This window comes from Carcharodon carcharias, chromosome 32, assembly GCF_017639515.1.
Source record: "Carcharodon carcharias isolate sCarCar2 chromosome 32, sCarCar2.pri, whole genome shotgun sequence".
Classification (NCBI taxonomy): domain Eukaryota; kingdom Metazoa; phylum Chordata; class Chondrichthyes; order Lamniformes; family Lamnidae; genus Carcharodon; species Carcharodon carcharias.
This window is the reverse complement of record NC_054498.1, coordinates 24,336,424-24,391,930: the sequence shown is the minus strand read 5'-3', so window position 1 is coordinate 24,391,930 and position 55,507 is coordinate 24,336,424. Positions and strand designations below refer to the sequence as shown.

Genomic DNA, 55,507 nt, shown 5'->3' with positions numbered 1-55,507 from the left:
CTTCTCCAGTTAAAAGCAAAATACTGCGGATGCTGGAAATCTGAAATAAAAACTGCCATAAATGCTGCTAGACCTGCTGAGTTTTCCCAGCATTTCCTGCTTTTATTTCCGGTCTCCAACATCCACAGTATTTGGCTTTTATTTTAGCTCAGGTCCTGTTTTGTTTCCTCATTTATTCTCTGACGGGAATGTGGGCGTCATTGGCAAGGCCAGCATTTGTTGCCCATCCCTATTGGCTTGCTTGGCAATTTAAGAGTCAGTCACATTGCTGTGGGTCAGGAGGCACATGTAGATAAGGATGGCAGATTTCAGCCGGTAGGGTTTTTTTAAATGACAAAAAATGAACCATTACTGAGACAGGCTTTCAATGCTAGATTTTGTTAATTGAATTTAAACTCCACAGCTGCCATGGTGAGATTTGAACCCATGTCCCCAGCACATACAACCTAAAATGACTAACCCATGATATTACCATTACACCACCATTGCCCTAAGCACAGGGAAAGAGAAACCTCCCTTCTCCCTTTTTACTTCACGTTTCTATTGTAATCCAGGACTCTTTCTCTAGGATCGAGAAGACTGAGGGGTGACCTAAGACAGATCTTTAAATTATGAAAGGATTTTCTCGGGCAGGCATGGAGGACATCTTCCCATTTCTGTGGGTAGGGAGAGACCAAAAATCGGGGTCATAAATATGGTTTTTGTGACAAATACATCCAATTGGGAATTCAGGAGAAACCTCTTTTCTCAGAGCGTCGTGAGAATGTGTTAATAGAAGGATATGCAGGTAGAGTTGATAAAGTACGGTGGGAGGAGGCTTGTGTGGGGCATAAACACTGGCAATGACCAGTGGAGCTAAACAGCCTGTTTCAGTGCTGCACAATTCCATTTAACTCTATGTTGCTGCTCTCACCCATTCCACACACATAACACACACTCACACAAACACACACCCACACAAACACACACACATACCCACACACACCCCCACACAAACACACACACACCCCACAGAAACACACAAACACCCACACAAAATACACACCCACACAAACACACCCCCCCAAACAAAGACACACACGCACATACCCACACAAAGACACACACACACACCCACACACACATACACAGCCCCACACAAACACACCCCCACACAAACACACATTCCCCACACAAAGACACACACACATACCCACACAGACACACACACCCACACATACACAGCCCCACACAAACACACACCCACACAAACACACGCCCCCCACATAAACACACACACAAATACGCCCCGCCCCACATAGACACAAACACACAGACACACACCACCCCACACAAACATGCCCCCACACAAACACACACAATCCCACACAAACACACACACACATCCTCAGACCTACACACACACACACATACACACACACTCCCTCACACACGCACATGTGTGCAGCCACAAATGCATGCACACACATACACACATGCACACATCCACATACACGCACATGTGTGCACACACATGCACCCGCCATCTTTGGCTGAGAGGGCAATCGGCTCTGAGGCCTTCCACAAGTGTTGTTCTACACTCCAACACTATGAGGTGTGTCAGTTGCTCGGGTAATTATCTTTTTGTTTATGTTGATTTGCAGCCTCTCCACCCAACCTTTGGCATTAAAATCCAGATCTGAAATTCTCCGTATTGGGAGGTGCAGATACAAATCCACCTCCAACCTTAAGGTGCCTTTATCCCCATCACAGGCTATATATTTAGACTAGGCAAAGACAGATTCTAGGGGAGTTGTATGGAAAGCAATGTTACATCCCAGGTTTGCTTCAACTTAAACAGATGTGGTGCAGTTAGTCCAAATTCAACAATAATACTATATGTGGATACAATCACCACAAGTAGCTCATATAATGGTACAAACTGGAATAGTTCCACTCTCATCTTTGAGTCAGATGGCCGTGGGTTCAAATCCCACACCAGGGTTTAACTACCTAATGCTTCAGTGCTGCACTGTCAGAGGTGGCTATCCCTCACATGAGATGTAAACTCAAGGCTTTGTTCACTACTTCAGGAGGACATGAAAAATCCCAGGACACTTCCTCAGAGCCAAGTGCAGAGGTATCCTGGCCAATATTTATTCCTCAAGCAGCATCAACAGTAACTGGGTGAATATCTCTTTTGCTGTTAGTGGGATTTTTAAAAGTTCATTTATGGGATGTGGGTGTCACTGGCTGGGCCATCATTTATTGCCCATGCCTAATTGCCCTCGAGAAGGTAGTGATGAGCTGCCTTCTTGAACTGCTGCAGTCCAGGTGGTGTAGGTACACCCACAGTGCAGTTAGGGAGGGACTTCCAGCATTTTGGCCCAGCGACAGTGTGCATGCTGTGTGCATGTTGGCAGCTGCGATTGCCTACAAAACAGCAGTGGCTGCACTCCAGGAGTTGTAATGTGCTTTGGGATGGCCTGAGGATATGAAAGGCACAATTATAAGGCAATAGTAAGGCAAGTCATTTCTTCTTAAGAATTGTTAAATGTGCAACTAGTACAATATATATAGTACAGTAAAACAAATACCAATACAACTAACAGGTAATGATATAAAAGAAACATATGACCCATTAAAAAAATGATGAAAATATATATAGATTGTATAATATTCTTTTAATTATCTGTCAAAATTAACCTGGTAATACTTAAATCAAAATCCTATATGAGATCCTACTTCACAAAAATCGATTCACTTTTCTGTCTGACGTGGTAAGTGTGATATAGCATTCTTCCAGATCCCACATAAAATCAATCAGCCATCAGCTCCAGCATCATGTGGCATCTTGAGACACCAATGGAAAAGAAACATTGGAATGACAAGGAAATAAAGGGAAAGAAATTCACTGCATTAAAGAAATAAACATCAAAAATTGATCTGTAAATTTAAAAGAGTAATTTCATGTCAGGGTATGAGGGTATGAGCTGCTATCTTGAGGTTAAAGGGATCTTTGATTGGATTACTCATTGTAAACCACAGGTATATATCTATTATTGTCTAGGTACAATTTCTTGTTAATTTACACTGGTATTGACCCAACTCATAGGAGCTACAGTTCTTTTCACTTCTTTTCTGTCAATTAGAGTCAATCTGAGGATATAACTTACATTAAAAAGTTTTTGTGGAGCAGAATATTTTTGTTCCTTTGAAATTATATTTTTAGTTAACATTTTTCGATGAAGACTGCTCAAACCTCACCTAGCTTTTACAGCTGTTTACCTCTTTAGCCTAGGCTTTGTAACCAGGTGTCTAAGACCACTTACAGGTGTGTAAAAAATTTTTTAATAAGTGTCAGTTGTGGTTCTGTCAGTAGCCTCCAAGTCAGAAGGCTCAAGACCCACTTCAGATAATTGGGATCAAAAATCTTGGTTGATGCTCCAGTTTGATGTGGAGTGCTGTGTTGCCAGACATGCTGCATTTTGGATGAAATATTATGCTGAGTTCCAATAAGATCCCATGGTTCTAGTTCAAAGAGCAGCAGAGTTCTCCCTGATGTCCTGGTTTACATTTAACCCTCACTCATTATCACTGAAACAGATTATCTGCTCATTATTACATTGCTTTCTTGTGGTAGCTTGCTCTGTACAAATTGGCTGCTACGTTTTCTACATTACAACTTTAAAAGTATTTAATTGGCTGTGAAGCATATTGAGAGACATCCTGAGGTGCTACATAAATGCAAATTATTACTGTACAGGTAGTTAATCTCCAAATGATCCAACAACTGATATCAATGCATAAAATAAGGTTTGATCCATGCTGCCCATATCCTAACTCGCACTAAGTCCCCTATACTCATTGACTCACTTTGGTTCCTGGTCTCACAATGCCTCAATTTAAAAATTCTCATCCTTATTTTTCAAATCTCTCTGTGGCCTCTCTCCTCCCTGTCTGTGTAATTCCCTCCAGTGCCACAGCCCTCTGAGATATTTGCACTCATAAATTCTGGCCTTTTGCATGTCCCTGATTTGAACTGCTCTATCATGTGAGTATGCATTCAGCTTCCTCTGTTCTAAACTGTGCAATTCCCTTCCTAAACCTCTCCAGCTCTCTCCCTAAGACACTCCTTAAACAATATCAAAAATAGCTGGAAAAACTCAGCAGGTCTGACAGCATCTGCGGAGAGGAACACAGTTAACATTTCGAGTCTGTATGACGCTTCATCAGAACTAAAGAAAAATAGAAATGAGGTGAAATATAAGCTGGTTGAGGGGGGTGGGACAGTTAGAGCTGGATAGAGGGCCAGTGATAGGTGGAGACAAAGAAGAGATTGCCAAAGATGTTATAGACAAAATGACAAAGGGGTGTTGACGGTGGTGATATTATCTAAGGTATGTGCTAATGGTGACGTTAAGAGTAGCAAGCAGGGCAAACAAGTGGCAGATGGCCCTAGTGCGGGTGGGGAGGGGGGAAGGGATCGAAATGGGCTAAAAGGTGAAGATAAAACGATAGATTTAAAAATAGGTGGGAAAAGAAAAATATATTTTAAAAATATAAATTATTGGAAAAAGAGGAATTGGAAAGGGGCTGCGGATGGAGGAGAGAGTTCATGATCTGAAGTTGTTGAACTCAATGTTAAGTCCAGAAGGCTGTAAAGTGCCTAGTCGGAAGATGAGGTGCTGTTCCTCCAGTTTGCGTTGAGCTTCACTGGAATAATGCAGCAGGCCAAGGACGGACATGTGGGCTTGAGAGCTCCTTAAAGCCTACCTCTTTGACCAAACTTTTGGTCACCTGTTGTAATATCTTCTTATGTGGCTTGATCTCAAATTTTGTCTGATAATCCTCCTGTGAAGCACCATATAAATGCAGCTGCTTTTTGTTGTTATGTAACAATGCAATTGGGGGAAATGATGGTGTGGTAGTAATATCACTGGACTTGTAATCCACAGGTCCAGCTAATGTTCTGAGAGCAGGGGTTCAAATCCCACCAAAGCAGCTGGTGGAATGTAAGGAATTCAATTAATAAAACCTATCTGGTTCACTAATGTCCTTTAGGGAAGGAAATCTACTGTTCTCAACCAACCTGACCTATGTGTGATTCCAGACCCACAGCCATGTGGTTGACTCTTAACTGCCCTCTGAAATGGCCTAGCAAGCCACTCAGTTCAAGGGCATCTAGGGATAGACAACAAATGCTGGCCTTGCCAGTGACACCCACATCCTGTGAAAGAATAAAAAACCTCTGAGTGAAGATTTTGACTGTACATTTTGTTCATTACCAGGACTAATTTATGCTACAGAACTTACCTACTGTCCTGCTCACCCTCATTTTTACTCATTTACCGCCCTGTCACTATGAGCCTTGTTTTTATTCCAATGCTTTTCGATTCTTCAGCTTCACCCAACACAAACTTCAACTGACCCAGTACTGAATTGTTGGCAAGTTGACTTTGCTTGATTCAGGCTTTGTCATGGAGAACGCTCCCCCACGATTTTGTTTAATTCAAAAAGGCACAATGCCTGGACATGCTCCTTTTGCCTGCAGAGGACAGGGCCCTGTGTGTGAATAGATGTAGCTTCTAGCAAGCATAAGTGAGCTTTATGTCCGGCCTGACTGATAATCTTAAATTGCTTGTTAGATAATTTTTTTTAAGCAACTTTAGGATTGTTCAGCAGGTGCTGTCCAATCGGAGAATCCCATCTAGCCTTAGACATTATGTTCTGAACTTTGGAAGCATGGGCTGGTTTAGTATGGTCAGTGCTCTGCCTATTGCCATCAGACAAACATATAAATGCACAAATTAGGAGCAGGGGGAGGCCGCAGCCCCCTTGAGCCTGTCCCGCCATTCATAGCTGATCTGATTGTAACCTCCACCCCACATTCCTGACTACCTCCCCGATCACCTTTCACCCCCTTGCTTATCAAACATCTCTCTACGAAGGGGGGCATGCTGCTTGATATGATCGGCCAGTCGTCGGGATGTGTGGCCTACATACCTTGGCAATGCCTCGACCAATCAGACACCCCATCAGCACCCTTTTCTCATGCGGTATAAATTCTTGCATCTGTCCTGTTGAGTGCAAGAGGAAAAGTTTCCACAGTGTGTGCCCCTTTTTTCAGCAATTTCTGTAAAGTTTAATAAGACAGAATATCCACTGAAATGGTGACTTGTCTTCTTTGCGCCGACGTTAAATGTCCCCAGTGACGTTGGCTCTTGGGTTGAGGGTGGCCGCATTTGGCCCACGTGACTCTCCGCACTTCCCCTTTAAAGAGCCGACTGGAAATGGGAAGCGGCTGCGGCGCCTTTAAGGAGTAGCCCCTGGCACGAGGCCCTGCAGTCCAGGCCCGATCCCGGAGTCCAGGCCCGATCCCGGATCCACGATGCCGCTGGTGATCCTGTGCGGGTTCCCCTGCAGCGGGAAGAGCCGCCGGGCGGCCGAGCTGAGCGAGTTTGTCCGGGAGAAGCTGCAGCGGAAAGTGGTGGCGGTGGGAGAGCGGAGTGTGGGGGCGGAGAGAAACTCGGTCTATTCCGGTGAGAGGGGGAGGGGGGGGGGTTTGATGGGTTTGAATTTGGGGGGGGTGGGGTTTTGTTGGGGTTGAGTTTGGGGGGGCGGGGTTTTGTTGGGGTTGAGTTTGGGGGGGCGGGGTTTTGTTGGGGTTGAGTTTGGGGGGGCGGGGTTTTGTTGGGGTTGAGTTTGGGGGGGCGGGGTTTTGTTGGGGTTGAGTTTGGGGGGGCGGGGTTTTGTTGGGGTTGAGTTTGGGGGGCGGGGTTTTGTTGGGGTTGAGTTTGGGGGGCGGGGTTTTGTTGGGGTTGAGTTTGGGGGGGCGGGGTTTTGTTGGGGTTGAGTTTGGGGGGGCGGGGTTTTGTTGGGGTTGAGTTTGGGGGGGCGGGGTTTTGTTGGGGTTGAGTTTGGGGGGGCGGGGTTTTGTTGGGGTTGAGTTTGGGGGGGCGGGGTTTTTTGGCAGGTTGGGGGGTGGTTTGGTGGGATGGGAGGGTTTTGGTGGGGGAAGGGGCTGAGGGGATTTGGCGAGTGGTTTTGAGCTGGGCGGGGTGGGTGGGAAGGTGCTGGGCAGGATGGGGTAAGGGGGGCTGCTGGGGAGGCTTTGCCGGGCAGGATGGTGGGATTTTGGCAGGATGGGGGTCTTGGTGGAGTTTGGCAGAGGTGGGTGGGGGGTTTTGGTGAGCAATTTTGGTGGGGTTAGGGGGTTTGGCGAGGTGATGCTGTGGTTATCTATTTACAGCAAATTCTCAGGCATTTTGAATGCTATCCTCCCCTCACCTTGTGCACTGTCAGTGTTCCCCTATGTTACAACAGTGACTACATTTCAACAAAGAGTTCGTTTAAATGCCCCAAGGCATTTCACAGGCGCATCATGAAAGGTCGGACATTTGGTGCATAAAAGACAGGCAAGTGATGATCAAAAGCTTGGTCAAAGAGACAGTTTTTTAGGATCATCTTAAATGGCGAGGGGGAATAAGTGAGAGAAGGTGGTTTAGGAAGGGAATTCCAAAGCATAGAGCCTGTATCTGAAGGCACAGTTGTTTCAGGGTGAGAAGACGCGGGGATGCTTCTGACACAATATAAAACTTAATCCTGTCTTTCAGCCTATTTCCTCTGCAGCAGTTTAAGGTATTCATGTTGCTTAATGAAAACACAGCAGTGTGGTGCTTTTAAAGATTTTTTTCCAAAAATACACCGTATAAAATTGGTTACATCACAGTTCAAATTTGATATTTTATAAAGTGCAGTACAGTTCAGGATCTTTCACAGGTTACAGTTACAAAATTCATTTCATGTCAAACATACTGAGGGGGAGGTGGTGGTGTAGTGGCATTGTCACTGGACTAGTAATCCAGAGACCCAGGGTAATGCTCTGGGGACACAGATTCGAATCCCACCACCATGGCAGATGGTGAAATCTGAATTCAGTGAAAAAAAAATCTGGAGTTAAAAGCCCAATGAAGACCATGAAACCATTGTCATTTTAAAAACCCATCTGGTTCACTGTGTTCTTTAGGGAAGAAAATCTGCTGTCCCTACCTGGCCTGGTCTACATGTGACTCCAGACCCACAGCAATGTCTGCGGTTGATTCTTAAAAAAACTGCTGGAGGGAAATTAGAGATGGGCAATAAATGCTGGCCTTGCCAGCAATGTCCATGTCCTGTCAATGAATAAATAAATATAAACAAATAGAATAATAAAAAAACTTGGTTTCCAAACCCTTGGTATTCTATGGTGGGCGTTAAACAGTGACCTTTCCCTATTGAACCTCTGCAGTGGCAGCTCTAACCTTTAGTTCATCTGTCAGCAAGTAGCCCTGGACCTTGGAATGTCGGTTGTCGACAGCTCTTTGCACTGGAGGACCAGCAGGTTTTGGGCAGACCAAAGAGTGTCTTTCACTGAATTGATGGTCCTCCAGCAGCAGTTGACGTTTATCTCCGTGCGTGACCATAGGACAGCCCCCTAGAGCACAGAGTTCTGCGTCACAGAGCTGCTCGGGATGTGCATCAACAAAGACCTTTCCAGACCTGCTTTACAAGGCACATTCCAGAAGGTGGAGCTGAGACTTTTAGGCGTGTGGGGAGAATCTGATGGAGAGTGCGCTTCTCACCACCACCCAAACTACATCTTGGTGCTTGTTTGAAAGTTTTGGCAATGAGGCGTTCTGCCAAATGACTTTGACAGTCTGCTCAGGGAACAACCTGACAGGACCTACCACCTTTTCCTGCAGGGCCTTGAGGACATTACATGCAGACCACTGCCTGATAGACTTGTGGTCAGAGGTGTTTTCAGCACAAACCTTTGGGTCATTTGGTGCTTTTTAAGATACAGATTTGCTAAGCTACCTAATCAAATAGATTTTGTGTGTGTTGATAGAAAGACTTAAATGTATGTAAAGCTTCTGACAGCCTCAACCTTTTACAGCCAATTAAGTACTTTTGAAGTGTAACCACTATTATTTAATGTAGAAAATACAGCAACCAATTTAGACACAACAAGATCCCACAAACAGAAAGTGATAACGACCAGGCATTCTGCTTTAGTGATGTTGGTTGAGGATAAATATTGGCCAGGACATCGGGGAAAATTTCCCTGCTCGTTCTTTTTTTTTTTCAAAATAGCATCATGAAACTCTTGTGCCCACCTGAGAGGACAGAGGAGACCTTGGTTCAGTAACTGATCCAAAAGGTGGAGCCTCTATGGAGTGCTAGCCAAGATCTTTTGTGAAAGAGTCTCTGGGATGGGACATTGAACCCACGACCTTTTGACTCAGGAGCTGAGAGGGCTGCCCTCTGAGCCACGATTGATACCGAAGGCAGCTTGGAGGGAAGTGTGTAGCAGAGATGACGATGCTGTCAGCCTTTGATTTATAGATTTGAACTTGATCACTAACCAGGCTGAAATGTGTGTGAAGTGAAAAGTTGCTGCTGGTTTGACGCTGGGGAGTTCAGAAGTTTGTTGGGGCTGCAGCTTTGACAACAATGCCTTGTAGCTTGAAATAAATATCTTTGAGAGAATGGTGTGCATTTAGAGTGAGGTGTGAGGTAATGAGAGACCTCGGATGGTTCATTCGGTTATCAGTTGAGCCCTTAGCAATATTTTCAGGGACAAAGGTTTCTATTTCCGTTGTATTCTTTAGATGAGGTTGATGGGTGATTTGCTCTCAGGTGCTGGTCTATGGTGGTCCTGAGCCAGGTTCGGGAGGAAACTCTTTTAAACTTTCCTCCCCCACCCCCAACGTCCGCCCACTAATGCAGGGCAGTAGAGGATTAAGACCAGGTAATCTGTTTTAGTTCATTGAGGATTAAATATTGGCCAGCACAACTGCTCTTCCTCAAGCTAATATCACAGAATCTTTTACATCCACTTGGTAGGACAGAAAGGACCTTGGTTCAACATCTCAGCTGAAAGATGGCACCACCGACTCCCTCAGTACTGTACTGGAGTGCCAGCCTGGATTTTATTTTCAAGTCTTTGGAGTGGGACTTGAACCCACCACTTTCTGCCTCAGGAAAGAGAGTTGACCACTGTGCTGTGGCTAATATACTCTTAACATTCAGCTCTAATGGTGGATCCAGATTGCAGCAGCTTTTGTTTGGTAGAGCCACTTGCCTTAGTCACTCACGGACTGCCTTCATTGCCTTTGTGATCTATTAGTCTGTTAGGGGGAGACAGTGGTAATATTGATCAACTAATAATCCAGAGCCCAGGCTAATGCTCGGTGGACATGAGTTCAAATTCCACCATTGCAGCTGCTGGAATTTAAATTCAATTAATAAAATCTGGAATCGAAAGCTAGTCTCAGTAATGATGACCATGAAACTACCATCGATTGTTATGTGAACCAGATGGGTTTTCAAATGCCCTCTGGATCAATCTGCTGTCCTTACCTGGACTGGCCTGCATGTGACTCCAGTCCCACAGCAAAGTGATTGAATGTTAACTGCCCTCTGAAATGGCCAAGCAAGCTACTCAATTCAAGGGATGGGCAACAAATGCTGGCCTTGCTGGCAAGGCCCACATCCCATGAAAGAATTTTTAAAAAGCCTTCATCCCCACCTTCCCAACTTTTGTGAGTTCTCTTTTTCGACCGGTAACTTGAGTACGATCCAAAACAGTTCAATGATAGGCTGTTGATTTAATTTTATTTTGTAAATAGTACTCAAGATTTTGTCTGACCAAAGTGCTGTATGCTTTGAGTATGACTTCTTCCATTTAACTGTAGTTTAAAACCCTTGGCTCAGTGAGTCGCACTCTGACCCAGAAGGTTGTGAGTTCAAGTCTTACTCCAGAGACTTGAGCACAGAATGTAAGCTGACTCAGATGAGACGTTAACTGGAGGCCCAATCTCCAACATTAAAGATCTCATGAGGTATTGTTCCTTGTTTCCTGGTCAATTCCTGGTAATTTGCTCAACCAACACAAAACATGATCTGGCCATTTGTTTATTGCTATATGTGGGAGCTTGCTTTGTCCAAATTGGCTGTTGTGACCTTAACTCCACTTTCCTGCCAATCTCCCATAACTGTTGACTCCCTTGTTAACCAAAAATCTGTCCAACTCAGCCTTGAAATAAATTCAATGATGCAGCCTCCACTGCTCTCTGGGCTAGAGAATTCCAAAAGGTCACGACCCTTCGAGAGAAGAAATTCTTCCTCATCTCTGCCTTAAATGGGTGACTCCTTATTTTGAAACTGTGCTCTAGATTCCCCCACAAGGGAAAAATACCTCTCAGCCTCAACCCTATCAAGCCCTCTCAGAATCTTATTTTTCAATAAGATCACCTCTCATTCTTCTAAACTCCAATGAGTATAGGCCCAAACTGCTCAACAGTTCCTCATAAGACAACCCCTTCATTCCAGGAATCAGCGTAGCGAACTTCTCTGAACTGCTTCCAGTATAACTATGTCCCTTCTTAAGTAAGGTGACCATAAGTGCACACAGTACTGTTGTGGTCTCACCAATACCCTGTGCTACTTCAACCACCTTGAAGCTATTTTACCACCATGCCTGTGGTACTTGCATCACAACTTTTTTTTCTCCCTATGTGCAATCTAATTGAGTAATGCCTGAATTTGATCAGCTTGCAATTGGTTCCTAAATCCCAAGTCATTAGTATAACTCAAAAATAGCTCCCTGAGCCACCCTATTTGCTACTTTCCCCAATTAAATGCAACCCCCTTAACGGATACCTACAATTTCACAGCCTTTAGCCAATCTCTTATCCATTGACATATTTGATACGGGATTCCATTATTAATTTGGTCCAGATGAATCCCTGGTCGGCATTTTAGCATGATATACAGGATCACTAACTCTGCTCTGGCCTGTGCCCTTTTACAAATGTGGATGGCACAGCATATTTATGCTACAGCTTGGTAGGCAGTGAGGGTGAGTCTTGTTTCATTGAGTTTGGAGTTACCAAATATACCGGCACCTACGCTGCTGTACTGAGGGTGTTTGGAGAAGGTGATGAAAGGAAAAAGTACTTTTTTTCACACCAGTTTTCTTTAAAGGACTTCAATTTATTTTACTTAATGAATATTGATTATACTGATTTAGCACTCTGTCCAATGGGCCCAATTTTAATGTATCCCGACAGTCAGGAAACTCTCAGGATTGGGGTGCAATATTGGTTTTACTCCCTGCCTTATTTTTACTCGCCCTTGAAATCAATGAGTAATATTAGGGTGGGTGTAAAAATCCACCTTCTGCCTGATCCAGTGGGTTTCCCACCTGGGGCGGTTAACATTGCCCCTGCTGACTGTTTGCTGAATGTTCGTGCGCGGCCCACTCCAGTAACTCCTCCAATCATGCAACATTTGACAAGCTGCCACAGCTCTTAAACAAAAATATTCAGCAGCACTGAGGGAGAAGAATTATGTAGGTAAATAAAATTATAACCAGCTTTAATGGTCACCTTCCCCTGTGGTCTTGCACTGTGGGAAATGAGACCAAATGCAGTCTTCACAGTAAGTGGGGCTAAGGGATGGAGTATAATTGGATCAGGGCCTACGTGGTATAGTTCTGTACCGTCCATTTGCTGCTGCTGCTTGTAGCTACTTCTACCGGCAGATTTACTGTCATGGTGTGCCACACTCATCTGTCTAATGCCATCCTCACACTCCCCAGTAGCTGGTCTGCAATTGCTCTGAGAAGTCTGTTGTCCACCTCACCTCGGCCCACCCCTCTTTCTGCTGCCCTCCTCTTTGCTCTCCAGAAGAGACCTCTGTAGCTTTACAGCTCTGATCAAATAGCTGAAATTCTGACATTTTCTTTTTTGGATGCCACTTTGCAGAGATCTTTTTGTTCTTGCATTTTCAAGCCTCTTCACTAGTCTGATGGTCTGCATATGGACTTTTAAGCAAATGTCTTAGCATCCACATTTCAAAAGCCTCTATTTTCTTCTACAGGCTTTTACTTATTGTCCAGGATTCTGAGGCACACAGGAAGGTAGATGGAATGTAGCGTCTTAAGAGTTTCTTCCTTGTTACAAGCTTGAGTTTCCTTGTTGCTAACATATGAAGGGTTTTATGAATAAAGGTATAGAATAAAAGACTTAAGATATGGCTTTCTATCAATTTCTCCAAGGCAATTGTTAGGCCACAGATTGACAGTTGTATGCAGTTTTTGACCATTACAATACAGAAAGAAAATGAAGAGCCATACGCACTCAAAACATTAACCCTGTTTCTCTCTCCACAGATGCTGCCAGATCTGCTGAGTTTTCCCAGCACTTTCTGTTTTTATTTTATATTAGAGTGAACAATGTACTGGGTGATGCTACTGTTGATAAATTAGTTATGAGGAGAGGTGTGAGGTACTGAGATTATTTTCACTGGAGTAAACAGGACATACAATAGGTGCTTTTCAAATTCTGAAGGGCTTCGTGAACTGGGAAAGACAATTTCTGCTAGTTTGAGAGTCCATATACTCTTTTATTTTTCACCTGAGAATTAAAAGTATTTTTTATAGATAATTTGAGTTTTCATCCATTTTTCATCCGACGCCATATTCTTTTGCACTGCTTATGGGCAGGTCAAAACAGTCTTCAATGCTGCTGTATCCTGAATATTACAAAGTGCATGAGTGCCTTATTACCACTATAGACATGTGAGACATTATAGAGTGAGAATAAGGTCTCAAGTGGCTTGGTTTTCTTACTAACCCACAAATGGTGTGTAATCATGTGGATTCATAGGAGGTGACACCAGATACCCAGGAGGACTTGGCCACTGAACCAGCTCTTGGGGAAATAGTGTCAATGCAACATCCCAAAGAGGTGCCAAAAGCATGGTTATCGACCTTTTACTTTGGTATAAAGGATATTTAAATTAATAAGTTGGAGAGAATTTTAACAGACGCTGTCAAAAGTTAAGAATGTAACAATGACAAGATTGCTCATCCAAGTCCCATTTCAGGATCCAGTGGCTCTTTTCCTGGTGCCAACACTTATCATGTTGGTTTTCTTATCTGTGGTTCTTTTCCATGGTTCTCGGTTTTGTACATAATAAGGCACTGGATGGCAGGGGAGGGGGGAATAAAATAGTTTTGCTTAATGGTCTTTTTTGTCTCTACTCTAAAGCTTTTTGTGTATCTCTTGAAAGAGCATAATTTGACTTGACTTAGCACTTGTCTGGAATTTAAATAGAAAGGAGTGTGACTAAACATCATAAATTTATTGATCACTTTTTGTATTCTAGATTCCCGGAAAGAGAAAGAACTGCGAGGAACACTGAAAGCTGAAGTAGAAAGGTACTGCGCTTAGTACATGACTGCAGCTTGTTTCTGTTTCTTTGCTGCTGGGGTACAGATATGGTATAATCTTAAGATAGTTGCTTTTTTTAAAAAAAAACATCTTAAGCCAACTTGTGCTTTAAAACTTTTGCTATTGGTATTTTGCCTGGCAGCTGCATCCCTTGGTTGCACTGCAGTGAAAACCAAGCAATATCTATGCCAGGATGTGAATTCTTTGCCATTTCTCCATGTGCCAGTATTATACAGCCCATGCATGTATCTCCTGCCATATATCTGCTTTCTATATTTATCTGCTTTCTATATTTATCTTTATCTGCTCTTTCCTTCCTTGTATTACCTCTGCAGAGATCCGTGCATCTCATCACTTGTATTCTTCACGCAGGGTGCAAAAATTTGACAATTGTTTTTAAAATGTTTTCTCAAAGAATTATCTAAAACTTCAGAATATTGTGAATTATGGCTCGAATGGGCCAGTAACACATCGATAATGCCCCGACCCACCTGTAACCACTACGGTAAACAGTCACTGCACCAGTCAAAATCGATAATTCATGTTCACCCAAAAACCATAGGACAAGTGGAAGAGCCAATTTTTCAACAGAGTAAAAACTTCTGCAATTCAGAACATCAGTTTTTAATTTGTGTTTATGGGATGTGGGCATCCCACCCCTAATTACCCTTGATTTTGGCTTGCTAGGCCATTACAAAGGGCAGTTAAGAGTTGTCAATATTGCTGCGGGCCTCTAGTCACATGTAGGTCAGATTAGGTAAGGATGGCAGATTCAAAGCAAAAGCAGAAATACCTGGAAAAACTCAGCAGGTCTGGCAGCATCGGCGGAGAAGAGCAAAGTTGACGTTTCGAGTCCTCATGACCCTTCAACAGAACTAAGTAGAAATAGGAAAGGGGTGAAATATAAGCTGGTTTGGGGGGGGGTGTTGTTGGGACAAGCAAGCAGTGTTAGGAGGAGATAACCAAAAAATATTACAGACAAAAGAGCAAAGAGGTGTTGAAGGTGGTGATATTATTTAAAAGAATGTGCTAATTAAGAATGGAGAGCAGGACAAGCAAGGTAGCTCTAGTGGGGGTGGGGGTGAAATAAACCATGGGTGGAATACATTTAAAAATAATGGAAATAGGTGGGAAAAGAAAAATCTAAAAAAATTATTGGAAAAAACAAAAGGGTGGGGGAAGAAACGGAAAGGGGGTGGGGATGGAGGAGGGAGTTCAAGATCTAAAGTTGTTGAACTCAATATTCAGTCCGGAAGGCTGTAAAGTGCCTAGTCGGAAGATGAGGTGCTGTTCCTCCAGTTTGCGTTGAGCTTCACTGGAACAATGCAGCAAGCCAAGGACAGACATGTGGGCAAGAGAGCAGGGTGGAGTGTTAAAATGGCAAGCGACATTCATGTCATTTAGATCTTGAACTCCCTCCTCCATCCCCACCCCCTTTCCGTTTCTTCCCCCTCCCTTTTATTTTTTCCAATAATTTATATAGATTTTTCTTTTCCCACCTATTTCCATTATTTTTAAATGTATTCCACCCATGGTTTATTTCACCCCACCCCGACTAGAGCTACCTTGCTTGTCCTGCTCTCCACTCTTAATTAGCACATTCTTTTAGATAATATCACCACCTTCAACACCTCCTTTGTTCTTTTGTCTGTGACATCTTTTGGTTAGCTCCTCCTATCACTGCTTGCTTGTCCCAACAACCCCCACCCCCACTTCTTCAACAACCCCCCCCCCCCCCCCCCGCCCCCGCCAAAACCAGCTTATATTTCACCCCTTTCCTATTTCTGCTTAGTTCTGTTGAAGGGTCATGAGGACTCGAAACGTCAACTTTGCTCTTCGCCGATGCTGCCAGACCTGCTGAGTTTTTCCAGGTATTTCTGTTTTTGTTTTGGATTTCCAGCATCCACAGTTTTTTGTTTTTATATAAGGATGGCAGATTTCCTTCCCTAAAGGACATTAGTGAACCAGGTGGGTTCTTATGGTGATCAACAACAGTGTCGTGGCCACTATAACTGAGACTAGCTTTAATTCCAGATTTGATTAATTGTGGTGGGATTTGAACCCATGTCCCCAGAGCATTGATCTGGGCCTCTGGATTACTAGTCCAGTGACATTACCACTAAACTACTATTCATCAGAGGGAGTCTCTTTTACTCAAGGCAGTGCCACATTACTCATTTAAGATTATTGTCACTAATTTACAAAGCATATTGCTCCTATTCCAGTCTCCACTATTATGCCTAGCGTAGTACACAATATTGTTCTTTTGCTCTTCTGTGTAGTCAATAATGGAGCTTATGTAAGGAGGGAAGGAAATTTTTAAGATAAACTAAGGTGATATTTTTACTTAACTTCCTTTCTCTCTTCTCCATTCCTGGTTTGTCCTTCCTCAACATAATGGGTTTCCATGCCTCTAGCATTGCATTTATAGATCCATCCACAAGCAAATTTGCAAGAAGATCTGGGAGATGTGCTACAGTTAGTGCCTCCTAATGACAGCGCAGCTAAGGTCACTCGACCTGCTCTACTCCAGCCAAAAATAAATGAATTAGTGATTGTTTTTCTTCCACCTCTGTTTGAATCAGTTTCAAAACAGACTGCAAGAACAAAGATGTAATCTAATGCACCTCCCAGGTTTAGTGTTTGATTGTAGTGTTTGAAATCCATCATTCCCTTAAAAGGTTAAATGATTCTTTTTGGTGATTGATTCAGTCTGACTAATGGAGACAAACTTCTCACCGGTTGTACTCAGAACTGACTCCTTTAACAACCCAAGAACATTACTTCTGTCTGTGTCTGATGGCAATATTCAATCATTTGCCATCAACATGCATTTAAATGGAGAATTTTTTTTGTCACGTACTGTCGAGCTCAATGCCGTGTGTTAGAGACAATTCTATAAGCCTTGGAGAGCTTGGCTTTTTGTGGTTGAATGGGCAATGTTGCTCTTAGGGCAACTTGCGTTTGTAACCTAAGAGCTTGCTTTTGACGAGCAAGATCAATACCTCATTATTGCTTGAACCAAAAAAAATGATTGTCAGCGGTGAAATGGGATGAGTATTAATTGGAATTGGGTTTGCATTGCTTCCCCAGCCTGCTGCCTTACCGGTTCCAGCTCTGTGTAAACACTTAGCAGGAGTAGACATGTTTCCCCTGGGCCCCAGCAAAGCATAAAAAGAGAGGGCCAAAATACTATTTGTGAACAGTTCAGAAGAGGCCATTCTCACACCATGACTCTGCATGGTGCACATACCTTAAGTGGGGAGAAAATAACTTGAGCACATCTGGGTGGAGATGGAAGGGGAGAAAAGGAGTTTGAGCGAATTTATTTTATGCATGGTTTTTAGGTTGGTACTGTTTTATATGGAATTCAAAATAATGAGCCAATGAACGTCTTAAACAATATGGTGTATGTTCATATCATCTTTCTTCTCCAGGAAAATCAATAAGGAAGATGTAGTAATTATGGATTCTCTCAATTACATCAAAGGTATGACTGTATTAATTTATTAATCTGATTCTTTGGTATTCTGATGTGTTCCTTTTTAAAAAAATTTCTGAACAATGGTGTGTGGAATGGGTCATTGGTGTGGAGTGCTACAATAATCTCTCCCATCTGCCATGAACCCTGCTCCCCATCCCAGGAGAGAATGGAAGGTAAAGCCGAGATTGTTGAGAGAAGGGGGAAATAATGGGGACATTTACCATCAAACAGCAGATAACTTGGACGGGGGGTGCAGGGGCTTGAATAGGATCCTCAATGACTACCTGCATGTATTAGTGGCAGCAAGATACTTGACTGAAAGCACTTCAGGGTTATTTTAATGATATATTGTGTTATAAACAGTGAGAATGTGTGTTTCTGTGTGTGTGTGTCTGTAATATGTTCCCTAAACTTGTCTGTGGACTTGAGCCATTTTATTTAAAAGTACGAAAGCGAAACATTTCCTGTTGTTATTTCTAACATTGGGGAGATGGCAGGGAGTTTCCAATCTACAGTAACACCATTAACTCTCAAATTAACCTGAGGGTGTGTTTAGATTTTAATTGACCTTCAGAACGTATCTGGAAAAACTCAGCAGGTCTGACAACATCTGCTCTCTGCATCTGTTCTGATGAAGAGTCAGTCGGACTCGAAACTTTAACTGTATTCCTCTCCGCAGATGCTGTCAGATCTGCTGAGTTTTTCCAGGTATTTTTATTTTTGTTTTGGATTTCCAGCATCCGCAGTTTTTTGCTTTGACCTTCAGAATGTGCCTGTTTACAGTAATTAGTTTTTGTGGTGATAAAGAGGCAGATTCAGTTGTAATGTGCTCACTCCTGAGTTCGAAGATTTTGAGTTCAAGTCCACTCCAGAAACCAGAGCACAAAATCAAGGCTGATATCGCAGTACTGAGGAAGTGCTGCCCTGTTGGAGGCACATCTTTTGGATGAACACACGAACATACAAATTAGGAGCAGGAGTAGGCCACTCGAGCCTGCTCTGCTGTTCAATAAGATCATGGCTGATCTGATTGTAACCTCAACTCTACATTCCTGTCTAACCCCGATAACCTTTCACCCCCTTGTTAATCAAATATCTGTTTACTTCTGTCTTACAAATATTCAAAGATTCTGTTTCCACCATCTTTTGAGGAACAGAGTTCAAAGGATTCAAGACCCTCTGAGGGGGAAAACAATTTCTCCTCATCTCTGTCTTAAATGGGCGACTCCTTATTTTCAGACAGTGACCCCTAGTTCTAGATTCTCCCACAAGAAGAAACATCCTCTCCACATCCACCCTGTCAAGACCCCTCAGGATCTTGTATGTTTCAATCAAGTTGCCTCTTACTCTTCTAAACTCCAGTGGATACAAGCCTAACCCGTCCAGCCTTTCCTCTTAAGACAACCCTCCCATTCCAGGTATTAAGTCTAGTAAACCCTCTCTGAAATGCTTCCAATGCAGTTATGTCCTTCCTTAAATAAGATGTCAAAATGTCTTCTTAGGCGGATGTAACGTATCCACATCAATATTCGAAGAAGAGCAGGGGGCACAGCAAGGTTCCGCAAACAGCATTGTAACATTGACTAGATAATCTGCTTTAGTAGTTGGCTGGGATGTTGAGAGGAACTCACTTGCTCGTCTTTCAAAATGTCATAGCTCTAAATATATAAACTAAACTTTAAGGAAAGGGAAGTCTGCAGAGTGGAATACTACTTTATTGATAGTTTCTATCTATTTTATACTGAAGAATAGTTACCCTGCAAAAATCCTGATGAAGCATCGATTTACTGACCTAAGTGAAATATCGGTTCTTGGGGATGATGTACTGATGTGGCTTTATTTTGACTGTTTTTGGGCCCTGATTATCTTTGACACAAGTGTAAGCCTCCCACCCCTATAGAGTCTCCCAATCCAGCTACTAAAATCCTCCCAAGTTTCTGATGGTCTCATACGGATTTACGTAGGACCTTCTCCATGTAGGGACAGTTGTCACCACAGTGAAAATAGGTGAAAGTAGACGAATCCCAGGCTTGATGACCACCTCCCCCTCCCTTGCCAGTCTTGAATAGGTTTAATGTAACAGGGTTAAAAGAGGAACATGCGATTTTCCTGCACACAGAACTGGTACACTCCCTGCGCATTATTCCAGCTAGGTCCGCCTTATAGGGTTATTTGGAGCTCAGTGTGGGGAAGTATCTCTCCATGTCAACAAATATCTGTAGGAGCACATAGGGAGCCTGGGGCACTTTTTTAAAATCCACTCTCCTCCCACTCTTACCCACAACAGTGCCTTGAGTTGAAGATAAAATTCACTTCTTGAATTCAGCTGATTTTTGTTGAACCTACACGTAGTTTATAGGATTATCGCTTCATTTGGTTTGTCAGACTGGAGAAATTTATTAGCCAGCATACTTCTGTTTTGTTTCTGTAATTGTGTATAGACTTTCAAAAATCCATTGTAAAAACTATGGCGTGGAGGTAGTTAGTGTAAAGTGGTATGTGTCAATGCAGCTAGGGTACATCTGTGTTAAGGGGTTTCAAGCTATGGCTCAGTAATGCACGAATGATCATGTGAGGAATGCATTAGCTTGTCATTTGTTATCTGATTGTGGGCTTGGTGCTGCAGGATTCATTTGTGTGTATTCCTCTTGTTGCAGTTTGGAAGTCGGTATCCTGATGTGTTTGAAATTGGCAGAACGAAACCAAAGAATGTTGGAGAGTGCTAATCGCATGCAATTAATTTTTAAAAGGGGCAGCAGATGAGGCATTGCCAATAAGTTACCTTGTGCAGGAAGTTAGAATTTTCATTTTGGAAACAGTATGGAAGATTTATTTACAATAGATTAAGAAAATCTATTAATAGATTCCAAATTAAAAGATTTAATATATAAAAATATATAGATATCTGTGTGTATAATATTTGACATACCATATACACACACAGTCTTTGGTAATTGTGCTACCATATCATTTTAAAGAAGGAAACCCTAAGGAAAATCAACACACATGCAGAAAGTAATGTTACAACATGACTGCATTACCTAATAAAGGAGATATTACGAATTTTAAAAAAAGGAGCCTCTGAAAATCAAGAAGTAGCCTTCAAGAAAAGCCCTCAGGAGAGGAAAAAATCACGTTGAGAGCCATGCTCCAAATTTCATAATTGAGTAAGGCTGCCCAGTCAGTTGTTAATGATGGGTGGAACCTGTCCAGTGCATGTGTCTGATCACCAACTCTCTCAGGAGAATTGACTTGGCAGGAATACTTTAAACCTTAAGTTAGCGCATGCGTGTTTATATTTTCAATACTGTTTTCAATTCTTTTATGAGGTGTTATTTATAACTGTCTGTCTCTGCCCCTCTCAGAGGCCATTAATACAAAGAGGAGACAACTCACCAATTGTATACACTGAGGTAATGAGGGAGGGGAAGCTACGATTGATGGTGCAAGGGCAACATCCAAATAACGTTTGTGAAGAAGCTGCCAATTTAGCTTGTCCTTACTGATAAATCAGATGGTTGGGATCCTGCAGTAAATTAGCAGCTGAGCTGATACCGGAGCCCTTTAATCAAGAGCCCAGGCCAAAGTGACTTTTCATGTAACATTTCTTCTGAAGATGTGAAAATATTGACTCACTGTATCTAATTTTGTTACAACAATGTGCATCTCTGTGACTGTTGTTCTTTTTAAATATAGGTTACAGATATGAACTTTTCTGTCTGGTAAAGCATGCACAGACTCCACACTGTTTGGTAAGTGGCCATTAGCATCTTTTTTTGGTATCGAATGTGAGAGATTAAATTAATTTGTTAGTGTACAGCTGCTAACTTGGGTCTGGTGGATTCTAAGACCTTCATAGATTTTAGTCTTTCTGCTGTTATTTCCCCCTTTATATATGACCACCAAACTGGAAAATTAGACTAATTTCATGTAGAAATGTGAATTGGAGTTAATTGAATTCAAAGCCGTAATTCTTTTTATCTTTTTCATTATATTCAGCAACTAAACGGAATGACTAATATTTCTGGTAAAATCCTTTAAGAATTGTCACATTTTAAACAAAAAAACACTTTTCTTTCCCTCCCCACTCTATGTCACGTCCAATCTCTGTACAGAAAGAAGAAACACATTTTAATTTATTTAAAACCTTTCCCATCCACAAGACATGCCAAAGCGCTTCACGTGCAATGAGTTTCTTTTCTTCATGAAATGTAGTCACTGCTGTTCTGCAGATGTGGCAACCAATTCGTGCATAGCAAGGCCCCACAAACAAAAATGGCTAGCTTTTGGTGGCATTGATTGTGGAATGAATGTTGGCCGGGACACTGGGAGAACTCCCCCATCCTCCTTCAAATGCATAGTACCATTGGTTTCATTACATTCATCCTTACAGGCAGACAGGGCCTTGATTTTAATATCTCTTCTGAAACACAGCCCCACCAATTGTTGCACTCTCTAAGCTCTGCACGTGCGTAGCCTCACAGCATCCGGAACAAACTCCGCAGTGCAACACACAGACCGTGCACAACCAACATTCCCTTTAAGACGCGCGGCTGTACAGCAGTCTTAAAGGGTCCACGCGATGCAACAAATAAACTGTGCACAACAAAAAAGAAATTGCAGGGAACATTGCCTCCCAGCATGAGGTACACCCTCAGCACTCGCTGAAATGTCAGCCTAGTTTACTTCCTCAGATCCTCGAGGTTTTTAGGATTTTAACCATAACCTTGCAATTCAGGAGAGAACTGAACCGCAATGATACTAGGGGCAATGCTCTGCTGACTTTGCTGTTGACGTAGGAGGTGTTACAGCTGCCTTTTTTTTTAAACCTCCTCCCTTCCCACTTTTCAGGGACCCAAACACACCTTCCAGGTGAGACAGCAATTTACTTGTATTTTCAATTTAGTATGCTGTACTCACTGCTCATGATGCTGTCTTCTACATCGGGGATGCCAAACACAGATTCAGTGAGCTCTTTGGTGAACACCTTCGTTCAGCCCATAAATATGACCTTGAGCTTCTGATCGCTTGTCAGTTTAATTCTTGTCCCACTCTAACCTTTCCGTACTCGGCCTCTTACATGGACATTCATTAGAATAGAGTAAGCTTGAAGAACAGCACTTTACCTTTCGATTTAGGCTCTTTACAACCTTCTGGACTCAATTCCAGATCCTAATTACTGCTCCCACTTTTTTAGTGGGAGTTGCTAGTCATGGCTCTGCTGTTGCCATTCACACCTCTTCTAGACTCATCTTTTGTTTCTTTACTTGTCCCATCATCATCTCCTTTGCCTTGCACCATCATCATTTTCATCATTTAATCCCTCCTGCCTTCCAGTCTGTCACAGACCTTCCCTTTTGTTCCTTCCTCCCCTTCTCCCTTTTCTTTTTCTCTATACCTGCATAAAACCTGTGCCATCTCTAACTTTCCAATTCTGATGAAAGGTCATCAACCTGAAATGTTAACTCTGTCTTTCCCTCCACAGATGCTGTCTGACCTGCTGAATATTTCCGACATTTTCTGTTTTTATTTAGTATTTTCGGTGTCTGCAGTATTTTACTTTTGTTAAGAGTGAAACCTACCTCTTCAGGCACCTCCTGTTGAGGATGTGATTGGCTTTTTTACGGTGATTTTGTTTGCCCCTAGATTCACTGTGATACTGCCGTCGACGTCTGTTCATCGTGGAACCAGCAGAGAGCTCCGGAGGAGCAATACTCCCAGGAAGTGTGAGCTCATCACTGCCTTCCTCCTCCTCTCCAGTGTTACAGCTACATTGTCCAGTCTGGTGCCTTTCCAACAACTGGACATGGTGCGATGGTCTTGACTGGGAATCCACAGTATTTCATTCATTGGCACTCTCCCCCCCCACACTATGCCAGATCTGTGTTGTTGGTTTAATTGTCTTGAGGTTTTAAGTAAATTCTGAGGCTACAATTTGATGGTGCTTCGTTGAGAATGTGTTAGAATTGCAGCTTTTGTAGATGATTCTTGGCTACTAGATATTACTCCTGGTTGCTCCTGGGTAATTGAGGCACATGTCTACTTGCCCATACACACGTTGGAGGGGGGGGGTTATTTGCATATCCCTCCCCATTCATTGCCTGTGCTTATGCGGCATTTAATAGTCTGTGACCTTAATTGCAGAGCTGATTCTGACCTGGCCGAACCTGATTTTATTGCCCTGCTCCCATTGTGTGTCCCAGTTACTTTGTTGTGATTATTATGCACTGATGAGTGGAGACTTCGATTGTATGGCCAATCAGTAAAGTTAGGAACTCTGTCGCTAGCAATGACATCACGGAGTAAAACGGTACGACTGCACATGGCACAGTATGGGCAGCAAACACAGCCTAAAATTTTACAGCACAGACCATTCAGCCCAACAGACTAGTGTTGATGCTTCACAGGAGCCTCCTCCCAGCCACCTTCATCTAAGCCAACAAAATTATCCCTCTGTTCAGTTTTCCTTTGTGTTTATTTGCCTCCCCCTTAAATACATGTAGGTTGGTAACTCATTTCCTAGACACTGACACTTTCAGTTGAAACAGACTGACTTTGTGCCCCCACTGCTATTTTCCCCCCCCCCCACCCCCAATGAATGCTTTGTAGCAATATAGCCCATCTGGGCCCCATCGGAGCATTGTACCTCTCATGGCTTCACCCCTCCCTATCTCTGTAATCTCCTCCAGCCCTACAACTCTCCCAGCTTTCTCCAGTTCTGGCCTCCTGCACATCCCCCTCTATTAATTGCTCCACCACGGGTGATCGTATTTCAGTTGCCTCTGCTCCCATGCTCTGGGATTCCCTTGCCCCCCCCCCTCCCTTTTTTTAAGACACTCCTTAAAACCTACCCCTTTGACCAAGCTTTTGATCATCTGCCCTAAGATCTGCTTATGTGAACTATGATGAGTCACAAGGCTGCAGCTTCAGGTTCCAAGGGTCAATTCCCACTCCAGGACTTGAGCATAAAAATCAAGGTTGACACTCCGGGCTGGTGTTGAGAGAATGCTGCACTGTCTAAGTTGCTGACACTAAACTGTCTGCCCCCTTGTGTGGATCTTATTTTGAAGATGACCAGGGGAGCTAGCCTCTGTCATGGTCAATATTTATCCCTCGATCAACATCAGAAAAAAAACGCTTATCTGGTCATTATGGTTGTGAGAGCTTGTTGTGCATAAATTGGCTGCTGCGTTTCCTACATTACAGCTATAACTACATTTTCAAAAAATACTTCAATTGGCTTTGAAGCATCAGTTGATTGTGAAAAAGGCTATATAAATTGAGTGTAGTTTTAGTTTTAGTGTAGCTCCCATGTCAAATTTTGTTTGATAACATTCCTGTGAAGTACCTAGGGGCACTTTATTATGTTAAAGGAATTCAAGATGTAGCATCATTCTGTAAGGCTCTCCCAGTCAATGTTTCAGTCTATCTCTATGCACAGTTTGAACCTTCAGCCTTTTGAGTTGCTTGTAACTTTTCCATCTGCTCCGCCATTCCTTTAGCTTCGACGCGCTGGTGATGCGATTCGAGGCACCAGAATCCCGGAACCGATGGGACAGTCCGTTGTTTACCATCCAGAAGGACGACACCCTCCCGTTTGAGGCAATAATCAACGCGATCCTCCACAGGAAAGCCCCACCGCCCAACCAGTCAACGCTAAACGTGAGCGAGGACAGTGAACAGTGCAATATGTATCTAGGGTTGTCAACGCTCCAGGATTGGCCTGGTGGCTTTGCAGATTTAAGCTGGGCATTTCCAGGGCACTGCTGTGTGCTAAGCAACAAAAATCGCAAAGAAAATTAAAAACAAATGAGCATTTTTAATTTTCTTTGCACATTTTGTTATTAGTTTTATATATATATAAAAATTAGAGATGGGGAAGAAAGGCTTTTGGACCGATGGTCAAGAATCATGCAGTTGGATAATGGAGTCTTTTTTTTGCTTTCCCATTGTGTGTGCAAGGGTGGTGTGTCATGGGGATTGACATATCGAGTGACCAATGGTGGGAATGCGGGCGTGTGGTGGTTGCAGGCAGGTGGTCATGTGATGACATCTCCGGGAATTTTCATTCATTTTCACCATGGCCTTTATTGGGGCTGTCGGCATCCTCTTGCTCTTTGGTTTTCCTCGAGCCTCCCTCAATTCTCGTCTCGATGTTATCCAATCATCTGATGTTTTCTCTTCTACCTCTTCTGTTTTTACCCTCAATTTCTCCTTCAGTTGTTGCCAGGACAAGGCTGTTGGGTCTTCATTTCCAATACCTGTACTTGGCTACCTTCCTCTCGCTAACTGTACGCTTGTCTCAGCAATGGTGACCGTGAAGCTACCTGCTGTCCATGCGGTGTACCCTACACCACATGGACTGCAGCAGTTCAAGAAGGCAGCTCACCACCACCTTCTCAAGGGCAATTAGGGATGGGCAATTAATTTCTGGCCTAGTCAGCGACATCCCATGAATGAATTAAAAAAATCACTGCCCTAAAAACCCCATCTGATTCACTAATGACCTTTGGGGAAGGAAACCTCCAGGACTATGTTCAAGTAAAGTTTGCAACTGTGTATCCCATGAACAGGTGACAGAGCACCAGGACTTGGACAATCCAATTGTAAAATTCTCTTTATATCTTCAGTTCATAAAGATTGATTGTGAATTAACTTTTAAAATTGGAATTCTTTGGTACGAAGATAGTTGACGGGATAGTGGTGTTCATAAATTGAGGGGTTTTGATAGGATGGATGACGAGAAACTGTTCCCAGTCTCAGGAGGGCTGGTAACTAGGGGATCCAGATTTAACATAATTGGCAAAAAATCCAAGGGGAAGATGAGAATTTTCTTTTTACACACTGAGTTACGATCTGGAAGGGTGTTAGAAGCAGATTCAATAGAAAATTTCAAAAGGGAATTGAGTAAATGCTTGAAATGGGATAATTCGCAGGACATTGGGGAAAAAGCAGGGGAGTGGGACTCCTCGGTCACTCAAAAGAGCCAGCATGAGCAAAATGGACCGAATGGCCTCCCTTAAGTGTTGTAAGTTCCATGCATTGGGTTAAAAGACCAACATCCTTTTACGGGTTAGGCATCAGTTGGGCACCTGGAGGCACTGCGTAGGTAATGAGACAGTCTCTTTACTCCTTTGTTCGAATAATTAGACCAAGATTAATGTTTACTCTTTAATGTTCATTTTCAGCAACCACGTTCATCTACGAACTTCATGTATGAGTTGGACAGAGTTACACAGGAGATGGTCATGGTAAGATTTTTTTGGGGAGAAATTGTACTCGTTCATGATGGTTGGGAATTTATACTCCATCAGACACCAGTACCAGCATCTAGCGCCGTTCCTACCTTACAACAGTGACTGAAGGGGAGATGGTGGCATAGTGGTAATATCACAGGATGAGTAATCCAGGGGGCCAGGCTATTGCTGCAGTCAGGAATGCAAATCCCACCCACCACAGCAGCTGGTGGAATTTAAATTCAAATTGGAAGCTAGTCTCGGTGATGGTGATCATGAAACTATCATCGATTGTCTTTTAAAAAAAACCCATCTGATTCACTAATGAGGCCCCATCTGCCTGCTCGGGTGGATGTAAAAGATCCCATGGCACTATTTCGAAGAAGGTGAGGGAAGCTCTCCCTGGTGTCCTGGCCAATATTGATCCCTCAACCATCACTACAAAAACAGATTATCTGGTTATTGTCACATTGCTGCTTTTGGGAGCTTGCTGTGCAAAAATTGGCTGCTGTGTTTCCTACATTACTACCAGTGACTACACTTCAAAGTACTTAATTGGCTGTAAAGCGCTTTGTGATGGCCAGTGGTCATGAAAAGTGCCATATAAATACAAATTTTCTTTGGTGCATCTCTGGTTTGATAAACCAAGGATGATGTACATAATCAGGTCCACCTTAGGCCCATCTCTTAATATTAACTTTGATCCTCTTCCATTTCTCATGCAAGCCATTCTAGTGGCTTCAGTGCAGTTCCTGGTTTAATACCTCATGTTTTTCAGTTGTGTGGATTTGGATTGAGGGTCCTTTCACCGTGTAACTGAGGGAGACCTTTATTTCATCACTGTGACCTGTAGATGGTCAGAAATGACAAATGCATTGCTTCTACCTGGTCTGGCATGTAGACTCTTCAGTATTTTCTCTTAATTATTTGTGCTTAAGTTGAGGGAGAAGGGGACAGAATATATTGTATTTCATGGTGCCTCATCAGTAGAAGTACAAGATGGGTGCAGGGCAAAGATGCCTGCTCTCAGCCCAAGCCCAAACCTCAGAACACCGCTCCCTACTGCACTAATGTGGCATTTCTGACTCCTCCCTCCCCCTTCATCTTTCCCATCACTGCTGCCTCTCGGCTTGCCTGAGCGGGCAAGAGATGTGTTTGGGGCAGTTTTATGCGGAAAAGGCATATCCCATGAACTGGGTTGAGACTAGCCAAACTTGGGAAGATGGTGGCGTAATGGTAATGTTACTGGACCAGTAATCCAGAGGCCCAGATTAATGGCCTGGGAGGTACACAGGTTCAAATCCCACCACAGCAGTTGGTGGAATTTAAATTCAGTTAATAAAATTTGGAATCATCTCAGTAATAGCAACCATGAAACTATCATCGATTGTCGTAACAGCCTAATTTCCTTCAGGAAGGAAATCTCCATCCTTACCTGGTCTGGCCTACATGTGACTCCACTCTAGCAAGCCACTCAGTTAAGGAATTGAGGAGGGATGGACAGCAAATACTGCTCAGGCCTGTGACGCCTGCAATCCATGAGAGAATAAATGTAAAAAAAAAACTAACTTTATAAAGGATCCTCTCAGCTAATGCACAGAGTGGGAACTGGATTTAAATACAGCCTAGTTTGATGGGACAGGAGTCTAACCCACTGCCACCCTGTGCCCATCAACCACCCCCTTCCCTGCAAACCGTCACTGCTTTGTTTTGAGATGTTAATTGTCCTAAAATGTGTTTTTAAACTACTGTTCCTTTAAATCCTAGACAATATTAAACGCACAGAAGACAAGTGTACCAGGAGACCTGATAACGGTACCTGGAGCCAGTGTGAAGATATCCTTTTAACCTTTTAAATACCATTAGGTACCCTCTTAACGGGTGCAATATTGTCCTTCAGTCTGAAGCTGTGTTTAAGTCCCACTCAAGGGGCTTGAGCACAAAATCTAGGCTGACACTTGATTAACTGAACAGAAAACAAACTACGGTAGATGGAGTTCAGTGTAAGAAGTGTGAGGTCATCCATCCTGGCTCTCAGAAGAATAGGTCAGAGTATTTTCCAAAGGCTGAGAGCTGGGAACTGAGGAGCTATGAGATTTGGGTGCCAAATACAGAAATCACTAAAAACTTATGAACAGATAGAAAATAAAATTCAAAGGGTTGATGGGATATAGCCATTATCTCGAGGGATGGAAATTCTGTGTAGTGTATATATAGTTTTTAGAATGCAAGTGGGATACTGCTTTCAGGTCTGGGCATTGCACCTCAGGAAGGATAGAATAGCATTGTAGGTGGTGTAGCAGAGACAGAGAGTTAAATTGAGGACAGGTTGCATAGAGTAGGCTTGTGTTCCCTTGAATATATAAGATAAAGTGGTGATCTAATTGGGTGTTTAAGATAATTAAAGGATTTGTTAGGATTGTGGTTGTGTTACATTTGGGGAGGTGATGGCATAATGATATTGTTATGAACTAGTAATCCAGAGACCCAGGATAATCTCTGGGGACTGGGGTTCGAATCCCGCTATGGCATTGAATTTAAATTCAATAAAAATCTGGAATTAAAAGTCTAATAATTGTTGTAAAAACCCATCTGATTCACTAATGTCCCTTAGGGAAGGAAATCTGCCATCCTTACCTGGTCTGGCCTACATGTAACTCAGACCCACAGCAAAATGTGGTTGACTCCTAAAAGGAGCAATGGAACAATAAACAATGCCCACATCCTATGAATTAAAAAAAAAAATCACTCTAAGTCTGAGTTGCAGTGGTAACTTTCACCTGCATATTGTAGACTGGAGCTATGGATAGTGATGGTAGAGGGTCACAGTAATTTCTCCTCTCTTACTGCCCGCCATTGGCGTGTGTTGGAAGGACTTAAAAGTTGAAACTCGACCTGTTTATGAATACACCTTCCAAGGCCATTGAGTGCTGGGGTGGGACTTGAACCCTGAGCTTCTGATTCAGAGGCAGGGATGCCGCAAGTATTTGTAAGGTAGAGAGAAATTATTTCCTCTGCTAGAGAGAATTCAGAAAAAGTGGGCACGAAACGTTAAATTTAGAGCCAGATCTTTCAGGTGTGATGCAAGAAGGAATTTCTGAATATAAAGGGTAGTAGGAAATCTGGAACACTTTCCTCAAAAAGCTTGGAGTGGGTGTTAATCAAAAGTTTTAAAACTGATAGATTTTTGTTAGGTGTGGTGGGTATGAAGGGTCACGGAGCCAAGTTGGGTAGTTAAGAGTGAAGATGCAGATCAGTCATGATCTAATTGAATGGCAGAACAGGCTCTTGAAGCTAATTAGTCTCCTCCGGTTCCTATCACATTCCAATGCAGTACTGAGACTCTAAACCAAGGCCTCATCTGCCCTCTTAGGTAGATATAAAGGATTTCATGTCACTATTCGAAGGGAAGCTACACTATACTTCAAAAGTACTTAATTGCCTGTAAAGCATTTTGGAATGTAGGGGGGTCATCAAAGGTGCTTTATAAATCAAGATTTTATTTCCTTCCAGGTAATCTGAGATTTGCATTCACCTGAATTTTCTCTTCAACGATTGTTAGACATTTGATTGCCGTAAATGTTGATCAATTGAGCAGACTATTTCATGAAACGATTTGTTTCCTTAACCCCGATGACACATCGAGTTGACGCGAAACCTCCCCATGGCTGAACTCCGTAAGCTGAGGCGACAGTTTGTCAGCTATACCAAGATGCACCCAACAGAAAACATCGGACAGATAGCAAACATGTTTGTACAGTACATTAGCCGAAGCCTACATTAACCAGCATGGAAAAGCAGCAGATTGTGACTTGGATTTCGTAACAATAAAAATTTTTTTCGGCAAAGGTCTTTTATTTCTCTGGTTTCCATGCAGCCTGTCCGATTGAAAACATCAATCCATTTTGCTCTAGTGAGGGGACATTTTAATATTTGACCCTTGAGGGTGATATCGGACTTGCTCTGCTTTTGTTCTTTTTCACTCATTGACTAATGTTCGTGCGAAGGTGTCTCTAGAGGAATTGATAGCTGTTTCTGTTGGTCTCTTTTCACAACACTGATGATGGTGCTAAGTGTGTATTTTTCAATATTAGTCTTTCGATTGGCACATCATTTTTTAACCACAAGCCTCCGTTTTTGTGCTGAGCTTCTCGGGAACTTGGGCTCCCTGCAGAGCAGCGCTCTGACCACATCACCCGGGATTATCTATTTCAGTTCTGTACTCCATCTTCTCGATAGGTGTCAGAAATCCCAGACATCCTGTCTCGGACTCACTCGGACTGTTCGACATGACCTGATACTTCATTTAATCTTCATCAGTGTCACAGGTCCCTGGGTACTGACACAATTGTGTGCATTACAAGCCTTTCAGGAACAACACCATTTACTTCAGGATTATTTTTTTCCCTGCACTTGGGAAACTTTACGTTGCAACATAGAAAATAGGAGCAGGAGTAGGTCATTCAGCCCTTTGAGCCTGCTCCGTCACTCAATATGATCATGGCTGATCCTCTATCTCAACGCTGTACTCCTGCATTCTCCCCACACCCTTTGAAGCCTTTAGACTCCAGAAATCTATCTGTTTCCTTCTTAAATATAATCGGTGACTTGGCCTCCACAGCTTCTGTGGTAGAGAATTCCACAGGTTCACCACCCTCTGAGTGAAGAAGTTCCTTCTCATCCCAGCCCTAAATGATCTACCATGTATCCTGAGATTGTGACCACTTGTCCTAGACCTCCCAGCCAGAGGAAACATCATCCTTGCATCCAGTCTGTCTGGCCCTGTCAATGAGACCTCCTCTCATTCTTCTAAACTCCAATGAATACAGGCCTAGTTGGCCCAATCTCTTCTCGTACGACTATCCTGCTATCCCAGGAATCAGTCTGGTGAACCTTTGCTGCACTCCCTTTACAGATAGCATATTCTTTCTTAGGTAAGGAGACCAAAACCGCACACAATACTCCAGGTGTCACCAAGGCTCTGTCTAGATGCAGTAAGATATCCTTGCTCCTGTACTCAAGTCCTCTCACAATTTACCGCCTTAACTGCTTGCTGCACCTGCATGCTTGCTTTCAGTGATTGGTGTACAAGGACACCCAGGTCCCTTTGTACATCAACATTTCCCAATCTATCACCAGGTAAATAATACTCTGCCATTCTGTTTTTCCTACCGAAGTGGATAACTTCATACTTATCCACATTATACAGCATCTGCCATGTATTTGTCCACTCACTCAACCTGTCTAAATCACCTTGAAGCCTCTTTACATCCTTCTCAGCACTCGCATTCCCACCAAGTTTCGTGTCATCAGCAAACTTGGAAATATTACATTTCGTTTCCTCATCTAAATCATTGCTTATATATTGTGAATAGCTGGAGCTCAAGCAATATTCTCTGTGGTACCTGATTAATCACCGCCTGCCATCCCGAAAAAGACCTATCTATTCCTACCCTCTGTTTCCTGTCTGCTAACCAATTCTCAATCCATGCTAGTATATTACCCCTGATCCCACGTGCTTTAAGTGGGACTTTATCAAAAGCTTTCTGAAAGTCCAAATATACCACATGCACTGGTTCTCCTTTTATCTATTCTGCTAGTTATGTCCTCAAAGAACTCCAGTACGTTTTTCAAACATGATTTCCCTTTCATAAATCTATGTTGACTTTGTCTAATCCCGTTGATATTTTCTATGTGTCCTGTTATCACATCCTTTATCATAGACTCTAGCATTTTCCCTATTATTGAGGTTAGGCTAACTGGTCTGTAATTTACTGTTTTCTCCTTCCCTCCTTTTGTAAACAGTGGGGTTCCATTTGCCACCCTGCAATCTGCTGGGTCTGTTCCAGGATGTACAAACTTTTGGAAGGTGACAACCAACGCGTCAACTATTTCCATTACCACCTTCTTTAGTATCCTGGGATGTAGATTATCGAGCCCTGGTGATTTATCAGTTTTCGGTTCCATTAATTTCTCCGGCACTCTTGTTTTAGTAATACTTTCCTTCAATTCCTCCTCCTCGCTAGACCCTTGGTTCCCAAGTATTTCTGGGAAGTTATTTGTGTCTTCCTCCATGAAGGCAGAACTAATTGCTCTGCCACTTCCTTGTCTTCTACTCTAAATTCTCTCGTTTCGGACTGTAAAAGACCTACATTTGTCTTCACTAATTTTTTTTTCTTTTTACACATGTGTAGAACCTTTTAGAGTCTGCTTTTACGTTCCTTGCAACTTTACTTTCAGACTCTATTTTTTCCCTCTTAATCCATCTCTTAGTCCTCCTTTGCTGAATTCTAAGCTGCTCCCAATCTTCAGGCTTGCTACTTTTTCTAGCAACTTTATATGACTCCTCTTTGGATCTAATACTATCCTTAATTTTTTTTGTTACATGATTGTTCTGAGGTCTCCAAAGTAATTGTGCTAAAATTCCAGAATTGATTTAAGCCACAATCGCAGGGTATGAGCGACAGTAGTTTAAAACTTCGTCCTCTGTGGGAGAAAAATAAACAGCTTATAAAGATTCTTCTGTGCTTTTTTTTTAAACCCTGTTTAAAGAGGGATTCTTGCCGAATTTTTGGTTCATTCTGACACCATTACAATCAGATTGCCACATTTTTATTCAAGTTGTTGCTGGAGAGTTGAGCATCCCCTGTGTACATGGAGTGTAGCATTCTGCAGCACAGGAGGAGGCCATTCAGCCCATTGGACTTGTGCTGGCTCTGTGTTATCCAATTAGCTCCGCCCTTTCTTGGTAGCCCTGTAGGTTTTTTATTTTCGAGTATTTATCTAATCCCCTTTTGAAAGTTACTATTGAAGTTACTTCCACCATAAGAAATAGGGGCAGGACCATTCAGCCCATCAAGCCTGCTCCACCATTCAATACGACCATTGCTGATCTTGAGCTTCAGCTCCACTTTCCTGTCCACTCCCCATATCCCTCGATTCCCAGAAACCAAAAATCTGTCTATCCCATCCTTAAAATTATTCAATGATGGAGCATCCACAACCCTCTGAGGTACAGAATTCCATTGATTAAGTAATTATTTCTCATCTCAGTCCTAAATTAATGGCCCCCCTTTCCTGAGACTGTGCCCCTATATTTTAGATTCCCTGACCAATGGAAACAAACTCTAAGTTCACGCTATCAAGCCCCTTCAAAACTCTTGTATGTTTCAATGAGATTTCATCTCATTCTTCTTAACTCCAGAGAATATAGGAATCGAGGAATTTACTCACCCTTTCATGTATTGCATTCCAGACCATAACTGGTTAACTTCGCCACCCCTTGCATCTTGTGGGAGCATGCTGAGGTTCCATCCATACAAGACCAACCTGGAAACATTGGCTCATACCTGGAAGCTGCCATTTCTGGGATTATTTCAGTTCCCTTGCAGCCTACATGCACAGCTGTGGCAGCTTCACAGAAGGTTCAGAGAGCATCTGGTACATGTTAAAATTTGCCTTCCATACTTCCATCCCAGCAATGGTCAGCAATAGGAAAGGAGGGGGAGAGCAAAGACTGCTTTCTACCATGCATTATGTTGTATTGTTAAAAAGAGACATGCTGTCAAAACTTTTTGCCTTGGACTTCTCAGGATAGATGCAAGAATGCCAAATTTCAAATGGAGCAAGAATTTATGCTGCATGAGGAAAGGGTGCTTGATTGACTCTGGTAAAGGCATCGCCATAGGGAATGCACCAGGGAACAATTATTCCCCACAATTTTGACTGGTTGAGGCATTGCCATTTTGAAGTAGAGTCTACTTGCCAACAAATCTTATGCAGTATAAATAGTTGTTCCCTCTGAAATTTGGGATTCTTGTATCTATCCTGATGACTGCAAGATGAAAAGCTTTGACAGCATGTCTTGTTTTCTCCCCCTGGCAATACTCAAGTTCCGTACCACCAAATAACCAAATTATACTGTGTGGCAGCCTTCAAATTCCCAAGTGGTGGTGTGGGGCCGGGGGGGGGGGGGGGGGGGGGGGGGGGGGGGTGGGGGGGTGCGGGGCAGTAGAAGGTGGATCAGACAGCCAGTTCGTCATCAAATATAAAACTGAGACTCTCAAAAAAAGCTTAAAAACTTCTAAAAAGAGATTTCCCCCTCTGAGCTGGAGGGGGAAAGACCCAATCCCAATTGACTCTGGACCCCATGAAGTCTTAGGCATCAGGTCAAACAGGGGCAAGGAAACATTATTATTTATATTATGAAAACCACATTACCTCCCTCAGCTGTTGAACACACTGAGGGTAGCAAGGGCACAGAATGTTCTCTGGGTGGGGGACTTCAATGTCCATCACCAAGAGTGGCTTGATAGCACCACTACTGATCGAGCTGGCCGAGTCCTAAAGGACACAGCTGCTAGACTGGGTTTGCAGCAGGTGGTGAGGGAACCAACAAGAGGGAAAAACGTTTTTGACCTCATCCTCACCAACCTGCCCGCCACAGATGCAGCTGTCCATGACAGTATTGGTAGGAGTGACCACCGCACAGTCATTGTGGAGATGAAATCCCGACTTCACATTTAGGAAACCCTCCATCATGCTGTGTGGCACTACCAGCATGCTAAATGGGATAGATTTCGAACAGCTCTAGCAATTCAAGACTGGGCAGCCATGAGGCGCTGTGGGCCATCAGCAGCAGCAGAATTGTAATTGAACACAGTCTATAACCTCATGGCCTGACATATCCCCCACTATACCATTACCATCAAGCCAGGGGATCAACCCTGGTTCAATGAGGAGTGCAGGAGGACATGCCAGAAGCAGTACCAGGCATACCTAAAAATGAGTTGTCAATCTGGTGAAGCTACAACAAAGGACTACTTGTGTGCCAAACAGCATAAGCAGCAAGTGATAGACAGAGCTAAGGGATTCCACAGCCAATGGATCAGATCTAAACTCTGCAGTCCTGTCACATTCAGTCGTGAATGGTGGTGGACAACTAAACAACTCACTGGAGGAGGAGGCCCCACAAATATCCAGATCAATGGAGAAGCAGAGGCAGACATTTAAGGGGATATTTCAAAATACTCAGAATAAGTATATTCTAACTATAAAGAAAAATTCTAAAGGGAGGACCCACCATCCATACTAAAGATGTTGGAGAAAGCATCAAACTTCAGAAAAAAGCATGTAACTGTGCAAAGATGAGTGGCAGGTCAGATGATTGGTCAGAATATAAAGAACAGCAAAGAATGACTAAGAGGTTAATCAGGAGAAAGAAATTAGAGTATAAGTGGAAGCTAGCTATAAGACCATAAGACATAGGAGCAGAAATTAGGCCATTCGGCCCATCGAGTCTGCTCCGCCATTCAATCATGGCTGATAAGTTTCTCAACCCCTTTCTCCTGCCTTCTCCCCGTAATCTTTAATCCCCTTACCAATCAAGAACCTATCTATCTCAGTCTTAAATACACTCAATGACCTGGCCTCCACAGCCTTCTGTGGCAATGAATTCCATAGATTCACCACTCTCTGGCTAAAGAAGTTTCTCCTCATCTCTGTTCTAATAGGTCTTCCCTTTACTCTGAGGCTGTGCCCTTGGGTCCTAGTCTCTCCTACGAATGGAAACATCTTCCCCATGTCCACTCTATCCAGGCTAAAAACGTAAAAACATAAAGCGAGTGTTTCTACAGATTCTTAAACAGGAAAAGTGTAGGTAAAGTGAGTGTTGGTCCTCTAGAGAGTGAGAACGGGGAGTTAATAGTAGATACTAAGGAAATGGTGGATGAAATGAACATATATTTTGCTCCTGTCTTCTCCATAGCAGATATGAAAAACATTCCAGTAATAGCTGTAAATTAGGAGGTGGAAGGGAGAGAGGAACTTGCTGAAATTACAATCACCAGGGAAACGGTCTGAGCAAATTGATGGAGCTGTGGGCTGACAAGTCTCCAGGTCCAGATGGACTTCATCCTAGGGTCTTAAAAGAGGTAGCTAATGAGTTAGTAGATGCATTGGTGTTAATTTTCTAAAATTCCCTAGATTCTGGAAAGGTTCCATCAGACTGGAAAGTAGCAAATATAACCCCTCTATTCAAGAAGGGAGGGAGGCAGAAATCAGGAAACTATAGGCCAGTTAGCTTGACTTCTGTCGTGGGGAAGGTGTTAGAGTTGATCATTAAAGAGTCTAGCTGGGCACTTAGAAAAGTCAAGATAATTTCTTCTCCACAACATACTTTCCTGCCTATCTTCATGTCGTCTGCAAACTTAGCTACCATGCCTTCGCTCCCCTCATCTAATTCATTGATGTAAATTGTAAGAAGTTGAGGCCCCAGCACAGACCCCTGCAGGACCCCACTGGTCACATACTGACAGAGACCCATTTATCCACAGATAAAGGCAAAATACTGCAGATGCTGGAAACCATGCTGGTTTAATGAAAGGGAAATCATGTTTAACCAATTTATTAGAGTTGTTTGAAGAAGTAAAATGTGCAGTGAATAAAGGGGATCCTGTAGATGTGCTGTACTTGGATTTCTAGAAAACATTTGATAAGATGTCACATCAAAGGTTATTGCGGAAAATAAAAGCTCCTAGTGTAGGCAGTAACATATTAGCTTGGATAGAGGATTGGCCGGCTGGCAGAAAACAGAGTATGTATAAATGAGGTTAACGTTTTGCATCCGTTTCACATTCATCTTCAGAGCTGAAGAAGAGTCATATGGACTCGAAACATTAACTCTTTCTTTCTCTCCACAGATGCTGTCAGACCTGCTGAGTTTTTCCAGCAATTTTTGTTTTTGTTTCAGATTTCCAGCAGCCACAGTATTTTGCCTTCATCTATGGATAAATGGGTCTCTGTCAGTATGTGACCAGTGGGGTCCTGCAGGGGTCTGTGCTGGGGCCTCAACTTCTTACAATTTACATCAATGAATTAGATGAGGGGAGCGAAGGCATGGTAGCTAAGTTTGCAGACGACATGAAGGTAGGCAGGAAAGTATGTTGTGAAGGAGACAAGGAATTTGCAAATGGATAGAGATAAGTTGAATGGGCAAAAAGCTGGTGGATGGAGTATAATGTGGGAAAATGTGAAGTTGTTCACTTTGGCAGGAAGAATAAAAAAGCAGAATATTACTTAAACAGAGAATGACTGCAGAATTCCGAGCTGCAGAGGGATCTAGGTGTTCTAGTGCATGAGTCACAAAAAGTTAGTATGCAGGCACAGCAAGTAATTAAGAAGGCAAATGGAATGCTATCCTTTATTACAAGAGGAATTGAACATAAAAGTAAGGATGTTATGCTTCAGTTATACAGGGCATTGGTGAGACCGTATCTTGAATACTCTGTGCAGTTTTGGTCTCCTTATTTAAGGAAGGATGTAAATGCATTGGTGGTAGTTCAGAGGTTTACTAGATTGATACCTGGAAAGAAACATTATCAGGAAAGGTTGGACAGACTGGGTTTATTTCCACTGGAGTTTAGAAGAGTGAGGGGTGACTTGATTGAAGTATATAAGATCCTGAATAGTATTGTCAAGGTGGATGTGGAAAGGATGTTTCCTCTTGTGGGAGAGTCCAGAACTAGGGGGCACTGTTTTAAAATTAGGGGTTGCCCTTGTAGGACAGAGATGAGGAGATTTTTTTTTCCCTGAGGGTTGTGTGACTTTGGAATTCTCTGCCTCAGAGGCAGTGGAGGTGGGGTCACTGAATATTTTAAGGCATAGGTAAGGAGATTCTTAGATAAAAGCAAAAAACTGCGGATGCTGGAAATCCAAAACAAAAATAAAAATACCTGGAAAAACTCAGCAGGTCTGGTAGCATCTGCGGAGAGGAACACAGTTAACGTTTCGAGTCCTTTTGACTCTTCAATTCTTGTTAGGCGAAGGAATCACAGATTATCGGGGATAGATGGGAATGTGGAACTCAAAACACAAACATTACATAATGATTGCACCAATGCCCTCTTTGATTAACAGTGCTACCCCTCCACCTTTACCTAGTTTCCTATTCTTTTTTGAATGTCATGTACCCTTTAATATTAAGGATCTAATCTTTGTTGTCCTGCAGCCATGTCTCTGTAATTGCTATCAGATCATATTTATTTACTTCAGTGTGGCCATCAATTCATTTACTTTGTTATGAATGCTGTGTGCATTCAGATAGAGAACCTTCAGTTTTGTCTTTTTGTTACCTTTGTAACATCTAGTTTTAATTGTTGATGTATTCTTAGGTTTTTCTCTCTGTCCCTTCCTGCCATTCTCTGACCCTCATTTCTCATATTACTATTTTGCTCTCCTGTCTCCTCCTTGAATTGCTCTCTACCCAAGCTTCATCACTCACCCCTCTTGTTTAGTTTAAAGCCCTTTCTACTTCCCTAGTTATGCGATTTGCGAAGACACTCGTCCTGGCACGGTTCAGGTGCAAACCATCCCAACAGTACTACCCCCACTTTCCCCAGTACTAATGCCAGTGCCCCATGAACCAGAATCCAATTGTCCCATGCCAGTCTTTGAGCCACGCAATCTTATTTGCCCTATGCCAATTTGCATGTGGCTCAGGTAATAATCCAGAGATTATTACCTTTAAGATTCATTCTGCTTCTTAATTTGGTACTTAGCTCCTCATACTGCCTATGCAGAACATCTTTCATAGTTCTTCCTATGTCATTGTTGCCCATTTGGACCACGACAATTGGTCCTCCCACTCCCACTGCAAGTTCCTCTCCAGCCCTGAGCAGATGTCCTGAACCCTGGCACCGGGCAGGCAAACACAGCCTTCTGGACTCTCGCTCTTTGCTGCAGAGAACAGTGTCAATCCCCCTCACTATACTGACCTCGACAACCACTACATTTCTATTTGCCCCCCCCCACCCTGCTTGAATGGCTTCCTGTACCCATGGTGCCATGGCCAGTCAGCTCATCCACCTTGCAGACTTTGCTTTCATTCACACAGGTTGTGAGCACCTCAAACCTGTTTGACACTTGCAAAGTCTGAGGCTCCTCCCCTAACTACAGTGTATGTGTTTTAGATAAAAACAAAAAAACTGCGGATGCTGGAAATCCAAAACAAAAACAGAATTACCTGGAAAAACTCAGCAGGTCTGGCAGCATCGGCGGAGAAGAAAAGAGTTGACGTTTCGAGTCCTCATGACCCTTCGACAGAACTTGAGTTCGAGTCCAGGAAAGAGCTGAAATATAAGCTGGTTTAAGGTGTCTGTGTGGGGGGCGGAGAGATAGAGAGACAGAGAGGTGGAGGGGGTTGGTGTGGTTGTAGCGACAAACAAGCAGTGATAGAAGCAGAATATCAAAAGATGTCAACAACAATAGTACAATAGAACACATAGGTGTTAAAGATAAAGTTGGTGATATTATCTAAACGAATGTGCTAATTAAGAATGGATGGTAGGGCACTCAAGGTATAGCTCTAGTGGGTTTTTTTATTTTTTTTTTATTTTATATAATGGAAATAGGTGGGAAAAGGAAAATCTTTATAATTTATTGGGAAAAAAAAAAAAGAGAAGGGGGAAACAGAAAGGGGGTGAGGATGGGGGAGGGGACTCACGACCCAAAGTTGTTGAATTCAATATTCAGTCCGGAAGGCTGTAAAGTCCCTAGTCGGAAGATGAGGTGTTGTTCCTCCAGTTTGCGCTGGGCTTCACTGGAACAATGCAGCAAGCCAAGGACAGACATGTGGGCAAGAGAGCAGGGCGGAGCGCTAAAATGGCAAGCGACAGGGAGGTTTGGGCCATTCCCGCGGACAGACCGCAGGTGTTCTGCAAAGCGGTCGCCCAGTCTACGCCTGGTCTCTCCAATGCAGAGGAGACCACACTGGGAGCAACGAATGCAGCAGACCAAGTTGGGGGAAATGCAAGTGAAATGCTGCTTCACTTGAAAGGAGTGTTTGGGTCCTTGGACGGTGAGGAGAGAGGAAGTGAAGGGGCAGGTGTTGCATCTTTTGCGTGGGCAAGGGGTTGTGCCATAGGAGGGGGTTGAGGAGTAGGGGGTGATGGAGGAGTGGACCAGGGTGTCCCGGAGGGAGCGATCCCTACGGAATGCCGATAAGGGGGGTGAAGGGAAGATGTGTTTGGTAGTGGCATCATGCTGGAGTTGGCGGAAATGGCGGAGGATGATCCTTTGAATGCGGAGGCTGGTGGGGTGATAAGTGAGGACAAGGGGGACCCTATCATGTTTCTGGGAGGGAGGAGAAGGAGTGAGGGCGGATGCGCGGGAGATGGGCCGGACACGGTTGAGGGCCCTGTCAACGACCGTGGGTGGAAAACCTCGGTTAAGGAAGAAGGAGGACATGTCAGAGGAACTGTTTTTGAATGTAGCATCATCGGAACAGATGCGACGGAGGCGAAGGAACTGAGAGAATGGGATGGAGTCCTTACAGGAAGTGGGGTGTGAGGAGCTGTAGTCGAGATAGCTGTGGGTGTCGGTGGGTTTGTAATGGATATTGGTGGACAGTCTATCACCAGAGATTGAGACAGAGAGGTCAAGGAAGGGAAGGGAAGTGTCAGAGATGGACCACGTGAAAATGATGGAGGGGTGGAGATTGGAAGCAAAATTAATAAATTTTTCCAAGTCCTGACGAGAGCATGAAGCAGCACCGAAATAATCATCGATGTACCGGAGAAAGAGTTGTGGAAGGGGGCCGGAGTAGGACTGCAACAAGGAATGTTCCACATACCCCATAAAGAGACAGGCATAGCTGGGGCCCATGCGGGTACCCATAGCCACACCTTTTATTTGGAGGAAGTGAGAGGAGTTGAAGGAGAAATTGTTCAGCGTGAGAACAAGTTCAGCCAGACGGAGGAGAGTAGTGGTGGATGGGGATTGTTCGGGCCTCTGTTCGAGGAAGAAGCTAAGGGCCCTCAGACCATCCTGGTGGGGGATGGAGGTGTAGAGGGATTGGACGTCCATGGTGAAGAGGAAGCGGTAGGGGCCAGGGAACTGGAAATTGTTGATGTGACGTAAGGTGTCAGAGGAATCACGGATGTAGGTGGGAAGGGACTGGACAAGGGGAGAGAGAAGGGAGTCAAGATAACGAGAAATGAGTTCTGTGGGGCAGGAGCAAGCTGAGACGATCGGTCTACCGGGGCAGTTCTGTTTGTGGATTTTGGGTAGGAGATAGAAGCGGGCCGTCCGAGGTTGGGCAACTATCAGGTTGGAAGCTGTGGGAGGGAGATCCCCAGAGGAGATGAGGTCAGTGACAGTCCTGGAAACAATGGCTTGATGTTCAGTGGTGGGGTCATGGTCCAGGGAGAGGTAGGAGGAAGTGTCTGCGAGTTGACGCTCAGCCTCCGCGTGGTAGAGGTCAGTGCGCCAGACAACAACAGCACCACCCTTGTCAGCGGGTTTGATGACAATGTCAGGGTTGGACCTGAGAGAATGGAGTGCAGTAAGTTCAGAGAGAGACAGGTTAGAATGGGTGAGAGGAGCAGAGAAATTGAGACGACTAATGTCGCGCCGACAGTTCTCAATGAAAAGATCGAGAGAAGGTAAGAATCCAGAGGGAGGGGTCCAGGTGGAGGGAGAATATTGAAGATGGGTAAAAGGATCCGTTGAACTGGGAGAGGACTCCTGCCCAAAGAAGTGAGCCCGGAGACGAAGACGGCGGAAGAAGAGTTCAGTATCATGCCGAGCCCGAAATTCATTGAGGTGAGGGCGTAAGGGTATGAAACTAAGTCCTTTGCTGAGCACTGAACGTTCAGCATCGGAGAGGGGAAGGTCAGGGGGTATAGTGAATAGATGTTTGTTTAAATTACTTTCTTTTTATTGCTTTTCTTAATCTTTATTGTTTGATTTTAATTTAAAGGTTTCAAATATTGGTATATTATTTTTAAGTTTTAGTTCTTTTTATTTATAGATCTACCTGAACTCGCCTGTCCTAAGCTTTCTCACACACTGTCCCTTAGACTGAGCACTTATCGGCCAATCAGCTTACTAGCTTCCTCTGATGTCACAGTAACTTTTTTGCTTTTTTCCGGACTGCGTCCTTTTCAAACTGAAGTCTCTCCCGCTCTCTGCGTCCTTTTCAAACTGAAGTCTCTCCCACTCTCTGCGTCCTTTTCAAACTGAAGTCTCTCCCGCTCTCTGCGTCCTTTTCAAACTGAAGTCTCTCCCGCTCTCTGCACCCTTTTCAAACTGAAGTCTCTCCCGCTCTCTGCGTCCTTTTCAAACTGAAGTCTCTCCCACTCTCTGCGTCCTTTTCAAACTGAAGTCTCTCCCGCTCTCTGCGTCCTTTTCAAACTGAAGTCTCTCCCGCTCTCTGCACCCTTTTCAAACTGAAGTCTCTCCCACTCTCTGCGTCCTTTTCAAACTGAAGTCTCTCCCGCTCTCTGCACCCTTTTCAAACTGAAGTCTCTCCCAATCTCTGCGTCCTTTTCAAACTGAAGTCTCTCCCACTTTCCTTTTTGAGTTCACCAAAACCAGCACCCAGATTCTGAACTTTATAACGCATTTCTTTTTCCAGGAATCTGAACCAAAATCTTCAACACTCGAGGTTTAGGACCTCGAGGTTGGAATCCCCTCCCTAAACTTCCTTGCCTCAATTCCTTCTAGGCTCCTTAAAATCTACCTCTTCAACCAAGCTTTTGGTCAACTGTCCTAAGATCTCCTTATGTAGTTTAGTGTTTGATAATGCTCTGAAGTGCCTTGGGAATGTGTTAAAGGTGCTCACTAAATGCAGATTGTTGTTGACTGACCCACTGAGTGTTCCCAGCATTTGCAATTTGTTGGGGAATTTTTGGATTGTTGGCCTGTGCTGCCATTGTGTGGTTGTGGGTTGACATTAGAGTAAATTAACACCAAATTGAAAAAGTAAACTCAAATGCTGATGAGACATTGGTGGTGAATCAGCATGTGAAAACGAAAACTAATGCTTAGGACAGTGTGCTGCAGAGATAATTACTCAAAAGCTCTAAAATGTTAGTCCGACTCACACAGATAATTAACAAAAATTCAGGAAGGGTATCCAAATCTATGATCAAGATTATTCAAACTTCGGTTGAATTCCACAGGTGACTTTTGAATAATCCCCCGGTCTGAGACTGCATCTTCATCCATGACTTTAATAAAAATGTGACTTTCAGTTCTACTCTTATCCGCATGTTGGTTTAACCCCTTAGAGTGGGGACCTGTTGGGGATATTTTAGCAACTGGCAGTGTGATGCTTATTTCAACTCCCTGCTGCTTCACATGGAACTCCCTTCAGGAAGCGATAGATGTGCTGTTTTACAGGACGTGACAGGTTTATTCATTTTCTCAACAAGTAAACAAGCAGGAAGCTAGGATCTACCAGAATCCAGGGCATGATAAACTGTACCCACATATGGAATAAAGGAATAACATGAGCATTTTAAACATTTAGTAAAAAAACACTATATTTTAAGCCAATGCTCTTACTCAAATGACAATAATAGTGGAAAAAAGGCACATTTTTTGAATTTCTTGCAACCACCTTCTTGCTGATACTCAGAAATATACATGTATTACTGAATCACAGAATGGTTGCATTGCAGAAGGAGGCCATTCAGCCCATCATGTCTGTGCTGGCTCTCTGAAGGAGCAGTCTACCTAGTGCCACTCCCCAGCCTTCTCCCATTCTTCTCTCTCAGATAATAATCCAATTCCCTCTTAAAAGCCTCGTTTGAACCTGCCTCCAACACACTCTCGGGCAGTGCATTCCAGATCCCAATCACTCACTGCATGAATTAGTATCTCCTCATGTCTCCATTGCTTCTTTTGCCAATTGCCTTAAATCTGTGCCCCTTCCTTCTCAATCTTTCCACCAATGGGAATAGTTTCCCTATCTACTCTGTCTGGACCCCTCCTGATTTGGAATACCTCTGTCAAATCTCCTCTCGCCTTCTCTTCTCCAAGGAAAACAGTCCCAACCTCTCTAATCTACCCACGTAACTGAAGTTCCTCATCCCTGGAACCAGTCTCGTGAATCTTTTCTGCAGTCCTCTAATGTCTTCATATCCTTCCTAAAGTGTGATGCCCAGAACTGGAAGCATCACCCCAGTTGAGGCTGAAACATTGTTCTGTACAGGTTTAACTTAAGACGTAGGAGCGTAAGTAGGCCATTTAGCCCATCAAGTATGCTCCGCCATTCAATGAGATCATGGCTGACCTGATAATCCTCAAATCCACTTTCCTGCCTTTTCCCCATAGCCCTCGACTCCCTTACTGATTAAAAACCTGTCTATCTCAGCCTCAAATGTTGTTAACGACCCAGCCTCTACAGCCCTCTTCAGCCGTCTGTGATAAAGAATTCCACAGATTCACTACCCTCTGAGAGAAGAAATTCTTCCTCTTCTCAGTTTTAAATGGGTGACCCCTTACTCTGAGATTATGCCCTTTGGTCCTAGACTCTCCCACAAGGGGAAAACAACCTCTCAGCATCTACCCTGTCATTTTATACTCTGTGCCCCTATTAATAAACCATAAGCTGCTTTGTTAACCATTCATTCAACCTGACCTGCCACCTTCAGTGATTGAAGGGACCTGGGTCCCTCTGATCCCGCATCCCCTTTAGAATTAATATCAGCGAAAGAGGGCATTCAATTATCAACAGCATTTAAAGGTTTTTACAAAGATGTTGTTAATTGAATGATACTGTCTCACAAGATCCATGTTGACAAAAAGCTTTAGAAAGAAATGAACCATCAGTGTCTGCGAGCGACTGGCATGAGCAGCCAGCAGGTGATAAACCGTCAACGCAATGGGCAAAATATTGCAACTGCAGCTTATGACGCTTGATCTGAGCAGATTTTCGATGGAATGTCACATTTTTGCGATTAAACATTTCACATGTTCTAACTGTGACCTGTTAAAATATCTGTTGCCAAGGGGACTTTTAGATACATGATTTTTTTTTAAAGCTAGAAACACATTTAGATTTTCTAAGTTGGATAGTGAGAAAAAGTGGGTTTGATCGATCACAGTCAGGAGCCGTGGGTGAGCTCTTATAGTGACCTGCAACTCCAGAGCCCTGGACACGCTGTTACCAGCACTATCATTCAGTCCAATGGCACAGATGAACTTCAAGGGTTTCCATTTGCTTGACATGCACTTACCACCCAATGTAAGAACCAAAACTGCAGAACCAGCCCCCCCGGAACATGATGCTAATCAATGACATGGAATGTACAGCTCAGAAACAGGCCAGGTCATTTAGCCCGACAGGCGTTAAAGCCCCATATGAGCCTCCTCACACCCCTCTTCATCTCACTCTATCAGCATATCTGATACCTTTTTCCATTTCCCCTCATCTGTCTGTCTTCTCCCCTTTAAAGGCATCGATGTTTTTTAAAAACTCATTCATGGGATGTGGGCGTCGCTGGCTCAGCCAGTATTCATTGCCCATCCCTAATTGCCCTTGTTCAGAGAGCATTTGAGAGTCAACCACATTACTGCAGGCCTGGAGTCACATGTAGGCCAGACCAGATAAAGGATGGCAGATTTCCTTCCCTGAAGGGCATTAGTGACCCAGATGGGTTTTTACAACAATCAGCAATGGTTTCATGGTCATCATCAGACTTTTCATTCCAGATTTTTATTGAATTCAAATTTCAAATTTGGGATTCAAACCTGGATCCCCAGAACATTACCCTGGGTCTCTGGAATACTAGTCCAGCGCCAATACCACAATGCCACTGCCTCCCCAGTATTTGCATCAGGTACTCCCTGTGGTGGCGAGTTCCACATTTTAATCACACTCTGGACAAAGAAGTTTCTCCTCAATTCCCAATTGGATTTATTAGTGACTATCTTATATTTATGATCCTGAATTTTGGACTGCCGCAAAAGTGGATACAACTTCTCAATGTCTGCCCTATTGAACCCACTCATAATTTTAAAGATCTCTAGCAGGTCAGCCCCAGAGAAAAGGGGCACAGTTTGTTCAGTCTCTCCTGCTCAATGTAATCTCTCTGCTGTGTATTGCAGATACTGGTTGAATGGGCAGCTTGCTTGGGAATCGCAAAGGTAGCACGAGGGTGCACTCAGAAGAATATTGGCTTATTTGGTAACAGCTTGAGCTGCTACACACAAAAGGGGAGGAGATCTTGGAAAATAGCAGGAGAACAAAAAGGTGCTGAAGCAAAGATATTAACTGCTCGTAGCTTTATTCCAGTAGCAGAGAACTTTTTATTTTTTCATGGGACTTGGGCGTCGCTGGCTGGGCCAACATTTATTGCCCACCCTTAGTTGCCCTTGAGAAGGTGGTGGTGAGCTGCCTTCTTGAGCCATTGCAGTCCATGTGGTGTAGGTACACCCACAGTGCTGTTAGGGAGGGAGTTCCAGGATTTTGACCGAGTGACAGTGAAGGAACAGTGATATATTTCCAAGTCAGAATGGTGGGTGACTTGGAGGGGAACTTCCAGGTGGTGGTGTTCCTATCTATCTGCTGCCCTTGTCCTGCTAGATGGTAGTAGCCCTGGGTTTGGAAGGTGCTGTTGAAGGAGCCAGTTACATCTTTGTCCAGCAAAGAACCAAGTTCTGATAATCTAATGTTCTGAATTTTAATCTACAGTTGTAAACATAACTCCTGTGATTGTATAACATTGCTCTTTGACAATTGAATAAAGCTGTGTGTTTGAGTATAAGTCTCTGTTACTATCTCACCTCAGGGTCTTTCAAGCGTATAGACTGCTTTTTACCTCACAACAGAACACGAAGCTGAAGTTTACTGTAAAATAGTTGTCATCCTGGATCAATATAGTGAGTTTTACTTTAGTAAACAATTACAAAGATGGCAGTATTCATAGTCACGAGAGGTTTTTATGTTAGGAACGGTAAATGGAATTAAGATACTGATCAACCGTGATCATGTGGAACAGGCTGAAGGGCTGAATGGCCTACTCTTGTTTCTGTGATCCTAAATCTTCACTGAACCTCTCCAAAATGGGTGACTGGGCCACTTGAGAGATGGTGGATCTCCTCCAATTGTCCCTCCTTATCTGCTGAGAAAATGATGCCCCCTGTGTTTGATCTCTCCAGAAGGCATCGTGGCCGAGATCAGGAACTCAAGATGGGAAGGAACATTGCGAGCTACTGTTTCTGTAACCATCAAACTGCATGTGACTCTGGAAAAATAAAGTCTAAGCAATTTGAGGTGCTATATCTTGTCAACCATGGACCCTATATAATGCCAATGGTGCAGGACATATTGTATCAGTTTTTCTGAGCCTTGGATTTCATTGGGTGAATTGAAATAAGTGAGTAAAATAGCAACATCTCCAGTTCATGGCATCACTTCTCTTGAATTATGGCAGGGAAAGGCAGAGTTAGAGGTCTGATGAGCTTTGACAGAAGGTCCACTGAAGCTGCAGAGAATGAGCCCAGCATAGCTTCACCAAGCTGATACCAAGGGTAAGAACCTATATTTACCAGTGGAGATGTAATATACATTTAAGGCAGAGATGAATAGATTCCTGGTATGCCAGGGGGTGATAGGTTATCAAGGGGGGTAAATGGGGATGCAGATTTCAGTTTACTTTCAGATCAGCCATGATCTTATTAAATGGTGGGGCAGGCTCAAGGGGCCGAATTGCCTACTCCTGCTTGTTTGTATGTTCGTACATTGGAATTATCCCCAGGGGAGCAGTGAAGGCTAGAATGAGATTTAGGAACCTTGGACTTAGGAGCAGGAGGAGGCCATTCAGCCCTTTGAGCCTGCTCTGCCATTCAATAAGATCATGGCTGATCTGGTTGTGGCCTCAACTGCGCTTTGCCATCTGCGCCACACCCTGCCTCTCCCCCCCACCCCACCCCTCATCCCCCATAACCCTTGTCTATCAAAAATCTGTCTATCTCAAATAAATTCAATGACTCAGCTTCCACTGCTTTCTGGGGAAGAGAATTACACAGCCTAACAACCCTCGGAGAAAAAATTTTTCCTCACCTCTGTCTTAAATGGTAGATCTCATATTCTTAAATTGTATCCTCACGTCCTAGTCTCCGCCACAAGAGGAAACATCTCCTGGTGTCCACCCTGTCAAGTCCCCTCAGGATCTTATATGTTTCAATAAGATCACCGATCATTTTCTAAACTCCAATGGGTATAGGCCCAACCTGCTCAAAGTTTAATAATAGAGTTTTGTTAAATTGGTAAGGGTCTCGATGGTGAATAGGTAAAGTCCGTTTCCTCTTATTGCGGGGAGAGTCAGTGATGAGGAATTATCAATTTAAAGTTTTCACTAAAGAGAGTGGGAAGTGTTTTGCAGAACTGTCTTCACTCAATATGTTGTTGAAACAAGGAGTGCAAGCAGTGCTGCACCCTTCCCAGGGCAAGGAGTGCAGGCAGCTCTGCACCCTTCCCAGGGCAAGTCGGCACATATGTCAAATGGAGGAATATACGTGGGATTGATCTGGCCAAGGGGATTGGTTATGGATTGCTCCAGCGAAGAGCTCAGCACCTAAGTGATTCTGGTACGTTGATGCGCATTAAAGGAGAGCTCATTCTGGAATGCCCCCAGTGCAAACAGTACAAGGCCTCCTTTGCAACAAAAACAAAAATAAAAGTACCTGGAAAAACTCAGCAGGTCTGACAGCATCTGCGGAGAGGGACACAGTTGACGTTTCGAGTCCATATGACTCTCCATCAGAACTAAGGAAATAGAGAAATGAGGTGAAACATAAGCTGGTAGAGGGGGGTGGGACAGGTAGAGCTGTATAGAGGACCAGTGATAGGTGGAGGCAAAGAATAGATTGCCAAAGATGTCATAGACAAAAGGACAAAGAGGTGCTGACAGTGGTGATATTATCTAAAGAATGTGCTAATGATGACATTAAGGGTAGAAAGCAGGACGAGCAAGGTACAGATAGCCCTAGTGGGGGTGGGGTGGGGGGAAGGGATCGAAATAGGCTAAAAGGTAGAGATAAAACAATAGATCAAAATAAGTTTAAAAATAGGTGGGAAAAGAAAAATATATTTTTTAAAAATGATCAATTATTGGAAAAAAGGGTTGGGGATGGAGGAAAGAGTTCATGATCAGAAGTTGTTGAACTTGATGTTAAGTCCGGAAGGCTGTAAAGTGCCTCGTCGGAAGATGAGGTGCTGTTCCTCCAGTTTGTGTTGAGCTTCACTGGAACAATGCAGCAGGCCAAGGTTGGACATGTGGGCACGATAGCAGGGCGGTGTTGAAATGGCAAGCGACAGGGAGGTCTGGGTAATGCTTGCGGACAGACCAAAGGTGTTCCGCAAAGCGGTCACCCAGTCTGCATTTGGTACAGGAAACTGCATGGAAAAGGGGAAACAAGAAGAGATAATGTTGGGCAAGTACACAGTATGGAAGCCACATCACCTCCAGATGATGATGTTTGGATGCTGAGATTCAGCAATCTTATAGTTTCATGATGAGCATTAATGATCCTAGTTTATTAATTCCAGATTAATTTAATCCATTTTTTCGCAGCTGACATGGTGGGATTTGAACTCAGGAACCCAAATCATTGTTCCAGCCTCTGAGTCCAGGAACAGAAGCATTGGACTACTAGCCCCTCAGTTTACACAGGCGCAGTTGCCGCCCTTGAGAGCTGCGCAGGCGTAGTTGCCGACAGTGGATCCAGTTACTCCGCAGGCGCAGTAGCCGCCAGTGAAAGTGGCGCAGGCGCAATAGCCGCCAGTGACAGCAGCGCAGGCGCAGACGCCGCCAGGGAGAGTGGCGCAGGCGCAGATACCGCCAGTGAGAGTGGCGCATGCGCAGTTGCAGTTGCCGCCGGGATCCGGGGGAAGGGTTTGTGGTGAGAGCTGGTCCGTTGGTTTGTGGTTCCGGTTCTGGCAGGTAAATGGCGGCTGCAAATTGGGTCTCGGTACGGAAACATTGCGGATCATTTCAATCCGGACCGCCGGAGGGGGGAGTCCGGACGGTGAATTCAGATTAAACAAAACGGGCGGGGGCGTCGGGTCGGATTGAGGCTAAAACCCAGGGGGAGAGGGGGGAGGAGGAGGGGGAGGGGGATCTGGCACTGACAACCCCACCCCCCCCCCCCCCCCCCCCCCCGGAATCTCGCTGCAGCCTCTTGGGGGCTGGGGGGAGCCACTGGGAGATGGTGGAAACTTTCAGCAGAATTTGTGGAAGGAGTGAATTCTCCCCCCCCCCCCCATGTCAACCCCCCCATGTCATCCACCCCCCCCATGTCAACCCCCCCATGTCATCCACTCCCCCATGTCAACCCCCGCCCATGTCAACACCTCCCCATGTCATCCACCCCCCATGTCAACACCCGCCCATGTCAACCCCCCCCATGTCATCCACCCCCCCCATGTCAACCCCCCCATGTCATCCACTCCCCCATGTCAACCCCCGCCCATGTCAACACCTCCCCATGTCATCCACCCCCCATGTCAACACCCGCCCATGTCAACCCCCCCCATGTCATCCACCCCCCCCATGTCAACACCCGCCCATGTCAACCCCCCCCATGTCATCCACCCCCCCCATGTCAACCCCCCCATGTCATCCACTCCCCCATGTCAACCCCCGCCCATGTCAACCCCCCCCATGTCATCCACCCCCATGTCAACCCCCGCCCATGTCAACACCTCCCCATGTCATCAACCCCCCATGTCAACACCCGCCCATGTCAACCCCCCCCATGTCATCCACCCCCATGTCAACCCCCCCCATGTCAACCCCTCCCCCATGTCAACCCCCCCCATGTCAACCCCCCATGTCATCCACCCCCTCATGTCAACCCCCCCCATGTCATCCCCCCCATGTCATCCACCCCCCCATGTCATCCACACCCCATGTCAACAGCCCCCATGTCAACCCCCCCATGTCAACCCCCCCATGTCAACCCCCCCATGTCAACATCCCCCATGTCAACCCCCCATGTCAACCCCCCCATGTCATCCACCCCCCCATGTCAACCCCCCCATGTCAACCCCCCCATGTCAACCACCCCCATGTCAACCCCCCCCATGTCAACCCCCCATGTCATCCACCCCTCATGTCAACCCCCCCATGTCATCCCCCCCATGTCATCCACACCCCATGTCAACACCCCCCCATGTCAACCGCCCCCATGTCAACCCCCCCATGTCATCCACCCCCCCATGTCAACCCCCCCATGTCAACCCCCCCCATATCAACCCCCCCCATGTCAACCTCCCCCCATGTCAACCCCCCCATGTCATCCACCCCCCCATGTCAACCCCCCCCATGTCAACCCCCCCATGTCATCCACCCCCCCATGTCAACCCCCCATGTCAACCCCCCCATGTCAACCCCCCCATGTCATCCACCCCCCCATGTCAACCCCCCCATGTCAACCACCCCACCCCATGTCAACCACCCCATGTCATCCACTCCCCCATGTCAACCCCCGCCCATGTCAACACCTCCCCATGTCATCCACCCCCCATGTCAACACCCGCCCATGTCAACCCCCCCATGTCATCCACCCCCCCCATGTCAACCCCCCCATGTCATCCACTCCCCCATGTCAACCCCCGCCCATGTCAACACCTCCCCATGTCATCCACCCCCCATGTCAACACCCGCCCATGTCAACCCCCCCCATGTCATCCACCCCCATGTCAACCCCCCATGTCATCCACCCCCTCATGTCAACCCCCCCCCATGTCATCCCCCCCATGTCATCCACCCCCCCATGTCATCCACACCCCATGTCAACAGCCCCCATGTCAACCCCCCCATGTCAACCCCCCAATGTCAACCCCCCCCATGTCAACATCCCCCATGTCAACATCCCCCATGTCAACCCCCCCATGTCATCCACCCCCCCATGTCAACCTCCCCATGTCAACCCCCCCCATGTCAACCCCCCCCCCATGTCAACCCCCCCCCCATGTCAACCCCCCCCATGTCAACCCCCCATGTCATCCACCCCTCATGTCAACCCCCCCATGTCATCCCCCCCATGTCATCCACACCCCATGTCAACACCCCCCATGTCAACCGCCCCCATGTCAACCCCCCCATGTCATCCACCCCCCCATGTCAACCCCCCCATGTCAACCCCCCCCATATCAACCCCCCCCCCATGTCAACCTCCCCCCATGTCAACCCCCCCATGTCATCCACCCCCCCATGTCAACCCCCCCCATGTCAACCCCCCCATGTCATCCACCCCCCCATGTCAACCCCCCCATGTCAACCCCCCCATGTCATCCACCCCCCCATGTCAACCCCCCCATGTCAACCACCCCACCCCATGTCAACCACCCCCTCCATGTCATCCACCCCCCGTGTCAACCCGCCCCCATGTCAACCCCCCCATGTCAACCCCCCCATGTCAATCCCCCCCATGTCAATCACCCCCCATGTCAATCACCCCCCATGTCAATCTCCCCCCATGTCAATCACCCCCCCCATGTCAACCACCCCTGCATGTCAACCACCCCGCCATGTCAAATCCCCATGTCAACCACCCCCCATGTCAAACCGCCATGTCAACCACCCCCCCATGTCAACCCTCCCACCCCATGTCAACCCCCCCATGTCAACCACCACACCCCCATTGTCAACCAACCCCCCCATGTCAAGCACCCCTCCATGTCAAGCACCCCCCCATGTCAACCACCCCCCCATGTCAAACCCCCATGTCAACCCCCCCCCATGTCAACCACCCCACCCCCATTGTCAACCACCCCACCCCTCATGTCAACCACCCCCCTCATGTCAACCACCCCCCTCATGTCAACTCCCCCCCACCATGTCAACCCCCCCATGTCAACCCCCCCCATGTCAACCACCCCCCATGTCAACACCCCATGTCAACCACACACCCCCATGTCAATCATCCCCCCCATGTCAATCACCCCCCATGTCAACCCCCCCATGTCAACCACACACCCCCATGTCAATCATCCCCTCCATGTCAATCACTCCCCATGTCAATCACTCCCCATGTCAACCACTCCCCATGTCAACCACCCCTCCATGTCAACCGCCCCACCCCATGTCAACCACGCCCCCCATGTCAACCACCCCGCCATGTCAACCCTGCCCCCCATGTCAACCACCCCCCCATGTCATCCACTCCCGCGATGTCAACCCTTCCCCCCATGTCATCCACCCCCGCCATGTCAACCCTGCCCCATGTTAACCTTCCCCCCACCAATGTCAACCCAACACCCCCCATGTCAACCCTCCCCCCCAATGTCAACCCCCCCCAAGTCAACCCTCCCCCCCCATGTCAACCCTCCCCCCCCATGTCAACGGCCCCCATGTCAGTCACCCCTCCCATGTCAACCCTGCCCCATATCAACCACCCCCCCCATGTCAACAACCCCCCGAAGTTAACCCCCGCCTCCATTTCAACACCCTAATGTCACCCCCACCTTCCTTGTCCATCCCCTCTCTCCCCCGTCGTCCTCTCTCTCTCCGACGTCGTCCCCTCTTTCCAACGTCGTCCCCTCACTCCCTCGTCGTCCCCCTCCCTCGTCATCCCCCTCCATCCCCCGTCGTCCACCTCCCTCGCTCCCTCGCTCTCTCGTCATTCCCCCTCCCTCCCTCGTCGTCCCCCTCCCTCCCACCCTCGTCATCCCCCTCCCTCCCACCCTCGTCGTCCCCCTCGCTCCCACCCTCGTCGACCCCCTCCCTCACTCGTCTCCCTCCCTCCCTCGTCCTCCTCCCTCCCTCGTCCTCCTCCCTCCCTCCCTCGTCCTCCTCCCGCCCTCGTCCTCCTCCCTCCCTCCCTCCCTCTCTCCCTCGTTGTCCCCCTACCTCCCTCCATCGTCGCCCTCCCTCCCTCCCAGCCTCATTGTCACTCCCTCATTGTCATCCTCCTTCCATCCCTTGTCTTCCCCACTCCCTCGTCTTCCCGCCCCTCGTCTTCCCCCCCGTCTTCAACCCCTCCCTCCATCGTCTTGCCCCCTCCCTCCATCGTCTTGCCCCCTCCCTCCATCGTCTTGCCCCCTCCCTCCATCGTCTTGCGCCCTCCCTCCATCGTCTTGCGCCCTCCATTGTCTTGCCCCCTCCCTCCATCGTCTTCCCCCCTCCCTCCATCGTCTTCCCCCCTCCCTCCATCGTCTTCCCCCTCCCTCGTCTTCCCCCCACTTGTCTTCCCCCTCTCGTCTTCCCCCTCTCGTCTTCCCCCTCTCGTCTTCCCCCTCTCGTCTTCCCCCTCTCGTCTTCCCCCCTCGTCTTCCCCCCTCCCTCGTCATCCGCCCTCGTCTTTCACCCCTTGTCTTGCCCCCTCCCTCCATCGTCTTGCCCCCTCCCTCCATCGTCTTCACCCCCCCTCCCTTGTCTTCACCCTCCTCCCTTGTCTTCACCCTCCTCCCTTGTCTTCACTCCCCCTCCGTCGTCTTCACTCCCCCTCCGTCGTCTTCACTCCCCCTCCGTCGTCTTCACCCCCCCCCTCTGTTGTCTTCACCCCCTCCCTCGTCTTCTCCCCGCCGGCCCTCGTCTTCCTTCCCTCGTCCTGCGCCCTCCCTCCATCGTCTTGCTCCCTCCCTCCATCGTCTTGCGCCCTCCCTCCATCGTCATGCGCCCTCCCTCCATCGTCATGCGCCCTCCCTCCATCGTCAGGCGCCCTCCCTCCATCTTGCCCCCTCCCTCCATCTTCTTGCCCCCTCCCTCCATCGTCTTGCCCCCTCCCTCCAT

The 55,507-nt window shown here is 45.3% G+C and overlaps 2 protein-coding genes and 1 long non-coding RNA gene across 8 annotated transcripts in view; 2 read left to right on the top strand and 1 right to left on the bottom strand.

The window, feature by feature from the left end:
- Window positions 1-2,644: 2,644 nt before the first annotated feature.
- Window positions 2,645-6,168, bottom strand: LOC121272156. Its single transcript, XR_005941852.1, has 2 exons — window positions 5,986-6,168; window positions 2,645-2,832 (listed from the first exon to the last, which is right to left on the bottom strand). It is a non-coding gene; the product is annotated as an uncharacterized LOC121272156 (long non-coding RNA).
- A 90-nt stretch (window positions 6,169-6,258) lies between these two features.
- Window positions 6,259-30,829, top strand: kti12 (KTI12 chromatin associated homolog). The gene is made up of 9 exons (XM_041178671.1): window positions 6,259-6,521; window positions 14,197-14,248; window positions 17,699-17,751; window positions 21,442-21,497; window positions 23,392-23,471; window positions 25,248-25,407; window positions 26,934-26,996; window positions 28,749-28,817; window positions 30,622-30,829. The coding sequence occupies exons 1-9, from the start codon at window positions 6,371-6,373 to the stop codon at window positions 30,763-30,765; spliced, it is 828 nt and encodes a 275-aa protein (XP_041034605.1). The 5' UTR covers window positions 6,259-6,370; the 3' UTR covers window positions 30,766-30,829.
- A 19,799-nt stretch (window positions 30,830-50,628) lies between these two features.
- si:dkey-24l11.2 (uncharacterized protein LOC100034462 homolog) overlaps window positions 50,629-55,507 on the top strand; it is a 240,859-nt gene continuing 235,980 nt past the window's right edge. For 5 of the 6 annotated variants that reach the window (XM_041178394.1, XM_041178396.1, XM_041178395.1 and 2 more), the window contains exon 1: window positions 50,707-50,741. In XM_041178394.1, coding sequence (XP_041034328.1) covers window positions 50,718-50,741 — 24 coding nt within the window. In that variant the 5' untranslated portion in view covers window positions 50,707-50,717. Of the gene's footprint in view, window positions 50,742-55,507 lie in introns of all 6 variants that reach the window. The other variant, XM_041178397.1, reaches the window with a different exon arrangement.

Excerpts from the sequence above, each read along its gene's own strand:
- kti12 (XM_041178671.1), top strand. The coding sequence starts at position 6,371 with ATGCCGCTGGTGATCCTGTGCGGGTTCCCCTGCAGCGGGAAGAGCCGC. Across the intron at positions 21,498-23,391 it reads CACAGACTCCACACTGTTTG|ATTCACTGTGATACTGCCGT; the intron begins GTAAGTGGCCAT and ends GTTTGCCCCTAG. Across the intron at positions 26,997-28,748 it reads TTACACAGGAGATGGTCATG|ACAATATTAAACGCACAGAA; the intron begins GTAAGATTTTTT and ends TTTAAATCCTAG.